General features: G+C 38.9%; 2 protein-coding genes and 1 non-coding gene across 5 annotated transcripts; 1 reads left to right on the top strand and 2 right to left on the bottom strand.

Moving 5' to 3' along the window:
* Positions 1 to 27,058: 27,058 nt before the first annotated feature.
* On the bottom strand, positions 27,059 to 27,808 carry LOC103454085 (auxin-responsive protein SAUR50-like). Its single transcript, XM_008393672.3, has one exon. It carries the CDS (start codon positions 27,696 to 27,698, stop codon positions 27,378 to 27,380), a length of 321 nt encoding a protein of 106 aa, XP_008391894.1. The 5' UTR covers positions 27,699 to 27,808; the 3' UTR covers positions 27,059 to 27,377.
* A 10,433-nt stretch (positions 27,809 to 38,241) lies between these two features.
* On the top strand, positions 38,242 to 38,336 carry LOC114823809 (small nucleolar RNA R24). Its single transcript, XR_003771756.1, has one exon. It is a non-coding gene; the product is annotated as a small nucleolar RNA R24 (small nucleolar RNA).
* Positions 38,337 to 38,559: 223 nt separating this feature from the next.
* Positions 38,560 to 50,676, bottom strand: LOC103407080 (transcription initiation factor TFIID subunit 14b-like). 3 transcript variants are annotated; one of them, XM_029090656.2, is made up of 6 exons: positions 50,333 to 50,676; positions 49,904 to 49,992; positions 49,596 to 49,817; positions 49,322 to 49,509; positions 49,103 to 49,224; positions 38,560 to 39,748 (listed from the first exon to the last, which is right to left on the bottom strand). In XM_029090656.2, exons 1-6 carry the CDS (start codon positions 50,447 to 50,449, stop codon positions 39,689 to 39,691), a joined length of 798 nt encoding a protein of 265 aa, XP_028946489.1. In that variant the 5' UTR covers positions 50,450 to 50,676; the 3' UTR covers positions 38,560 to 39,688. The 3 variants fall into 3 exon arrangements, with proteins under 3 accessions (XP_028946489.1, XP_028946492.1, XP_028946488.1); XM_029090659.2 differs by having other exon boundaries at positions 38,560 to 39,054; positions 50,333 to 50,663; XM_029090655.2 differs by having other exon boundaries at positions 38,560 to 38,873; positions 50,333 to 50,663.
* Positions 50,677 to 51,866: the final 1,190 nt, after the last annotated feature.

Below are 51,866 nucleotides of genomic sequence, written 5' to 3'. Positions count from 1 at the left end.
GCTTTGTGTGTATGAGTGCAAATGTGCTCCAATTTCTTTCACAAGCAGATGAGGAAGTTGTTTGTGATAATACTTTGATTGCTAACTTTCTCACAGTTGGTGCATCGGTCCCATACATGATCCACCATTCAGCTACAATGAAAAACAATGTTGATAAGCCTAATAACTCGAACAAATTCTATTATAAACTTATATATGAAATATGTTTACACTCACTAGGAGACATTGTTGTTCGAGCAGCAATTGATGTTGGTTCTCCAAAAGTTCTTCTTGCATCTTTAAACCATGTTAGTTGAATTCAATAAATCATGTTAGTTTAATCCAACAAAGTAATTATTATAATTTAAGTAATTGTGTACCTCATTTCCAAATTGGCCAACTGCTGGTGATGCAGGGTCTAATTTAGAGTATACATTATGTACAGCACGTATAAGGGTACCATCATCTCCAACACCGGGTCTGTATTGGTATCGAGGATTCAAATAATATGCTGTTCAAAGAAACACATACTCTAATAAGAGAAATAATACTTATGCAACTAAAGAAATGAATTGCAAATTATGACATAATTTATACCTGCTGCATGCAAATCGTGGTATAATGTTTTATACCATCGGTCTTCAATTATCTTTATGACCCACCTTGCACCATGTTTTCTTTCCAATTCATCATTCACTACACGCATCAACTCATATACTACCCTCATAGTAGGATACACTTCTGTGTCAACAATCCGTAAAACCTTGTAAAGAGGTTCAAACACTTGGCACACATGTTCTGATTGAGTCCAAAAAGCATGATCAAGCACTATACTTTCCACCATACGACCTGTATTTGAGCGGCTGAAATTGTGGTTGGCCCAATCGTCACTAGTGAATAGTTGCTTCAACCTTGCTTTCTTCTTATGTAGGCTGTCTAATGCAATATAGTTGGTGGCGAATCGAGTGGTAGCTGGACGAATAATTTCTCCTTTGCAAAATTCACGCATCTTTGCCAACAACCAACCGTGATTGTAAATATAATTTGTGATCGTTCTAGCTCTTTTGACCACAGTAGCAACATTCTCTCTCTTCCCCATTGCCTCAAACATGAGATCAAACAATGTGCTGCACATGATGTCCAAAACACATTATGATGCTTCATTAACTTTTTTCCAGCTTTGGCAAATGCAGAACCGTTGTCGGTCACGACTTGGACAACATTATGCTCTCCTACCTCCATGATTACATCCCTCAATAATTTGTAAATATACTTGTAGTTCTTTATATGGTCTGAAACATCAACAGACTTCAAAAAAATTGTCTTTCCCTTGGAGTATACCATGAAGTTTATGATAGACAATCTGGTCGGGCCGGTCCATCCGTCACACATGATTGTGCAACCATTAGTTTCCCACTTTGACCTCAACTTGTTAACATACTCGCCAATGTCTTTATACTCCATATCCAAATATTTGTTTCTTATCTCATAGAGAGTGGGAGGTTGTACTCCAACACCGGCATGTTGACATCCCACTACCATATTTTTGAAATGATGTGATGATGCTTTCTTAGCAGAGACATTTTCATAGATAAAGAACTTGCTAATTAGACGCCCCATTCCCTCATTTACATTACCTCCAGTGAAATAACTTCAAACATTCTTTTGACGTGCTTTGGATGACTTATATAAACTTGGGGCTATTGGTGGTGTTGGTTGTGATTCTCTAAGACTGCCTCCCCGTCTCATTTGTGCACCACCACTTGTCCCGGAACCTTGTACTCTATTAGGAATTTTATGAAGGTGTTTTTTTTCCCATGCTGACTGTTTGGAGGCACGTAATGCTTGTTTCAAACTGCGTCGTTCTTCAGGTCCCATGTCATCATCACATTCGTCTTCATCGTCATCATCATCATTGTCAACCGTTTGGCCAATGACTTCTCCTCGTAGCCCAGCTCGAATATTTTCCATTCCATGTGTTATCTTTTCCTTCTACTGTTTTTTATTTTTTAATAATGTGCTGATGAATGCCTTCACTTCTGGGGGGACATTATCGCATCGTTGGACATTTTTTGCTGGATCTAATCCACTAAGATGGTATTTAAGTCGTGTCACTCCGCCACTCTTCATTACCCGACCACAATATTTGCAAATTGTGCCATGTTTGTTTCCGTCTATTGGGTCTTCATGTTCCCAAGCTGGATCACGTTTAGTAACTCCACTGGACATCTTAAACGTACCTATATTTATTTTTCAAGAAAATTAGACAATTATTTTTTGATAAAATAAGAGAACCTAAATAATAAAGTTATTCTACAGAAGAATTAAATACGAAGTAAAGAAAATGATTGTAAAAATTTAAGTAATTATACAAATAATATGGAATAATAAAACCTAATATTAATGAATAATAATCCAATTTGATAAAAAAAAATAATCCTAATATAAAACATGGTGATGAATAATAATCCAATTTGATAATAATCCAATTTAATGAATAATCCAATTTGATAATAATCCAATTTAATGAATAATCCAATTTAATGAAGAATAATCCAATTTGATAATAAAACCTAATATTAATGAATAATAATCCAATTTGATAATAAAAACTAATATTAATGAATAATAATCCAATTTGATAAAAAAATAATCCTAATATAAAACATGGTGATGAATAATAATCCAATTTGATAATAATCCAATTTAATGAATAATCCAATTTAATAATAAAACCTAATATTATTGAATAATAATCCAATTTGATAATAAAAAAAACCTAATATTAATGAATAATAATCCAATTTGATAATAAAACCTAATATTAATGAATAATAATCCAATTTGATAAAAAAATTATCCTAATATAAAACATGGTGATGAATAATAATCCAATTTGATAATAATCTAATTTAATAATAATCCAATTTAATGAATAATCCAATTTGATAATAATCCAATTTAATGAAGAATAATCCAATTTGATAATAAAACCTAATATTAATGAATAATAATCCAATTTGATAATAATAAAAAACATAATATTAATGAATAATAATCCAATTTGATAATAAAACATAATATTAATGAATAATAATCCAATTTGATAAAAGAATAATCCTAATATAAAACATGGTGATGAATAATAATTTAATTTGATAATAATCCAATTTAATGAATAATCCAATTTAAAGAATAATCCTAATATAAAACATGGTGATGAATAATAATTTAATTTAATGAATAATCCAATTTAATGAAGAATAATCCAATTTGATAATAAAACCTAATATTAATATTAATGAATAATAATCCAATTTGATAATAAAACCTAATATTAATAAAATAATAAATAACATTAAACATATTAAAATTATCCTAGGGAATAATTATACAACATTACTTAATTACTTAAAAAAATTAACATGTAATTGTTAACATTACTTAATTACTTACAAAAAGTAACATGCAAGTATTAATTACTTAAAAAAATTAACATACGAGTCCACACAAATTTATTTGTTGTTGTATAAATTACAATAATATAAATATAAGTTTGTAAACTTACCTTAAATATGGAACCCTTTGTGTTCAAGCTTTGGAATGGATCTGGAATGACTTTGAAAATGGTAAGGGAAGAAGAAGAAATGAAAATGCTCTGAATGCCTCTGATAGTGATACTCCACCTTTGATAAGGTGAAAGAATTTAATAGACAATGGCACACTGTTCTGCATGTGAAAGAATATCACGGACTCACAGTGGCACATGGTTTCATTATAAAAGCAGTATTATTTGATGTCCATGGTCTGAAACTGCAAAAAGTTATTGACATATTGTGAAATCAGTCAGGCATCTTAGATGAGATGACCCAACCACACACACACACAGACATGACACCACACACGCACACAACACACGCACACTCACCTCACACGCATACAGTCTCTCTCTTAGACTCTCGAACCTTCTCTCTTCTCTTCTCTGACTCTGAGCTCCCTTATCCCCCTTCTCCATTCTCCCACGGGCCACAACAAACACAGATCTCCCATGTCTCTTGATCATTCTCCCACACACACACACACGCACAGAGACCCAAGGTCTCTCGATCCTTCTCCCACTCCCACACACACGCACAGAGACCCACATCTGCAGATCGGCTTCTGTTTCTCCCTCATCGCCGCCGTCGTCTCTCTCCTTTCTCTCTGCACCGAGGGTCCGAGACCCACATACACACACGCACACCCATCATCATCATAGCAACCTCATCTTTCTCCCTCTCTTTCTCGTCTCTGCAACTCGGCGAACTTCGGCGAGGCCGTGGGCATCTGCTTCTCCCTCGTCGCCGTCGTCTCTCTCTTTTCTCTCTGCACCAAGGGTCCGAGACCCACATACACACACACACACCCATCATCATCAGCAACCTCGTCTTTCTCCCTCTCCTTCTCGTCTCTGCAACTCGGCGAACTCCGGCGAGGCCGTGCATGTCGACTCACTTTCCGAACACCTCCGACGGTTTCACGGCAAACATCATATATAAAAACGTTCATCTCGTCTTCTATTTCATTTTCATACCTAGATCGGAGTCTAGGGTTCTGTTTTACAGTCGGCCAGAGCTTCTACAGCTCCGGCGTTCTTCTCCGAGCAGGCCAGTTCCGATATTATCGCGATATTATCCCGAAAACCATTTGGATATTGAAAAAAAAATCGGTTCCCCTAAAAACCGATAATATCGGCGATATATCGCCGATATTATCGGCATTTTGGACCATGAATGGGGTTAAACCTCATGCTTTACCAAAACGTTAATCAGGTGATGAGCAGAGCCTAGCGCCTGGGCGTCTAAGTGGGGGTTTAGACGATTTTTTTAATTTTAATTAAATTTATACATAACATATTTACTCATACGTGAGTAAAAATATAAATTGTTTACGAATACATAAATTGTAAAATATAATAATATATAGATTATAAAATATTACAACATATTGAAAACATGAGAAACAAACAAATGATGAGTATTCATCTGAGTATCTAACAAGTCTTTTACAATTCATTGAAAAGATAAAATCAACGTGAAAGTAATCTATCTTTTGTCTAAGTGAGAGTCACAATCTAGACGGGTGCTAGTCTTAGGTAATTTTTCTTAATTTTTAAATGTTTAGGATTAATTGGGAAGGTGACTAATTGTCTAGCATTTAGGCAGCAGTAAGCAGGGTCTAGGCATTTATTTTTAGAGCAGTGTGCTTTACTAGAGGCCTAAATGGATAATGTTGAACCTGAACAATGATGTATTTTTCAAATTTGAACAATGAGGTATTTTTCAACTTATTGTAGTTACTAATAATTAATGAAGTCACCAGCTAGCCTCTTTTTAAAAGAAACAAAAAAAGTGCAAGTGGCCCTCCACCAAAGTGGTGAAGATGAGTGTTGCGCTTGCATCACGACGTGGGTTTGAACCATGTCGACTCTCTAATCTAACAAATCTATCGTTTGAAAAAAAAAAAAACATTTTATGCCTGAATGAAGAAACATCTTTATTCCAAATCCCTCTTTAAGGCATGATTACTTAAAGGATTGAGTTGCAAGAAAGAGTATTAAGATCATGTCGTCGGTAACTGTTGATGTACAAAATCAGCGAGAACTTTGGTACAACAGAAAGTGTTAAGTTTGTGACCTTCCCTAGATTGCTCCAGTCACTAGTATTGATAAGTATGTAAATGGATAGAGATAGGGAACCAAACACAAGATGTACGTGGTTCACCCAGATTGGCTACGTCCACGGAGTAGAGGAGTTCTCATTAATTGTGAAGGGTTTACACAAGTACATAGGTTCAAGCTCTCCTTTAGTGAGTACAAGTGAATGACTTAATACAAATGACACTAGGAAATATTGTGAGAAAATGATCTCTATTTATAGAAGAGAGTTTCTAGTTTCATTCTGACATTGACACGTGTCGTGTTATGATTGGCTTCTGATGTTAACATGTGTCGCGCTATGATTGGCTTCTGATGTCGATACGTGTCGCTCTGTGATTGGCCTCCTGGTTGGAGGGAAACTCTTATGGGTCCTTGACGGTATAATATTGACCGGTGCTCAGTAGTTTCGGGATTGGTCAAGTATGGTACAAACAATGCTCCTCTAAGTTCCCGAGTAAGGGAAGCTCCTCGGTTGGGGACTTGCAAGATCCAAGCCATTGAGTAATCACGAAACTTCTAAGTACCGAAGTGTGATATTATTTTCACTTGCCTTATCTGTCTCATACGTAGATGTGGCATCTTCTCTGGAAGTACTTTTCCTTCATCCAGGGGTGGTATCTTTAACCGATAAAGATGCATAAGGTAATGTATCAATTTCACTTGAAGTTTACTTGTAGTTTCGAGCTTGGTCAAGTGCGATACAAAACCCTATAGTAGGAGTCCCCCAAGTCGCCGAGTTAGGAGATTTACCGAAAGAGGTAACAGATAAGGTAAGCAATTAGACTTCCAAGCAAGTAACTTGGATCAGAGGTTTGACTTCAGCTTCCGGTTGATTGTTCTCCTTCTCCTTGTGTCGTAAATAGCACCAAGGATAAGGAGAAGCAAATGGAGAAGAGATGATATGAGATACTTTTGCTTTTGAAGAAGTAACTTTCCACAGGCTTATTCTTGAACTGGGCTTGAGGGTTTTCTGGTTTCCTCCAAAGTATAAGGCCGACTTAAGAATTTGAGGATCAAAACAAGTCCATCAAATCTAAAGTACATTTCACCCTGATGATATGGGATACTTTTTCTGTTGACAAAGTAGTGGATGTATCGGCACGTGTTCTGTTACACTTATCTCCACATGCTTCCTTGTATCCTTCTCACTTGCCCTATCTGTTCCTCAGGCAGATGTGGTATCTTATCTGGAAGAATAAGATGTTGAAGATGAGTACTCAAGAGCAATGCCAGGTAAGTAATCAGGCAAGGGATTCTAGGCAGTCAATTCCTAACTGGAAGCTTGATTCTAAGTGTTGACTGATTGCTATCTTTCTCATTGTCTTGCAGGTAAGAACAAGGCCAAAGGAAAAGACAGGGAAAAAGCATGATATGAGATACTCTTGCTTTTAACCCTGATGATATGAGATACTCTTGCTTTGGTGTGGCTTGTTTGTAAATGTATTATCGGGAGGAAAAGAAGCTGAGTATTTCAAGAGACTTCGTTAGGAGTGCCCTTTCAGATATGAGGAAGGGTTGAGCATTTTTGTAGGTCTGCCTGTCCGTGGAGGATGAAGGTCGACATATATATGAGTCTCTCTAACAACAAGTAGTAATGCTATTCCTTTACCCTTCTTGGTCGTATCAATGTAGTGAGAGTTGCAAGCTTTACGTGTTTTAACTTTGTCAGAGCGCTTTAAAAAAGTGGTCTGTGGTATCTGGAAAGCTAATGTTGCGTGTGAAGATTGCAGACAAGTTTTATCCAAGGAAATCTGGCTTTCGAAGTTCGGAGAGCAGTGCCTCTTCGGTTTTCGAACAAGCAATCATGTTGGGGATCTGGCTCTCGAAATTCAGAGAACGATGCCTCTTCAATTTTCAAGAAAGCAATCCTGTTGGGAGTCTGACTCTTGAGATTCGGAGAGCAGTGTCTCTTCGATTTTTGAGAACGTAATCCTGTTGGGAGTCTGGCTCTCGAGATTCGAAGAATGGTTCCTCTTCGATTTTTGAGCAAGCAATCTTGTTGGGAGTGTTTTCTCGAATGTGAGTAAAGGTTGGGCATTTTTACCAGTCTGCCTTGCCACGGAGCACGGAGGTTGACACACATTGGGACTTTTTAGTTATCAAGCAGTGGTACTGTTCCTTTACCCTTGTGGGTAATAGTAGGGTAGATGGACCTTCAAAATTTATGTGTCTAAACTTTGTCAGAGATCTTTGGCAAAGTTATCTGTGGTACCCGAGGAGCTGATGTTGCGTGTGGAAAGTGGTGCCTCTTCGAAATCCGGAGAGTGGTGCCTCTTCGATTTTTAAACCAACGACCCTATTGCCCTTTCTTTTATAAGGGTACCAATTGTGTGCAAGAAGTACATTCAGAAAGTTATTGCTTGTAGGAATTTTCCCTTACTTCAGAGATTTATTGCACCTCATTTCTCCTTTATCATTTCTGAGATTGTCTGGCCCATCCGACCGTCGTTTTGACTAGAACTTTGGTGAAGAGGCAGCAATGCCTTCTCAAGACAACATATGGCGCTCATCATTCTTATCTCCTACTGGTCCTCTTACCGTTGGGGACTCTATGATAAAGAATTATATGACCGCTGCGGTGGTGACCAGGAACCTTCTCACTCCCAAAGATAACAGATTACTTTCCAAACGGTCTGATTAGTTGGCTGTTAAAGATTCTCTGGCTCTCAGTGTTCAGTGTGCAGGTTCTGTGTTTAATATGGCCCAACGCCTATTTGCTTGAACCCGCCAAGTTGAATCATTGGCAGCTGAAGTGATAAGTCTCAAACAAGAGATTAGATGGCTCAAGCATGAGAATAAACAGTTACACATGCTCGCACATGACTATGCTACAAACATGAAAATGAAGCTCGACCAGCTGCAAGAATCTGATGGTCAGATTTTACTTGATCATCAGAGGTTTGTGGGTTTGTTCCAAAGGCATTTATTGCCTTCGTCTTCTGGGGCTGTACCGCATAATGAAGCTCCAAATGATCAACCTTTGGTGCCTCCTCCTTTTGGGGTTCTGCCTAGTACTGAGGCTCCGAATAATCACACTCTGGTGCCTCCTCTTTCTGGGGCTCTACCAACTGTTGAGACTTTTCCTGAGCAACCTTTGTGAAGGCTCCCTCTTGTTTGTTTATTTTGATTCATGTATATGTACATATTTGTAACTTATCGGAGATATCAATAAACGAGTTTTGCTTCATTTCAACGTATTGTGTTAAATACACCAAGGCCTTCTTCACTAAGTTCTTTGAATTTTTCCTTTTGTTAAAGCTTGTATGTTGAAGCTTTGTGAGTGAAGCATGTAGGTTGAGGTAATGCTCCCTTAATTTCCTGAGTGAGGAAAACTTCTCGTTTGGAGAGTTGAAAAATCCAAGTCACTAAGTGGTCGTGAGATTTCTGAGTATCAAGGTGCAGTAGCATATGGTAGGAGTCCCCCAAGTCTCCGGTCGAGGGAGTTGACGAGTAAGGCATTTCCTTTCTAAGTGGTAGCCAAAAACTCCTTCATTATATATATATATTTGTTATGAAAGTTGTTAGGCCTAAAGAAGAGGAGGCCTAGGCAATTATTTTTTTTTTGGGTAAATTACATAGAAACCTCTCAAGTTTGAGGTCTATTACAACCCCATACAACATCTTTAAAACATTTCATTTTCATACCTCACGTACTATTTTATTTCAAAATAACACATCCGTTAGATTTTCCATCCAATGGTCTGTTAAATGCTGACGTGGCTGCCACATTTGTGCTGATGTGGCTGCCACGTGGCAAAAAGAATAATTTTTTATACATTAACAATATTATAATATTAACCCTATTATTTAAAAAAAAAAACCACAAAAACCATAAAAACCCGAACCCAGATCCCTTTCCCCGGAAATCACTGTCAAAGCACAAATTCATACAATTATATATTTGTCATAGCAATTTGATTCGCAGCATTAATTTGAAAAACCCGATGATTTAAGTTTATGCATGTAAATGAATCTAACAAATTCAGCACGAATTAAGCAAAAAATCTAAAGCAATGAAATTAATCGAACCTGCCGCAAAAAAGCTAGCACATTGAACTTGACGGCACAACCGGGCAGGCCGTAGTCATACAGTCCTGCAACGCCACCGTAGATGTTGAAAGACTTGATGTAGAAGAGACGCTGTTCAAGCGTATTCGACACCGCCTGAAGGAACGCCTTCTTGTTACCGGACCCTTCGGCGCTGCACAATGTGGCCCGGAGGTCATTCTCGATCGAAGCTTTCTCCAGCTTGAGCGCATTCAGAGCTGCAATGGCGGCGTCAATTTCTGACTTGTCAGCCTTGTGGGCCTTCAAAGTCCGCACTTGGCTCCTCTAGCTTTCAACCTCCGACTGCTTGTCTTCCCCGCGACGACCCACCTGCCTTCCCCCCTCCCCGGCGCGCGACGACCCACCTGCCTTCTCCACCCAGGAGCATGATGGTGCTCGGCGACTGGGTCAGTTTCATCACGGGAGCCCTCCTCCCTCTCCCTCTCTCTCTTTCTCTTCCTCTCTCTACTTTCTCTCTCTATCAAATGCGCGTCTGTTTGAATTGGGTTTATGAATTGTATGTGAAATTGATCAAATTTATGGGTTTTTTTGGTAAATTGGGGGTTTGAAAATTGTCTCTGTAGGTGGTAAAAGTGCAATACTAACAGCTCTGTGTGTAGGTGAAGCGGAGAAAGGGCTCGGGGAATGTGAGGTGGGGTGGGGGTCTTGCGGGGGAGGTGGGGGTGGGGGTGGGATGGGGGGGTGTGGAGGGGATGGAAGGAGGGGTGGAGGGGACGGACGGATGGGAAGGAAGAGATGGGTGAGGGGTGGGGGTGGGATGTGGGGTTGCGGGGAAGGGGATCTGGGTTCGGGTTTTTGTGGTTTTTTTTTTTTTAAATAATAGGATTAATATTATAATATTGTTAATGTATAAAAAAATTATTATTTTTGCCACGTGGCAGCCACATTAGTATAAATGTGGCAGCCACGTCAGCATTTAACAGACCATTGGATGGAAAATCTAACAGAGGTGTTATTTTGAAATAAAATAGTACGTGAGGTATGAAAGTGAAATGTTTTAAAGATGTTGTATGAGGTTGTAATAGACCTCAAACTTGAGGGGTTTCTATGTAATTTACCCTTTTTTTTTTGAATTTTTTTTTTCTCGATTTTTTTTTTCTTTCGAATTTTCGAAAAAAAAAAAGATATATATTTTAAAGCTTTGTAGGTGAAGCTTTGAGGTTGAAGCTTTGTTGGGCACCATAAATTGATTTTGCTTCACACTATCTTGATCAAGATAGTGTGAAGCTTTTATAAGTGAAGCTTTTGTGTTGGAGTTTTGTGGGTCAAACTTTTGTAGGTGAAGCTTTTGTGGGTCAAGCTTTTATGGGTTAAGCTTTTGTAGGGCACCATGAATTGATTTTGCTTCACACTATCTTGATCAAGATAGTGTGAAACTTTTGTAGGTGAAACTTTTGTGTTGAAGTTTTATAGGTGAAGCTTTTGTGGGTGAAGTTTTGTGGGTCAAGTTTTTGTGGGTGAAGTTTTGTGGGTCAAGTTTTTGTGGGTGAAGCTTTTGTGGGTGAAGCTTTTGTAAGTCAAGCTTTTGTGGGTCAAGCTTTTGTGGGTCAAGCTTTTGTGAGTGAAGCTTTTGTGAGTGAAGCTTTTGTAGGTCAAGCTTTTGTGGGTCAAGCTTTTGTGGGTCAAGTTTTTGTGGGTGAAGCTTTGGAGTTGAAGCTTTGTAGGTGAAGCTTTGGAGTCGAAGCTTTTGTTGTAAGTCAAGCTTTTGTGGGTCAAGCTTTTGTGAGTGAAGCTTTTGTAGGTCAAGCTTTTGTGGGTCAAGCTTTTGTGGGTCAAGCTTTGGAGTTGAAGCTTTGTAGGTGAAGCTTTGGAGTCGAAGCTTTTGTTGGGTACTATGAATTGATTTTGCTTCACACTATCTGGATCAAGATAGTGTGAAGCTTTTGAAAATTTGGAGTTGTCCTCAATTGATGAAGCTTTTGTGTTGAAGCTTTGTAGGTGAAGCTTTAGAGTTGAAGCTTTTTTTTTGGGTACCATTAATTGATTTTGCTTCACTCTATCTTGATCAAGATAGTGTGAAGCTTTTGAGAATTTGTAGTTGTCCTCCATTGGTGAAACTTTTGTGGTGAAGCTTTGTTGAATTTCCCTTTTTTTTTTCCTTTTTTTTTTTTGGAAACTAGAAATTTGAAAATGTGGGATAGACAACATATAAAAATTTTGCTTCCACACTGTTGAGCAAGAGATTGTGATGCAAACCACACCTTGTAATAGTCGAAGGTTTGGATGAACCATATAAATTGAATTTGCTTCGAAGGTTTGAGAATTGTAGTTGCCCTCCATTGATGAAGCTTTTGTTGACACCATAAATTGGTTTTGCTTTACACTGTCTTGATCAAGAATGTATGAAGCTTTTGAGAATTGTGGTTGAACTCATTTGATGAAGCTTTTGTTGGCACCATAAATTGGTTTTGCTTCACATTGTCTTGATTAAGAGTGTGAAGCTTTTGAGAATTGTGGTTGCCCTCGATTGATGAAGCTCTTGTTGGCACCATAAATTGGTTTTGCTTCACACTGTCTTGATCAAGAGTGTGTGAAGCTTTTGAGAATTATAGTTGAACTCCTTTGATGCTCTTCTTGGCACCATAAATTGGTTTTGTTTCGCACTGTCTTGATCAAGAGTGTGTGAAACTTTTGAGAATTGTGGTTGCCTTCCATTGATGAAGCTTGTGTTGTTGGCACCATAAATTGGTTTTGCTTCACACTGTCTTGATCAAGAGTATGTGAAGCTTTTGAGAATTGTGGTTGAACTCCTTTGATAAAGCTCTTGTTGGCACCATAAATTGGTTTTGCTTCACACTATCTTAATCAGGAGTGTGTGAAGCTTTTGAGAATTGTGGTTGTTCTCCATTGATGAAGCTCTTGTTGGCACCATAAATTGGTTTTGCTTCACACTGTCTTGATCAAGAGTGTGTGAAGCTTTTGAGAATTGTGGTTGAACTCTTTTGATGAAGTTCTTGTTGGCACCATAAATTGGTTTTGCTTCACACTGTCTTGATCAAGAGTGTGTGAAGCTTTTGAGAATTGTGGTTGCCCTCCATTGATGAAGCTCTTGTTGGCATCATAACTTAGTTTTGCTTCACACTGTCTTGATCAAGAGTGTGAAGCTTTCTACGAGTTGTAGTGTTTGCATTGTTACAGAGAGGAAATGTTTGAAGCAGATGCAAGAGGGCTGAATAGCTTGATCTTCGTATGCCAGGCACTGAAGTTGTTGTTGGCTTGCAATAAGACTTTGTTGGTGACTATAACTCTTGTTGGGCATAAGTGTTCCTCTAGTTGATTTGTCAAGCTTGAGGGTTTTTGATTATTTGTGAATGCTAGGAGTTCACATGTACAAGTTGTACCACTCATCTTCTGGTAGGTGGAATGAATGGTGAGTTGCTTTCATCACTTGGTTGGTGGTACGAAGGTGAGTTCCTTCTTCCCCTGGTTGGTGGCATGAATGGCAAGTTGCCAAATGATATTAGAATACAGGTTGTACATTTCATCACCTGGTTGGTGGCATGAAGGAAAGGACATGTTGTACATTTCATCACCTGGTTGGTGGCATGAAGATGAGTTCCTTCTTCACCTGGTTGGTGGCATGAGTGGCAAGTTGCCAAATGATATTAGAGTACGGGTTGTACATTTCATCACCTGGTTTGTGATGCGAATAATATAAGCACACTCAAATTAAACCCTCTTTTTGACAATTGTAGCAAAGTATGTAAGTAGGGATCGTTCTAAACCGGGGATAGGAGGGCTTGCTAAAACCTCTAAACTGACTCAAAAACAAAAAGAAACAAAGTTAAAAATGTAAACAAAAGATTTTAAAACAAGAAAATAAAAGGGGGATTTGAGTTTGGTGAAGTTGAAAGTAAAAACGAATAAACTAAAAACTTAAATAGATTTTAAACAAATTTGGGTTGAATGGATAATGGAAGGCTAGCTAAGGGGTTCTTCTCCACACATGTCTTGCTTGCATACAAAATGATTTCCAATCGCTCTTCGATAAGTTATGAATACTCAACGCCCCAAATTAACCGTGAATTGCACTAATTAACTCTCAGTTTTTCAACAAGTTATTAGATTGGATGATTGCATACGACAACCCAAAACATTCCCTACAAGTTCCCTACATGAATTGCATAATAGAGATACAAGCAAGAATCATTAAGTTCTATGAAAAACATAAGCATTGACGAGGCACTCGTTACTATGATTTGCATGAAACTTATGCCAAGAATTTACTTAACGTGATTGTGACTAGCAACCTTCACTACTTGTGAATATAAGTTCATAACGATTAGGTGAAACTCCCTTATATTCTAGCGTCAAATTCATGCATGAAAATTAAGCGTGCACTCTCAACCAACATACACAAATTAGTTTTTATACGAACGGATAAGTAAATTAAATTCACAATTCAAGAAACGCAATTGGAAGTAATCAAATCATATAGCAAGCATAAACATGGTTTTGAATCCCCCCCTAGCCAAGGGGGGTTTAGTTCCTCATTATTACAAAACAAAGAGAAACAAATTTAACCATTGAAAAACAAAGGGAAGAAAGCACCTAAACGTTCCAACGATCCATGTTGGATAGCAAGCGCGTCCAAGGACTTTTCTCCTTCTCCTTGCCGCCACAACAAGGTTGGAATGATGTTGAAGGGTTGGTTATTTGGAGGAATGGATGTGAAGGGGTTTAGATATGTAGGAGAGGCAAGGAAAGGCTTGGAGAATGGTTAATTTCTGGATGATTTGAATGAGGTTGCTGCCATGGTATTTATAGGAAGAGGATGGACATGTTTAATGCAAAAATCTGGTGGAATGAAGTAGGTAAGGCATGGCAAGGTGGAGAATTGTTGGTGAGGGTAGGTTTTGAGTCATCCACTCACATGTCATGGTGAGTTAAGCATTGCATCATCCACTCAAATTTCATGGTGAGTTAAGCATTACATCATCCACTCAAATGTCATAGTGAGATAGGCATTGCATCATCACTAAAAAATCTGGTGGAAGTAAAACAAAGGGAAGGCCACGGCATTGATGAATTTTATGGGGTATGCATGGTTTTGAGTGAAGTTTTGGCCAATCCTTCTAGAAATTTATCCCTTCTTGCAACTTGTATTTGTTTCACCAGATTTTTAGCATGTTCCTAGCCTCTTTTTTCTTCAAATTCGTCCATCCATCTTGCTCATATCATAAGTAATCCATTCCAAGCTCAAAACTGCTCCAAAATGCACCAAAATGCACTTTCTTGCTACCTTAACCCTTTAGACCTACAAACACACGAAAATGGCTTAAAGTACTAAAATAACTAAGAACTAATAACGTAAATGCAAGAAAACTAGTTAACTAAGTCGCATAAATATGCGTCTATCAGTTTGTGGCATGAAGGAGAGTACAGGTTGTACATTTCATCCCCTGGTTGGTGGTATGAAGATGAGTTCGTTCTTCACATTTCATCACCTGGTTGGTAAGAATAAGGGCAAGGTGTCTAGGCACATTGTAGCAAGTGTCGAATGACACAAAATATGTTGAACCCTTTCAAAGCACAGTTGGCTTATGTATGAATGTGTTGGAATGTATGATTGAACGAATATACTGTGAAGCTGTTCGTTTATTTGTATAGTCTTGTTGACATATACTTAGGCTTTGTTTCATGTTGGAAGCATTCATGTTGAAGCTTTGAACCCGAGTGTTTCATTGCTAGGAATGTAAGAGGATTAGGATCAAGTTGTCTAAATCACCTCTTTATTGAATTCATGCCAAATAGTCTTCGTTACAAAGGATGCCGAACGGCTGAAGCTTAACTCTTGTACAATGTGAGTTTACTTGTAATAGTACTTCAAGTGATCACCGTTCCATGGATGGCCAAGGGTCTTGCCATCAGAGCTTCTAAGCTTGTAGGAGCTAGGGCGACTGATGTCAACAACTTCAAACGGTCCATCCCAGTTTGGACTAAGTGTTCATTCACTCGGAACTCTGTCGCAGAGTAATATTTTCTTCAATACCTAGTCCCCCACTTTGAAAGAACGAGGTTTGACCCTTGAGTCATAGTAGTTGGAGATGCGTTGCTTGTAGGCGACATTTCTCAAGTGAGCCTGGTTTCTGTGTCCCTCGACTAGATCTAAGTTGAGGGTATGTTGTTTGTCATTTTCGCTTTGCACGTAGTTCTGGACTCGGAACGTTGCTTGCTCAAGCTCAACTAGGACAACTGCCTCTGTACCAAAGGTAAGTGAAAATGGGTTTCTCTTATTGATGTCCGATATGAAGTGCGGTATGACCAAAGAACTTAGGGTACAAATTCTGGCCAACAACCTTTAGCCTTGCCCAAGCTGGTTTTCAAAGTTCGCTTGATTATTTTGTTGATGGTTTCAACTTGTCCATTAGACTAGGGATGAGCTGGGGAGGCAAAACATAAGTTGATGTTGAACTTAGATCAGAACATCTTGAACTTATTGTTGTCGAACTATCACCCGTTGTCAGTGACTATCACATTGAAAATGCCGAATCTGCAAAGGATGTCCTTCCATACGAAGTCTTCTATTTTTGCCTCATTAATGGTTGCCAAGGGTTCTACTTCGGCCTATTTTGTGAAGTAATCAACTGCAACGATTGCATAGGGAACCTTGCCTTTCCTTGCAGGCATTGGGCCGATCAAATCAAGTCCCTATTGGGCGAAGGGCCAAGGGCTGATCATAGGAGTGAGTGGCTCGGGAGGGGAGTGAGGAATAGTTGCGTAGCGTTGACACTTATCACATGAGCGGGATATTCTGATGGCATCTTGGTGGAGTGTTGGCCAGTAATATCATTGGCGAAAAGCCTTGTATGCTAGGGATCGAGATCCAGCATGATCTCTGCAGACTCCTTCATGTATTTCCCGAAGGACAGTTTCCGCCTCTACGGGCGTAAGGCATCTTAGGTATGGTAGGTTAAAACCCCGCTTGTAGAGTTGGTCATTAATGATCAAGTAACGGGTAGCCTTGTATTGAATCTGCTTAGCTTGGACTTTGTCATTTGGAAGGGTGCCATGAGCAAGGAATCTATAAATCGGGGTAATCCAACTATCTCCTTGTTATAAGTTGCACACTTCCGCAGCCATGGTGCTTGGTGCTGCCAACAATTCGATCCAAATTTTTCTCCCAATCTTGTGTTCCATCGCTGAGGCGAGGCGAGCCAAAGCATCTGCATGACTGTTTGCCGCTTGACGAATTTGGGTGATCTGGTAGTGGAAGTGTTTGAGCAACAATTGTGTTTGTGTCAGATATGCTGCCATGGAGCTATCCTTAGCGTCAAAGTTGTTGGTGACCTGGTTAACCACCAATTGGGAGTCACTGAAGATATCAATTCGTTTAACCTCAAGGTGTTTGGCCAAACGTAAGCCTGCTAGGAGGGCTTCATATTCGACCTCATTGTTCGACGCCTTGAATTTGAAATGAAGAACATACTCCATCGCCACTTTGTCAGAGATCGTAAGGAATAGTCCTGCTCCATAACCCTGTTGGTTGGACGAGCCATCAACATATAGACTCCATGCTGGGGCTGTTGGTTCTATTTTCTGAGCTTCCGAGGGTAATGAAACCACTTCTTTAGGCGTAGAAACAATGTTAACATGATATGTGAAGTCGGCAATGAAGTCTGCCACTGCTTAGCCCTTCTCAGCTGGCTTTTTTGGTAGGAGATGTCAAGCTCACCCAATGTTATCGCCCATTTGACATTCGCCCGGAAGTATCAGGACTTTGGAGTATCTATCGAAGATGATGATTGGTAAGCACGATGATGGAGTGTGCTTGGAAGTAAGGGTGAAGTTTTCGAGCAGACATGACCAATGCTAGAGCCAATTTCTTAATGTTGGAGTATCGTGTCTCCGCATCTTGTAAGGCCTTGCTAGCGTAGCAGACAGGCCGTTCGACATTACCATCCTTTCGAATGAGAACGGAACTTACTGCTGAAGCTGATACCGACAGATAGATAATGAGAGTGTCACTAACCTCAGGTTTGGAGAGCAAATGGGCTTTACTCATGTAGTCTTTGAGGTTCTTGAATGCTTCAGCACATTCATCAGTCCATGTAATGTACTTCTTACTTCCCTTAAGTGCTTTGAAGAAAGAAGCACATCTGTCTGTGGCCTTAGAGATGAATCTAGTTAAGGCTGCCACCTTGCCAGTAAGGCTCTGGATGTCTTTTGAAGTTACCGGTTCCTTCATGTCGAGGATTGCTTTGATCTTCTCGGGATTAGCCTCAATGCCTCGTTGGCTTATCATGAAGCTTAAGAATTTGCCGGGCCTACGCCGAAGGCACATTTATTGGGGTTCAACCTCATTCGATACCTCTTCAGAATGGTGAAAGTTTCAAATAGGTTGGTGATGTGTTGGTCAGCATGTTTGCTCTTGACTAGCATATCATCAACGTAAACTTCCATGCTCTTCCCAATCTGTTCAGCAAACATTGAATTAACCAGTCTCTGATAAGTCGTTCTTGCATTCTTTAGGCCGAAAGACATGACTTTATAGCAATATAGTCCCCTGTCAGTAGTGAAGGCTGTGTGTTCTTGGTCTAAAGGGTTCATGAGGATTTTGTTGTATCCTGAGTAAGCATCTATGAAACTCAGGAGTTCGCACCCTGCCGTAAAGTCTATAAGTCTGTCTATGAGAGGAAGAGGAAAGCTATCCTTCGGGCATCCTTTGTTTAGGTCGGTGTAATCGACACACATTATTCACAAGACCTTTTGGAGCAGGAGACTTTCCTTGGTTGGATTCGTCTTAACAAGGACAACATTTGCTACCCATGTTGGATAATTGACTTCGCGGACAAAGCCTATGCTTTTGAGTTTTTTAACTTCTGCCTTCATTGCCTCGTACCGTTCAGCGTCATAAGATCTTCGCTTCTGTCTCACTGGCTTGGTCTTGGGGTCAATACTTAAGCGATAACAGATTATATTGGGAGAGATGCCTGACATGTCTTCGTATGACCAGGCGAAGACCTTAGTGTTCTCTTGCAAAAAAGAGATCAATGCCAACCGAATGGGTGGTGACAAGGTGGTACTAATCTTCACCATGCGATTTGGATAATCTTTTAAGATAGAGACATTCTCAAACTCTTCAACGGGTTGTACTTGCTGGGTGAAAAAGTCATCTCGAAGATCGTTGGGTTGATTGTTGCCATTATGAAGATCCAAGTTGGCTTCGTCTGGGCTGGTCTTTATGACTTGGTCATGTATAGAAAGGGTTTCCTTGGGCACAGGCAGGTGTTGTTGCTTGACCGAAGTGTTGTAACATGATCGTGCACTAAGTTGATCTCCTCTGATGTAACCATTGTCATAGGGGGTTGGAAATTTCATCAACAACATATGTGTGGATACCATGGCCTTGAGATCATTGATGCCTGTGCGTCCGAAGATGACATTGTATGCCGTTGGGCAATCAACCACCAGGAAGTTAGTGGTAATGGTAGCTGTGTAAGGGCCTGTACCAATGGTGAAAGGTAAGTGTATGCTCCCCAAAGGCTGCACGATATCACCGGAGAAGCTTATCAGAGAGGAAATCGAGCGGTCGAGCAAGTGTTCAGCTACATTAAGTGCCCTAAAAGCTTCAGCAAACATGACATTGACCGAAGCCCCCGTGTCTACCAGGATTTGTCATACTTCAAAGTTGGCTATGTGAGCTTTCACGATCAGTGGGTCGTTGTGGGGTTAGATGATACCTCTTTCTTCCTCAGGGTAAAAAGATATTGGATCCCAGTTAGGCTTTTGATACTTACCTCCCCTGATGTCTTCCACGTGAAACACTTGGTGACCAGACCTTAAAGCTCGTTCACTATTTTTCATGGCCTTGTTGGAAGATTTAGATATGGGTGTGCCACCACTTATGGAATATATCACATTTACCTGGCGTTGGTTACGGTTACCCCTTGGAGGGTGAAAGAGGAATTGATCAATTTTTCCTTCACATGCCAAAGCTTCAATATGATCACGAATGGTGATACACTTCTCGCCACCATGGCCGTTATGCTCGTGGTAGTAGCAAAACGTGCCCGTGTTCTTCGTGGGCTTGTAATTTGGGTGTCTCGGCTTTGGCTTCAGTATCAAGTGTGCTATGCTGGGGTAAATGGCCACACATGTGGCGTTTAAAGGTGTGTATGCCTCATACCTCGGGGTAGGGGCTGTCCTGACACGTGCTTGACCCACTGTGTTGACTGCCTAGGGTCGAGGATTATCATGGCGATACCTTTGGTTATCGCAGTAGTGTCCCTTACTCCTTTTACTTAAATGAGACTGGTGAGGATGGAAATCTTTCCTTTTACCTTGAGATTGATATGTCTATTGACTTGGCAAAGTATTAAGTAAGGCAGGGGGAGGCACCGTTGCCGTTTGGAAGGTCGAGGTCTTCTCATTTGGTTGGATCTGGCTTCCACTCCCTACTTGCTGATAAGGGGTGGTTGTGGGGGGTTTCCCTTGATATGTCCTTGCCTCGGTGGAGGCATGGTTGTAAGCCTGTGCCATCACATCAGAGTAAGTCTTCCAAGTGTTGGCATTGATCATGTACTTGAAGAAACAATCACGTAGCCCTGCCGTGAAGGCCTTGAGGGCGGTCTTGTCATCTGCCTCAGCGCAGCGAGAATACTCATGGCTGAAACGACCAGCATACTCTCGTAGTGACTCGTCCTGCTTCTAGCGAATAGTGTACAAGTCATCTGTAGAATGCAAGCGATCGGTCTGGAAGATGTGTTGAGAGATAAACAGTTTCCTTAGTTCCTCAAATGAGTCTACTGTTTCAGGTGGAAGACGACAATATCAGTTTAGAGCTCCGCCGGAGAGGGTGGAGGGGAAGAGAAGACATCGTTCTTCGTCGGTGTGCATCCGATATGCCATGGTGGACTCAAAGAGGTTAAGGTGTTCAATTGGGTCCTCCCTTCCAGTATAGAGTTGTAAACCAAGCTTTTGTTTTGTCTTCACTTAAAGGGGGTGTTAAGGATCCTCATTGTAAGAGGGCCAGGCCTGGGTTGGTTCCAGTTAGGTATCTCGGCCTGACGTTCGGCCTTTTTGACTGGAGTCATGTACCACTGTGATTTTCTTTCGTAAGTCTTCATCGCCTCTTTGAAGTAGGAAAGTTTGAGCAAGGGCGTGTGATTTTTCTTTGGACTCGCCGTACTCACTTCTAGGGCGAGTCTGTCGGAATACCTCAGAGCCCCATGTACCTTCATGTTCCTCTAGGACATGTCGTTCCTTCCCTAGATTGGCAGCTGGCCTGGGTCGTAGGAGGGGACCGAGTCTTTCAGAAACCTTTGGGTCATTGATCTTCAAGCATATGTGGAGGGGATTCTCTCGACATTGCTTTAGGAAGTCTCGGCAATCACGATAAATGGCTTTCGATCCTTCCAACCCTTCTGCAAGGAAAGTGTCTTCCTCCACTTCTCCTGCTTCAGGTCGAAGCAGCTGGGTTGAGAGAAGTCTTATGTTGATCAATGTTTTGATGATTAGCTCGCTCCTCATCAGGGATACCCATGTCGAATGAAGATGACCCTCCGTGTTGGGGGGCACCCAGATAATGGTTGATGTCCACATGGGCAACAAGCTCGTGTGTTTGAGTACGCATAGTTTCGTGGAGCGTCTCAAAGAGTTTCTCATACTGCTACTGGATGACCTCATTCTTCATTGCTATTTTGTTGTTTTGAGCTTCTAGCTCATCGACTTTAGCTTGAAGAGCAACCCTCTTTCCTTCCTTTTTTCGTTGCTTCGCACTAGGTGCAAGAGGGGTGTCATTCTGTGTGCTGTGGCTTCCTTCGCTCCCCATGTTGGAGAGGGATGCCTGGTCAAAAGAGAGTGTACGAATGGTGGAAACCAGCTTGACAAAGCTGAAGAGAGTGAGAATAAGTGTCGTTCCCACAGACGGCGCCAAATGTTGATGCACAAAATCAGCGAGAACTCTGGTACAACAGAAAGTGTTAAGTTTGTGACCTCCGCTAGATTGCTACGGTCACTGGTATGGATAAGTATGTAAATGGATAGAGATAGGGAAGCAAACACAAGATGTACGTGATTCACCCAGATTGGCTACGTCCACGGAGTAGAGGAGTTCTCATTAATTGTGAAGGGTTTACACAAGTACATAGGTTCAAGCTCTCCTTTAGTGAGTACAAGTGAATGACTTAGTACAAATGACATTAGGAAATATTGTGAGAGAATGATCTCTATTTATAGAAGAGAGTTTCTAGTTTCATTCTGACATTGACACGTGTCATGTTATGATTGGCTTCTGATGTTGACACGTATCGCGCTATGATTGGCTTCTGATGTCGACACGTGTCGCGCTGTGATTGGCCTCCTGGTTGGAGGGAAACTCTTCTGGGTCCTTGACGGTATAACATTGTCCGGTGCTCACTAGTTTCAGGATTGGTCAAGTATGGTACAAACAGTAACAATCAAGGAATAACCGAGGGAGGTCTGTTTATCTCATACTTCTTTCATCCTTATTCCTTCTCATATAAACTGATTTGTGGCTTATTCGATTCTAAGGGAACATGCTATTAGAGAGTAGTGATATTCTTCTTCGCTTGTGAGTAGGAGGTCACAATTTAACTCACATAGACAATAAGTTCAATACCTAAATATTATCATTGGGTCCGCTGTGTGGTTTATCTCAAATTCCCTCTTAGAGTCATTGATGTTGAATCAGCAAAATAAAACTGAGAGAATATTTTGACAAGTTGAATTGACTTTTCAATTGGAGAGGAGAATTTCTTTATTAACTCATGTATGAAAATATGGATAAGGTATATATATTGATTGGTGACAAAAATATGAAATCATTAATTGGTATTCAAACTTTTTCATAATTTTTTTAATCCTTGAATGATCAAATAATTGATAACTAATTGTTTTGATGTTACTGTCATCCTCTCAAACATTATTTATTTGGCAGGGAGTCCAAAACACTCAATAAGAACACATTTTTAAATCAAATTTTATATTTGATTTATATATACTTTTCCAGTTATACTAATCATAATTCCATAAGTGACATATATAATTGGGACAAAAAACCAGCAAACTTGGGAGACATATAATTCGAGCTCCAGGAGACATTCTTGATATTTCCTCCACCTCATTTGTCAACTTGTGGAAGGATACGATATCGGTGTGTGGCAGTTGTGTGGTACTGAAAAATCAAAACCCTAACTTCACAAGAGAAAAATGGAAACCCTAGTTTTCTCTATGGGCGCATGAACCCAAAAACATGTCTGCCCTACAACTCCCCACCTCTCAGCTGACCCGCTTATCCAACACAATCCGTTTCCTGCATCCAAATTAACCAAATTTATTTAGGAAATCCCCACTTCAGAATAAAAGCAGCAGCACTGTGGTTTTCGCAAGATCAGAGAAAGAGACTTGTACCAGAAAAAGTTTTGTGGGTGACTAATATCTTCCATGCAAATTCAGCCATGTGTCGGATTTTAGTTTCTCTTACATTCATCAATCTTAAATGTTTTGTTGGTAAAGATCTAAAATGTTGGGTTCTCCATGATTGTTCGAATTTCATGTATTAATTGGTAGGGCACATGAAACCCTAAGTGAAAGGAAAGTTAGATGCAAGAACAAGATCTCCCCAGGCAATTGATTAATTCATGATGGGAGTTAAGGGGCTTAATTAGTTAAATGTATGAAGCATGTTGTAAACCCATTTGGACAAATGACAAACTTTGTGTTAATTTCGGTATATCATCTTAATAAGATTACAAAAAAACATTTAATTACGTACTATTGTATGCAATTGCATGAAACAAATTCATAATATATATAAGCTAATTTTGTAGCTGACGTTGGAATTTCATTAGGACACGAGGCGCACATATTTAGCCACAAATAATGGGACGAACTGTGTCTTCGATGTGGAAGGGATTGGTGATGAGATTAAGTAGGTTGGGGTTCATGTAGTACTTTCTACTCAGGCTTTTGGTTCTTTATGGAGAAAAACTTCGGCATAGCCTAACTTTGCCACTATACCATGCTAGTGACACTCTCATTCACTCAAAATTGTTCACTTGTTAAGATTTAAGTTAAGTTATTGCCGGCTGCACTTTTTCAAATGATTTTTTGATAATTTTATTGTGGATAATATAACGAGAGAGTTCTTTTCAATCTACATTGTAATAGTAATCAAAATGATTTGATGTGCACAAAAAGGGATTAATTACAAGAACTGAAATGGAAAGAGTAAAACTGATTGATATGGATGGAAAGCTCTCAATCAATCAACATAATAATCAACTAAGAGGACCTAAATCTATGATTCAGTTTGAATCCAATAATTAATTAATGGTTTTTAGAAAAAGATGATGTGAAAGATTATGGCGTCTTTCTTTGATCACAACATTCTCATGTGAGCTTTGTCTCCTTGATTATATATCACAAGTGTTAGGTTAGTTACCAATCCCTTTCTACCAAAATAAGGTTATATGCCTCTAAACGCAATTAGTTTGGAATCTTGGAGGTGAAGGAAATGGAAAGGAATTTGAACCGTCCAAATTGTGCTGTGCATGCAGCATTATACGATAGATAAGAATAAACGATCCATCATTAATGAATTAAGATCATAATTAGGGTACGTACGACTAATTAACGATGTGATCGATTAACTAAGGTGTGATTAATAACCAAGAGCTTCAAAGTGGACATTGAGACCCACTTGCATGTGCCTCTAAACGTACAAAAATGGAGTCCAATTAATTAGCATAAAGCATGCACGTCACTAGATTTTAAGCTGGTTAGGTTTTTGAATAATATTGGTTGAATTGATATCTTCTTTTTTCATGGCTTTTGAAGAAGGATCGACTTTGTGGAGCATGGTAGTGGTCTGTGGTTGGCACTTGGGTTAGGGTCCATAAAAAGAAAAGTAGAGATTAATTAACGGATTTGTTTAAATTAGTGACTTCCACAAATTATATGAAGTAGGTACTTCAAGTTTGTACGATATAATCTGTCGTGTGGGTGTCTCCAACTATCGAATACGTGCAAAGTTTTTATTAATTAAAATGTTCCTAAAGATTGTTTAGCGTGGAGCTAATATGAAACTAATTAAATATGTAGAATTAGAGGATAAAACGATTCATGAAATAGAATACCAAATGTGATTGCCCAAGTGTTAACACAATAAAAGAAACACTAATGCTAATTCGAACTAGTAAGTACTTTTGAATCAATGAGAATGAAACAAATCCCTAGAAAGTTCCACAACGAGAAATAGAATAACGCTAGGTCGACCAATTTTTTAAACTAAATTTATAAATCAAGTGATGTATCATCAATATAATAAATGAATTATCAATATCCACGTCATATGATTATGAAATTAAGTTTAAATATATATTCTCGCTGGCATTAATATAGGCTTATTTCATCTTCATGCGCGCATACAAATGATCCGCAACATTTACACAACCCTAATAGTAGAGCAACCATAAACCCTAGCACAACAACTTCTTCAACCCTAAACCCTAAACCTAACATTAGAATTGGGTTTTGTTAATTATGTCCTTTTTCCTTACGATTAACCTTTTGCTTGACATAATGTTTATGAGTTTTTTCTTCATTGAATTTAGTTTACTGAGATAAACTTTCATCCGTTTTAATTTATCATATGTATTGGTTCATTTAAGGAAGGGTTACTCTATAGTACTCTTTTTTAAAAAGAGTACTATAATACCATTTCTTTTAAAGAATTATTTTCTGTAGTGTTATTAATCACCTCCATGCATAACATCCTACCTCGATTGAAGTCTATAACGTGACATTATTACAGTAATAACAATGTTATACGTGTTATTAACTATAACTTTATCATTATATATAGTTTTATGTGGTAAACATATATATATATAATTTCATGTTGTAAACTTTGACCATTATTATAGCTTAACCTTACATTTCTTATAATTCAGAAGTTGGAATATTAACATTATATTGTAACATTATTAAATGTGAAGGTAGGAAAGCCTAAAACTGAATAACTATGATAGATAATTTCATGATGTCTATTGATAATAACTTAGTCTATAGTGTAACAAGACATTCACGGTGTAATGGTCAACATTGATGGTGTAATAAACAATATCATTTTATAATCTCACACATTTCATAACATCTACTGATAATAAATTAGTCTATAGTGTAACAAGGCGTTCACAGTGTAATGGTCAACGTTGATGATATAATAAACAATATTATTTTATAATCTCACACATTTCATCATGTCTACTGGCAATAACTTAGTCTATAGTGTAACAAGACGTTCACGATGTAATGGTCACATTGATGGTGTAATAAACAATATCATTTTATATCTCACACTACAAAAAAAATTCCTCTCCAGAGGAAAAAAATTGTCGGGCAAAATAGGGTTTTGTCACCTTTAAGTTTTCCCCATGGTTGTAGTTGTAAAAAATCAAAATCAGAACTAAAATAACTATTAAATCGTGATTTTTCGTTTCTAATTGTTGAAGGATTTTGCTTCATAACCTCATCCCCAAAAGTCTGTTTTTGGTGATTTTTGGCTTATGCGATCTCGAAGTAAATAAAAACAAGTGTGATTGTTAGGTTGTTGAAATTAATTTCGCAGACTGCGAGAATCATCAAAGGAATTGGATATGCAAAAATGTACCTCACCTTGCATGACGAAATTGTGTATTTTGCCCTATGGATAGTAAACACTAAACCTTTACCCTACATCATAAAATATACATTTGCACGACGAAACTTGAATGGTTCTTCGGACAAAGGATGCCATATTACGTGCCAAGTTTTTCCGACGGCGCAAAAACTATACCTGACGAAGGAAACTTTGCCCGTCGAACTAGTTTCGTTGAGCTAAAGCCTTTAAAGAAATCAAAACGTTGACCAATTTTGCCCGATGAACGTTTATATTCCATTGGTTAATGTTTATTTGCCTGACAAAATTCATTCATCGAGCAAAATTTAGTCAAGCAAATGATAATTTACGATAGTGTCTATTATTATATATGTGACTTGAACAGTATACTTTCAACTCATAAAGTAACTTTTTTGAAAGAATATCCCAATGTTTCTTTCTGTTTTTCCGATTTCAGGTTATATCATTAACCAAGACAACTAAAACGGTTTCTCAAATTGGACCTGTACAGTTTATGAATTGCAAATTTGACCAAAATCTTATTACCAATTAAACTCGGCAAAATATATATCAGTCAACTTTCAACGTGGATTATTGCATGAACTCCATCTTTATATACTAGTGCAAGATAAGGTGTGTGAACCAAAAGAAAGCCAAAATGAAACAGAATAAATTAAGAGAGATAGAGATTAAAAAAGGGAGAGCTTTGGAGCTCCTTCGAAATCTTTCATTAAATGTCTAATTGAAGAAAAACTCCTTACGGATGGTCATATATGATCACTAACGTTAATAAATCACGGTCAATTAGAACCACCAATTTTCGACGACATATACATCAATTTATATTACCAATTAATCAAAGGTTTGCAGAATGCTTGAAAAAAAAGAAGAAGCAGCTACATGCAATACTTCATTTCTGTTGCACATTCTGCAGAAACCAACCCCCCCCCCCCCCCCCACAAAAAAAAACCCTTCCTTTTCTTTATCATCCAGACGACGATTAAGAAATCAATAAATTTGGTGGATTAGAGATCGAAAAACAACTTCTTCGCAAGGAATAGTTAAACCCATGTCGTGGTTAAATCCAAACTCCTCCTCAGATCTTTGAAGAAGAGTTTGAAACTCTGGATGCCCCAGCCATGAAATTGGGATGATGTATCTGCTTCTGTTTTCACCAACATACACTGCAAAATGCCCTTTTGGCACATCATCTGGAAGACCACCTTCATTGTTGTACCCATTTTTCTTCCCAAAACTTGAGCATCTCTTCAGAATTTGCATCAAAGCTGCTGTTTGAGGTAGCTTGTTTGATTTTTTGCTGATAGCCATTGTTGTGTTTGTGTAAAAGGTTTGAATAGTATTGTTTAATGGGTTGAGGGTAGAGAGAGAGGGAGAGATGAGAGAGGAGGGGAACTGTGAGAGAAGTTTTGATGAGGAGATTGGAGGGGTGGAGGGGTATTTATATGGGGAGAGAGTGAATTAGGGAATCGGTTTTGTGAGTAAGCAAGGCCATGTGATATGTGGGGGCAAAGAACAACTCACAAGTCAATTAGGGAAAACAGTGTTCAAGAGGCATGCATGGCTGCTAGCACCCATTGGGGCTTGGCCTACCCTTGCTTCCCTCATAACGTACACCATGGACCCCCTCTCTCTATGTACAAGTACTTCGTTATTCCTATTTATTTTTAAAATCCGTTTGATAACCATTTTATCTTTTGTGTTCTTTTTGTCTCTCTAGATATTTAAGATAGTAGAAAGATAAAAAGAAGGAAGAAGATTGAAGGGTAGAGGAAGAAGAAACTGCAATGGAAGTTTACATAAATTGCAAACTAAAACAATATATGATTTTTCTTTTTTAAGTTTTTGTTTCATACATTCTCTTTCATCTTTTCATTCTCTAACCCTTCTCCTTCTCCTTTGACCATATGTTTTCTCTCCATATTTTAACTGAAATATGTAAAAACAAAAAACTAAAACTAAAATGATTATCAAACGACTATTAGTTTTACTCATACTATATGTCCTCCTGTATATGTATGAGCTTTGGAGAATTCTGAGAATGTGTTTGTTCGAATTTTCCTATCATGAACAGCGTACTGGCCAAAGAAAAATCTATAATGTTTTTATTGATGGAAGGATCTGTCACGCTCAACTCTGTTGTATCCCTCTCAATGTGTTAACCCGCATATTCTTGCAGTTAGGTTTTGTTTCATATTTACTAATGAAGACAAGAATATTATATTATTTATATATAAAGTCAAAATTATTGGACGTTTCAAACTTTTATTATATAGAATATACAGCAGCTAAAATCGAAGTTACATAATGCATGCTTACGTAGCTATTTTGGTTTTTAACATACGAATAATAAGGGAGGAGAATTAAATCTAAGACCTTGAGTGTATGGGCGTAATTTTAGGCGTTTTGCCGTAGTGACGAAAAGTAATGATGCCTATGCACCATAGTACGGTTTTGATCCCCACCAATTTTTTTTTGTTTAACAACTACCAATTTAACCCACTAAACTATCGTTTGTTAGAAAACAAATTGATCCTGATTAAACTAATATAGGTTGACAGTATGATAACCCAATTAATGAATTATGAAAGAACATTAATAAATAAAGATCAGTTTCCTCAAATCCATGCCTATATATCCCATATTTTCTAATGACTCAAAAGAGTGTGATGTATGAAAGTGGACTTTACATATGTCATTGTCATGCAGCCTAATATTATACGTAGACCATTTTGCATATCCTACTAACAAGGCAAAGAAATTGCGATCTCATTTTGTTTGGTAAACCTTTTGGTAGAGTACAATTCTTGGTAAAAAAAAAATAAAGTCACTGTATTTATTTAATCAGACCCTTTATTGAAATGGATCTTTATTTTTCGATAAAAATGGGGACTAGTTGTGAGACTTACTTCACATCGAACTTCAACTATCCGAATCTATTTTTCAAGTTGCACTTTATAGATCATCCTTACAAAATATTAGCCAAATTATAAATGTTTGAGACATCTAATTGAGTTCAAAGAAATTGACGAATACTATGTTCTATGAAACATTGAAATTTTATCATGATAATCAATGAGTACATGGTTTTGACAAATGAGTACATAATTTTAGATGGAATTAATTTTTTGCAAGAATTATCTATAAATGAAGACTTAAAAAATAAACAGATGGAATCATTGAAGCCCCGCAAAAAAAAATGGGCATCCTTTAGACAAACACTCTGTTTATTTAATAGATAGTGCATAATGCGTTAGTCTTCCTCTAAACCACACCGTCCAAAAATTCGAGCCGTCTTTCTTAACAAAGATTTGCCAACTTATTACTTATCCTGACAACTTTCATTCTGTGCTTTACGACTACAAAAATAATTAAAAATAAATATCCCAAAATAAATACAGAAATAAGATTTGTAAGGTTGTAAAAAGAAACTAAATAGTTAATTCGACTAATAACTATCAACTATTAATCAAATAAGGACACTGCTTACTATTCGTTTGGAGTATTTTTAAAATGACTGAAGTGTTTTGGGAAAAAAAATGTTTTATGTTTCAAAATCACTTGAAGTATGGTGCTTCTTGCAGTATGTGTTTCTTACATGAAATATTTAAGTATATTTTTCCGAAATTTACTTAAATTTTTATTATAGGTTCATTCTAAAAACGGTTTCAGTTGTTTTAAAATCACACCCAAACAAGGAGTAAGCATTAACCTAAATTGGTTACGTAGTGATTATAACTATTAAGAATAAAAGGCAAAATCTTCGTTTTTAGTACAATTAGAGCAGATAATGGTTGGTTGCAGTACAACCGTATACAATAGAACCCAGCTAGCTAAAACAAATATAAAATCTTTCAAGGACAAAAGGTTAGAAGATTTTTTGGTTGGCAAGTGCAATCGAATTATTTTTTTTTTTCCCAAAAGGTGGTCCAAAATCTAAATAATGGTGGATTTACTTTGTTCTTCTTATAGGTACCAAGTAAAGTAGAGACACTTGTAATTACTCAATTGGATACAAGGCCATAAGATATGGTATAAAAGGTTGTGTTAGGTTTAACGTTTAGACAGGTTGAGTATGTGCAATTATGTATTCTGCAACCATTTGAATCAGTATATTCGGACGTAAAGAGTCTAAATTTACAACTCATCTCATATTCACAATTTTCGCCACTAAATCAACAACCCTACTTCAATTTATCCTTTGTGAACAGTCTACGAATGAATGTTTATATACTACGGTTTAAGGACAAACTGCCCCCACAAGTGAGGGGAATGGTTATAAAGCCTTTTGTTTAAGATTCAAGGTGTGCCATAAGACATCATAGTTCCTATCTAGTTATGTAAAAACTTGAGTGTCATCGATATATAATCTTATATTCCTACAACACTCACCACGTGACTGAGTGCTATAAGGATTCGAAAATATGTAAGGATCTCCTCGACCTCCTCGATAGGGGACCAAATGAACACATATTTGTCTCACCGTTTTTTCTATGCTTGTCATGTACACAAAGTAACAGAAATAGCAAGATACCAAACATCCATTTGCCCAACACGTTAAGGGCAACCTTCCCTCGACATCCTCCTTAGGTCAGTCCACTTGCCCTACGCCGTCAAAACGGGGAGCAAACTTCTCACAGTCACGCATTTTTGGTGTTGCTTGCTGCCTTGTGGAACTGAAACTCATTGACAACCACAAATTTAAAACACAAAAATTTAAAAAAAAAAAAAATATATATATATATATATATATATATATATAATTATTAAACTTTGCAGATGAGTTCATACATACATGAATTTTGTGACAGATAATTTGTAAGGAGCACATGTTCAATTTGAGTTCCATATGCTGCATTGAGTTCCGGAAATGTCTCACCATTTAAGTCTGCCCATGTTACCTTCTTGATAAAACCAAAAACCAGACCATACATATGCAGAAGGAGCTGCTAAGTTGAAGACATATTCCTCATAAAATGAGAACCACTTGTTACAGCAGTACTAGTCTCTCGCTCTCTCTCTGACTCACTTTTGAGAGAATTTAATTAACCCATGTTCTAAGGCTCAAAAATTCCACTCGTGGAGCTTCTAGCTAGGGCAACAGCAGCCGGTATATATGGCCATCTGACTTGTTTTTATTTTCTTCACTTTTTTTTCTTTGTATTATTTCACATTCCCAATGATTACCCTAAATTTGTTTACATACATATGTACAAAGACACAATGTTTTATATCCATGCAAGATTGTCTATATACGTATATGTACGGGGTAGTAATTTTAGAAACGACATGACAATCTATATAAAAAAAGACGTGAAATAATCGGGCTTATGTTGAACATAATCGTGCCAAATGGGTTGACACGGTTAATAAACAAATTCGTCTATTAAGTCAATCGGCCTAACTAAAAAATAACACACTTTGTTTACACGATTGTGTAACTCGTTAACACATATGTGATCCACATAGCTTGTAATATAAAACATGTTTACAGCCCTTTTTTGTTTTTTGGTGTGTGTTGAATTCATGTCAACAAGTCCTGATATGATGTGATTACGAATTGCAACGCTTCCACGTACAACATTCAAACTCTAAATGAGCCCGTTATTCTCACAAGTGTTCATATGTCTATATATGCGGCTACCCATGTTGTGGATATGAATATGGATAGAGAGTTCAGAATTGAATACTGGAAGCACCACGGACCATATCATCGTAACTGAAGGCAGGACCATGATTGCCATTCAATAGAGAGAGAGAGGGAGAGAGAACCTCGTGTTACAGTAGAAGTTCAAAACCTATTAATTTATCGACATGTGAATGCCATGTTACTCTTGTCTTTAAGAAACCTCAGAGAGACAGAAATAGATATGGCGGCTTTGATGACACCATCTTTAAAGAACCTGATGTGAGAGGAAAAGAACACAGAGAAATTGAACAATATATGTACATTGCCTTGCAAATCACTGTATCGAAAGTCAGAATTCTCTGCATTTGAATTCAGAGTTCCACTCGAACACTCGATTAATCCAATTACGTTATTGTCGCTGCATCAGCAGAAGTTAATGAAGAGATTAAAGCTGTTTGAAATGACTAAAATGTTTGTTGTAACAGTAACTAAAATGTGTGAAATGACTGGAATTGGTTCGAATCATGTATTCAACTTTTAGTTGAGAGCTTATCTTGAACCTCTTGCATTCAACGAAAGTAAACTCGGCTTGTAAGACCGAAAAACATCAAAATTACTAGGACAAAATGTGCAAAGAAACCGAGTGGCTGGCTTATGATAGTTCAGGTCATGCTCACAAATCGATCAATCAAAACATACGTGTAACTGTAACATATGCATAAGTGCATCCATACATGTTTTACATTCAAGTGTTCGTGCACGCAAACTTCCAACTCTTTTTCGATGATATGCTTTGCTAGAGTCGTTTGTTCTTCCTATACTAACCTTCAGTCAGCTCTAAAGGAGAGATTTAAAAAACATGGAGTTTAACCATAACTGGATACACATGTTTCACATCAAAAAACATTCTTTGATCAATAGAATTTTACAGGGTTATTTTCATGTATTGCATAATTTGGTATATAAGTACATACAATCCTTGTTCTCCAAGAAAACAAAAAAGGACACAAAGAGATATCCTTCCTAATAAAGGACTCTAATATTTACACAATATTTACTTTCCTATTTTCTAAAGACTCACAACACTACTCCCCCTCAAGTTGGAGCATAGATGTCACACATGCCCAACTTGATAAGTGAGTCACCAAAAGACCTACTACACACAACATGAGTGAGAATATCCACAAGTTGCTCTTCTGAGTTCACAAACGGTATTGACACAATCTTCTTATCAAGCTTTTCCTTAATGAAATGACAATCAACCTCCACTTGCTTCGTTATGTCATGATGTACCGGTTCTCTACAATCTTTCGTGCTGACTTATTGTCATAGTACAAATTTGTAGCCTCATTCGGTTTGAAACCAAGACCCCAAAGCAATTTACATAACCAAAGAACTTCACACACTCCATGCACCATACCTTTAAATTTGGCCTCCGCAGAAGACCTAAACACCAACTTTTGTTTCTTACTCCTCCAAGTAACTAAATTTCCTCCAACGAACGTAAAGTATCCAGAAGTAGAACGCCTATCAGTCACATCACCTGCCCAATCAGCATCAATAAACCCTTCAATTTTTAAATGACCGAAATTTTTATACAAAATTCCTTTCCCCGGGGCCGATTTTAAATAAGCTAAAATCCACATAACAGCAGCCATATGATCCACACTTGGTGAGTGCATAAATTGACTCACCACACTCACTGCATAAGCTATATCCAACGAGTATGAGCTAAATAAATTAGTCTTCCTACAAATATCTGATATTTGCCTTTATGTACTGGTTCCTAATCTGAATAAATTCCCAAGTGATGTTTCTCCACAATAAGAGTATCCACAGGTTTACACCCAAGCATACCTATTTCCTTTAACAAATCTAGAACATATTTTCGTTGAGACAAGAAAATACCTTTGGATGAACAAGCAACTTCAACTCCAAGAAAATACCTTAAATCACCCAAACTCTTCATCTCAAACTTGACAGTGAGGTTTTTTTCCAGTTTGACAATCTCATTTGAATCATCACTTTTCATTATCATATCATCCACATAAATAATTAAGGCTGTTAATTTACCATTTCTCTGTTTCACAAATAGAGTATGATCAGAATGAGTTTGATAATACCCATTCTTCCTCATGGCCTGAGTGAATCTCCTAAACCATGAACGAGGTGACTGCTTAAGCCCATACAGTGACTTCCGCAATCGGCACACTCTTGTTTTTCCTCCAGCATTATATCCCAGAGGAAAATCCGTATACACTTCCTTTTCCAAATGTCCATGAAGAAAAGCATTTTTAACATCAAACTGTTTCAATGGCCAATCCAAATTTGTAGCTAATGAGATAAGAACTCGTACCATATTCATCTTAGCTACTAGAGAAAAAGTTTCCTGATAATCAACACCATATGTCTGAGTATATCCTTTTGCTACCAACCTTGCTTTATACATGTTGAATGATCCGTCAGCCTTGTATTTAACTGAGAAAACCCATCGGCACCCAAATGGTCTTTTCCCTCTCAGCAGCTCCACTACTTCCCATGTATTATTTTTCCGTAGTGCTCTCATCTCTTCATCCATTGCTTCAGCCCATTCTTGAGTCTTCAAAGCATCCTCTGCTCAAGTTGGTACATGGATTGACTCCACATAATTCACCCAAGCTTGATGTTCAGGTGAAAGATTTTTACATGACACATAATTCACTATTGGATACTTCACTTTTCCTTCCAGAGAAAACATGTCAGGAGGTACACCACGATTTTGCCTTGGTGGCAACTTATATGTACTTATAACATCATTAGTTACATGAGCATCAATAGTACTTACCTTAGGGATATTCAGAAAAGACGTATTGGACAATGCCACTATTGAGCTAGAGAGAGAGAGAGAGGGAAGCATCTTCGGCACAAGTCTTAGGGTTGTTAGCTTCGGCAGCAACCTGCGGTGAAGTTACCTCAGGTTCGGCAGTAGCTAATCGAACGGCACAAGGACTCTCATCACATTCCTCTTCCGTAGTCAATGGTTGAGCACTTACAACAGTCTCAAAGGAAGAAACTGAGGTTCTGCAACATCGGGCACAGCATTGTCACTGTCACAGTGCACTCCCCCTGAAGTAATTACATCTTGTACATCCAACCACCCAACATCACCATTAAGATCACAAATACTAGCATTCTCCCTCTTGTGATCGGAAGGTGATGATACTAGAGTATAAAAATATTCCGATTCAGAAAAAATCACATCCATGGTTGCATACATGTGTTGACTTTCTGGGTGGTAACATTTATAACCTTTTTGTTGGGATGCAAATCCAACAAAGACACACCGAAAAGCACATGGATCCAATTTACTATGATAAAGCTTGTGAATATGAACATACGTTACACATCCAAGCACACGAGGAGGTAGGATATTGGTGGATACTACGAGAACACGTTCTATCAATAACTGAAGAGGTGTATGGAAGTCCACAACCTGAGATGGCATACGATTAATCACATACACGACATAGGAAACAGTTTCAGGCCAAAAACGTTTAGGAACGGACGCACCAATAAACAAAACACGAGCAGTTTCCAAGATATGACGATTCTTTCTCTTAGTAACCCCATTTTGTTGCGAAGTATACGGACATGTAGTTTGATGAATAATTCCACAATCTTGTAGAAACCGGGATAATTCATAATTTATGTACTCTCCACCATCGTCAGAACACAAAACTTTAATATAAGAGGAATACTAAGTTTTAATCATCTGTTGAAATAGACGAAACACATCACAAACCTCACTTTTATTTTTCAACACATACGACCACGTCATATGAGTGCAATCATCCACGAAAGCAACAAACCACCTAATTCCTGAAGTAGTACTAACAGGGGAAGGCCCCCACACATCAAAGTGTACTAGCGCAAATGGAGAAAATTTTCTATTCATACTTGGAGGGAATGAAGCACGATGACTTTTGGCTAAAATACATACTTCATATTTCAATTCTGAGTCTTCAATACCACTGAACAAATCAGGTAATATATGTTTCAAATAACCAAATGATGCATGCCTCAAACAACGATGCAATAACAATACCTTATGTAGATTGCTATTACGTGACACATGAACCAAATTAGCTCTTCCAGGAACCACATCATCCACATAATATAACCCCTCTCTTCCCTTACATAATTGTTTATTGGCAGTTGCTGCTCCAACAATAGCAGCAGTAATACCATTGGCAGTTGTCACACACTTTCTATAAGGCCATCTCTAACCGAAGGGTCCAGAGGGCCAGAGGGCCGAAAATAGCCCTAAAACCGTCTCCAACCGAGGGCTAGGCCAGAGGGCTCTGGAATCTGGGAGGGCCCCATGGGATCAGAGAGGGCTGGAGGGCTGGCTGCTTTCGGCTAGCCAGCCAGCCCCGGGCTGGCTATTTTTTTTTTTATGTTTTCCTATTGCTGTCGGTTATAACCGACAGCATTAAAGAAGAATTTTTTAATACTGTCGGTTGCTGTCGGTTATAACCGACAGCATTAAAGAAGAATTTTTTAATACTGTCGGTTATAACCGACAGTAATAGTTATTCAAAGCAAAAATTTTATTTTTAATTACTATTAGTGTCGGTTATAACCGACACTAATAGTTTGAATTTTTTTTAATATAACGGCTACTAGCCGTTGTATTAACTTTTTTTTTTTTATGAATTTAAACTTCTTTTTTTCCCTTTTTTTTCCTTTTCATATGAATCAAATTTTTTTTCATATTTTTTTTCAATTCTATTTTACAAAATTTGTTTCAATTTTTTTTTAAATTCTATTTTTTTTCCTATAACTTCTATTTTACAAAATTTGTTTCATATTTTTTTTTAAATTCCATTTTTTTCCTATAACTTTTATTTCACAAAATTTGTTTCAATTTTTTTTTAAATTCTATTTTTTTCCTATAACTTCTATTTTACAAATTTTGATTCATATTTTTTTTTCATATAACTTCTATTTTACAAAATTTGTTTCATATTTTTTTAAATTCCATTTTTTTTCCTATAACTTCTATTTCACAAAATTTGTTTCATATTTTTTTTCAATTCTATTTTTTTCCTATAACATTAAATTAAATTAAGTAACATGAAACAACATTAAACAATATGAAACAACATTAAATAACATTAACCAACATACAAATTATACAACATAAAAAAAAACATTTAACAACATGAAACTTAAACAACATTTTTAAAAACATTTAACAACATAAAACTTAAAAGCCTACTCCATGCTTCTTTTGGCCCAAAGATGTGCAACAAGATCCTGTTGTAGGTACTTATTTGTAGCACGAGAACATATCATGGCCGCAGCCATGGCTGCTGCCATGTTTTGTTTGTTGCGCCTTACTTGAACTTCTCATCAGACTCCTCATCTTCTCGTCTCATTTGCGCCTATTTTGCTTCCAATTTGGAATTGGATGAGGACCCCTAATTGGAATTGGATGAAGATCCAAAGTTGGAATTCATTGCAAACTTGAATTGAAAGAGATTGAATTGAAATAGATTGAATTTAAAGTTGTGTGAATTATAGCCCAATATCCACCCAATTTATAGCAAAAAAAAATTCAAATCCAACGGCTCGCTGACGTCAGCATGATGTCAGCTACCAACGGCTAGCTGACATCACTTAGCCGTTAGATTTGAATTTAAATTGTAGTTTTTAAATAATAAATTATGTTTGGCCCTATGGCCCTTTGGCCCTCGGTTGGAGATGGTTTTTTGTGACAGGGCTAAAACGAGTCCTCTGGCCCTTTGGCCCTCGGTTGGAGACGGAGGCCAATATGGCCCTGTACTGTTCATTAAAATATTAATATCTTGAGGAATCTTGGAGGGCCAGAGGGCTAAAACGAGCCATCTGGCCAACCCTCGGTTAGAGATGGCCTAAGGATCTTTCATGGACTAAAACAAGATTTTATCATACGTCATATGATCCATTGCATCAGAATCTAAAATCCAACTTGTATTCGCCATAACTCACGAGATAGTAATACACGACAATCACATCACCGCATCAATTATGGAACCACACGCTCTAAGGAACACAAGCAGCAACAACGTGTCACGCTGCTATTTAGGTTGTTGGATCGACACAAAAACAGTGGACTGCAGACTTTTTTCACGGACTGCAGCAGCTAAGTATGCACGGCACAAACCAGTAGCAAAAAAAGTCCTCACGCAATAGACAGCAATCCAAGCAGTGATGAAAAGCTAACACGTAAGAAAATATCCCAATTTGTTTGGGAATTCTCAAAGCAATACAATTGTTTTGCTTGGTATTTGAGCACTCACTTTTTACCTAATAATATAATTTGCACTAGGCAGCAGCTGCAGTCCACAATTGCTTAAATACGAGCAATTATTCACGGCAATTACCCAGAGAGAATCCACTGCACAGCAACAGCAATACACGGTACAGGCTGCATAGTAGCCACTACTCAACATACGACACAGATAAAATTCACCCACAGCTATACGTTGACCGTTACCAAGCCCTTGATACCAAATAGAATTTTACAGGATTATTTTCATGTATTGCATAATTTGGTATATAAGTATATACAATCTTTATTCTCCAATGAAACAAAAAAGGACACAAAGAAATATCATTCCTAATAAAGGACTTTAATATTTACACAATATTTACATTCATATTTTCAAAAGACTCACGGCAATATGATCTTCCGTGATTGACACTGACCAGGAAACTTCAAGGATGATCGAGCATGGTCATGCATATTCGTATCCTGACAGTGGCTTTGACAGTTGGGGCGGCCCATCCATCATACTCAGTCTTCCTCTCACACTGAGAATGTGGGCTTGGACCTATCAAGTTGAAGGCAATGTAAACATCTTATTCTCCCAAAAATCCCTATGTAGAAGTCCGCAGTCAGACCACTCAAACCGGCGCAAAAGGAAGAGCGAAACAAGCCACAACAACTCTGTACATTGAATTGGACTAGCTACGTGTCAATCCAGGCCGATAATAAAGCTCATCACATGCTTTCTGTATTCGTGAATAACACACAAGACAGTCAACAGTAACCCGGCATTAGACTTGACCAACAGTTAGAAGAGAGAGGAACACAAGTTGCAAGAAGGGGTGTGATATCCACACATCCCTTTTTACTTCTCTCACACTTTTTTGGCTTTCGACCGTCGGATTGGATGAATTAAAGAAGATCAACAGACAAAAATTAATAAGGGTTGCGTGAGAAGTAAAAATGGGTGTATGGATAGCACATCTCTTGCAAGAACTGATAAGGGCAACAGTACATGCAATGGGTCAAAGCTACACGTGAAACCCGAGATGAGTTCATACATATATACATGAACTTAGTGACAGACAATTTGTAGGGAGCACATGTTCAACTTGAGTTCATATGCTGCAATGAGTTCTGGAAATGTCTTCTTACCATTTAAGTCTGCCCATGTTACCTTCTTGATAAAACCAAAAACCAGACCATACGTATGCAGAAGGAGCTTCTAAGTTAAAGACATATATTACTCATAAAATGAGCACCACTTGTTACAGCAGTACTAGTCTCTTTCTCTGACTCACTTTCGAGAGATTTTAGCTAACCTATGTTCTAAAGCTCAAAAATTCCACCCGTGGAGCTTGTAGCTAGGTCAGCAGCAGCCTACATGCCCATCTGTCTTGCTTTTTCTTCACTTTTTTTCCTTTGTATTATTTCACATTCCTAATGATTACCATAAATTTTGTTTACATACCGATATACAAAGACACAATGTTCATATCCATGCAAGATTGTCTATATACAAATATGTATGGGGTGGTAGTTTTGAAAACGACACGACAGTATAGAATAAAATGCAAAATAATCGGGTTCATATTGATCATAATAGTGTCAAATGGGTTGACATGGTTAATAAACAAATTCGTCTATCAAGTCAATCTACCTAACTAAAAAAATAACACACTTTAACATGTTTACGTAATAGTGCAACTTGTTAACACTATGTGATCCACATAACTCGTAATATCAAAGATAAGCTTATTAAAATTGAAGAGAAACAACAAATTTAACCCTTTTATTTAATATACATTATGTTTTAGCACTCACTATTGGGAGATGTTATTAGCACCCCAAAAATGTCATTGTGCACTCCAAACTTTTTTTGTTTCTTTTTTCGTTGTTTCGCACCAGGTGTAAAAGGGATGTCATTCTGTGTGTTGTGACTTACTTCGCTCCCCATATTGGAAAGGGATGTCTGGTCAAAAGAAAGCGTACGAATGGTGAAAACCAGCTTAACAAAGCTGAAGAGAGTGGGAATAAATGTCGTTCCTACAGACGGGGCCAAATTTTGATGCACAAAATCAATGAGGACTTTGGTACAACAGAAAGTGTTAAGTTTGTGACCTTCGCTAGATTGCTCCGGTCACTAGTGTGGATAAGTATGTAAATGATAGAGACAGGGAAGCAAACACAAGATGTACGTGGTTCACCCAGATTGGCTACGTCCACAGAGTAGAAAAGTTCTCATTAATTGTGAAGGGTTTACAAAAGTACATAGGTTCAAGCTCTCCTTTAGTGAGTACTAATGAATGATTTAGTACAAATGATATTAGGAAATATTGTGAGAGAATGATCTCTATTTATAGAAGAGAGTTTCTAGTTTCATTCTGACATTGAATTGGACATAGCTACATGTGAAGCCAGGCCGATAAATTAAAAGTTACAAAGTAAAGCCCATCGCATGCTTTCTGTATTGGTGAATATCACACGACACTCAACAATAACACGGTATTAGACTTGACCAAAATTCAGAAGAAAGAGGAACACAAGTCGCAAGAAATGACAAGGGCAACAGTACATGCAATGGGTCATAGCTGCAAGTGAAACCCGCAATGAGAAAACTAAATCAAATGCATTCAAGATAGTGTGGGACATGTAAGACATCCAGCAATAACGACTCAGACTTGAACACAATGGACAGACCTAGCGAGGATACACATACACTATAAGGGAAGAGACAACAACAACAACAACAACAACAACAAAGCCTTTTCCCACTAAGTGGGGTCGGCTATATGAATCCTAGAACGTCATTGCGCTCATTTGTGTCATGTCCTCCGTTAGATCCAAGTACTCAAGTCTTTTCTTAGGGTCTCTTCCAAAGTTTTCCTAAGTCTTCCTCTACTCCTTCGGCCCCGAACCTCTGTCCCGTAGTCACATTTTCGAACCGGAACGTCAGTAGGCCTTCTTTGCACATGTCCAAACCACCGGAACCGATTTTCTCTTATATTTCCTTCAATTTTGGCTACTCCTACTTTACCTCGGATATCCTAATTCCCAATCTTATCCTTTCTCGTGTGCCCATACATCCCACGAAGCATCCTCATCTCCGCTACACCCATTTTGTGTACGTTGATGCTTCACCGCCCAACATTCTGTGCCATACAACATCGCTGGCCTTATTGTCGTCCTATAAAATTTTCCCTTGAGCTTCAGTGGCCTATGACGGTCACACAACACGCCGGATGCACTCTTACACTTCATCCATCCAGCTTGTATTCTATGGTTGAGATCTCCATATAATTCTCCGTTCTCTTGCAAGATAGATCCTAGGTAGCGAAAACGATCACTTTTTGTGATCTTCGCTAGATTGCTCCGGTCATTGGTGTGGATAAGTATATAAATGGATAGAGATAGGGAAGCAAACACAAGATGTACGTGGTTCACCCAGATTGGCTACGTCCACGGAATAGAGGAGTTCTCATTAATTGTGAAGGGTTTACACAAGTACATAGGTTCAAGCTCTCCTTTAGTGGGTACAAGTGAATGATTTAGTACAAATGACATTAGGAAATATTGTGGGAGAATGATCTCGTAGCCACGAAACTTCTAAGTACCGGAGTGTGGTATCGTCTTGACTTGCCTTATCTGTCTCATAGGTAGATGTGGCATCTTCTCTTGAGGTACTCTTCCTCCATCCAGGGGTGGTATCTGTAACTGGTGGAGATGCACAAGGTAATGTATCAATTTCACTTGAAGCTTACTTGTAGTTTCATGCTTGGTCAAGCGAGATACAAACCATGTAGTAGGAGTCCCCCAAGTCGCCGAGCTGGGGGATCTGCTGAAAGAGGTGACAGACAAGGTAAGCAATCAGAGCTCCGACTGATTGTTCACATTCTCCCTATCTTGCAGGCAGCATGAAGGATAAAGAGAAGAAAAATGAGGAGAGATGATATGGGATACTTTTGCTTTTGAAGAAGTAACTTTCCACAGGCTTATTCTTGAACTGGGCTGGAGGGTTTTCTGGTTTCCTCCAGAGTATAAGGCCGACTGAAGAATTTGAAGGTCAAAACAAGTCCATCAAATCTAGAGTACGTTCGACTCTGCTGATATGGGATACTTTTGCTTTTGATAGAGTAGTGGATGTATCGGCACGTGTGCTGTTACGCTTGTCTCCACATGCTTCCTTGTATCCTTCTCACTTGCCCTATCTGTTCCTCAGGCAGATGCGGTATCTTCCCTGGAAGCATAAGATGTTGAAGATGAGTACTTGAGAGCAATGCCAGGTAAGTAATCAGGTAAGGGGTTCCAGGCAGTCAGTTCCTGGCTGGAAGCTTGATTCCAAGTGCTGACTGATTGCTCTCTTTCTCCTTGTCTTGCAGGTAAGAACAAGGCCAAAGGAAAAGACAGGGAAAAAGCATGATATGGGATACTCTTGCTTTTAACCCTGATGATATGAGATAATCTTGCTCTAGTATAGCTTGTTTACAGAGGTATTATCGGGGGGAAAGAAAGCTGAATATTTCGAAAGGCTTTGTTGGGAGTGCCCTCTCAGATAAGAGAAAGGGTTGAGCATTTTTGCAGGTCTGCCTGTCCGTTAGGGATGGAAGTCGACATATATAGGAGTCTCCCTAACATCAAGTAATAATGCTATTCCTTTACCCTGCTTGGTTATAGCACGGTAGTGGGAGCTGCCAGCTTCACATGTTTTAACTCTGTCAGAGCACTTTGAAAAAGTGGTTTGTGGTATCTGGAAAGCTGATGTTGCGTGTGAAGATTACAGACCTGTCATGGGTCTGGCTCTCGAGATTCGGAGAACGATGCCTCTTCGATTTTTTAGAAAGCAATCCTGCTGGGGGTCTGGCTCTCGAGATTCGGAGAGCGGTGTCTCTTCGATTTTTGAGAAAGTAATCATGTTGGGAGTCTGGCTCTCGAGATTCGGAGGGCCGTGCCTCTTCGATTTTGGAGGAAGCAATCTTGTTGGGAGTGTTTTCTCGAATGTGAGTAAAGGTTGGGCATGTTTGCTAGTCTACCTTGCCACGAAGCACAGAGGTTGACACACAGGGACTTTCCAATTATCCAGCAGTGGTACTATTCCTTTACCCTCTCTTCGATTTTGAGAAAGTAATCATGTTGGGAGTCTGGCTCTCGAGATTCGGAGGGCAGTGCCTCTTCGATTTTGGAGCAAGCAATCTTGTTGGGAGTGTTTTCTCAAATGTGAGTAAAGTTTGGGCATGTTTGCTAGTCTACCTTGCCACGAAGCACAAAGGTTAACACACAGGGACTTTCCAATTATCCAGCAGTGGTACTGTTCCTTTACCCTCTCTTCGATTTTTGAGAAAGTAATCATGTTGGGAGTCTAGCTCTCGAGATTCGGAGGGCGGTGCCTCTTCGATTTTGGAGCAAGCAATCTTGTTAGGAGTGTTTTCTCGAATGTGAGTAAAGGTTGGGCATGTTTGCTAGTCTACCTTGCCACGAAGCACAGAGGTTGACACACCGGGACTTTCCAATTATCCAACAGTGGTACTGTTCCTTTACCCTTGTGGGTAATAATATGGTAGCTAGACCTTCAAAATTTATGTGTCTAAACTTTGTTAATGTTGTTTCTTTGCAATTCTTTTACCCTTCTTGGTCAGAGCGATGTAGTGGGAGCTGCAAGCTTCACGTGTCTCAACTTTGTCAGAGAACTTTGGCAAAGTTATCAGTGGTACCCATGAGCTACTGTTGCGTGTGGGAAGTGGGTGATTGAACAGTACGATTCATGTGCTTTCTACTTCGCCAGAAATCTTCGACAGAATGCACATAATTTCCGCAAAGCTGAGTGTGCGTGTGACAGGTGCTGACAAGGCTGGAAAAGTAGGTGCCTCTTCGATTTCTGAAATCGGCCCTCGTGGTCTCTGAGCAGCCCAGCTTTTGAGAAAGCAAGCCTCTTCGATTTCTGAGATCGGCCTTTATGGTCTTTGAGCAGCCCAGCTTTTGAGAAAGCAAACACCTCTTCGATTTCTGAGATCGACCATCGTGGTCTCTGAGCAGCCCAGCTTTTGAGAAAGCAAACGCCTCTTCGATTTCTGAGCAGGCGCCTCTTCGATTTCTGAAGCTTCGTCGAGTGCAGATTTTTATAGGGGCTGACATTAAGTTCCAAAGCACACTTGAATATCCACCAGTAGAAGCTCCATTCTTGCACTTCTAAGATCTTGATTTGTCCGACCTCTTCTCTCTTCAACACCTTTGAAAATGTCTGGCCCCTCCGACCGTCGTTTTGACTTGAACCTTGTTGAAAAGGCAGCCCCGCCTTCTCCAGACAACATATGGCGCCCATCCTTCGTCTCCCCTACTGGTCCTTTTACCGTTGGGGATTCCGTGATGAAGAATGATATGACCGCTGCGGTAGTGGCCAGGAACCTTCTCACTCCCAAAGATAACAGACTACTTTCCAAACGGTCTGATGAGTTGTCTGTTAAGGATTCTCTGGCTCTCAGTGTTCAGTGTGCAGGTTCTGTGTCTAATATGGCCCAACGCCTATTTGCTCGAACCCGCCAAGTTGAATCATTGGCGGCTGAAGTGATGAGTCTCAAACAGGAGATTAGAGGGCTCAAACATGAGAATAAACAGTTGCACCGGCTCGCACATGACTATGCTACAAACATGAAGAGGAAGCTTGACCAGATGAAGGAATCTGATGGTCAGGTTTTACTTGATCATCAGAGATTTGTGAGTTTGTTCCAAAGGCATTTATTGCCTTCGTCTTCTGGGGCTGTACCGCGTAATGAAGCTTCAAATGATCAATCTCTGATGCCTCCTCCTTCTAGGGTTTTGTCCAGTACTGAGGCTCCGAATGATCCCCCTCCGGTGCCTTCTCTTTCTGGGGCTCTACCGACTGCTGAGACTTCTCCTAAGCAACCTTTGTGAAGGCTCCCTCTTGTTTGTTTATTTTGACTAAGTATATGTACATATTTGTAACTTATCGGGGATATCAATAAATAAGCTTTCCTTCATTTCAACGTATTGTGTTAAATACACCAAAGCCTTCTTCGCTAAGTTCTTTGAATTTTCTTTTGTTGAAGCTTGTATGTTGAAGCTTTGTGAGTGGAGCATATAGGTTGAGGTAGTGTTCCCTTAATTTCCCGAGTGAGGAAAACTTCTCGGTTGGAGACTTGGAAAATCCAAGTCACTGAGTGGGATCGGCTATATGAATCTTAGAACGCCATTGTGTTCTGTCCTGTGTCATATCCTCCGTTAGATCCAAGTACTCTAAGTCTTTTCTTAGGGTCTCTTCCAAAGTTTTCCTAGGTCTTCCTCTGCCCCTTCGGCCCTGAACCTCTGTCCCATAGTCGCATCTTCTAATCGGAGCGTCAGTAGGCCTTCTTTGCACATGTCCAAACCACCGTAACCGATTTTCTCTCATCTTTCCTTCAATTTCGGCTACTCCTACTTTACCCCGGATATCCTCATTCCTAATCTTATCCTTTCTCGTGTGCCCACACATCCAACGAAGCATCCTCATCTCCGCTACACCCATTTTGTGTACGTGTTGATGCTTCACCGCCCAACATTCTGTGCCATACAGCATCGCCGGCCTTATTGCCGTCCTATAAAATTTTCCCTTGAGCTTCAGTGGCATACGGCGGTCACACAACACGCCGGATGCACTCTTCCACTTCATCCATCCAGCTTGTATTCTATGGTTGAGATCTCCATCTAATTCTCCGTTCTTTTGCAAGATAGATCGTAGGTAACGAAAACGGTCGCTCTTTGGTATTTCTTGATCTCTGATCCTCACCCCTAACTCGTTTTGACCTCCATTTGCACTGAACTTGCACTCCATATATTCTGTCTTTGATCGGCTTAAGCGAAGACCTTTAGATTCCAACACTTCTCTCCAAAGGTTAAGCTTTGCATTTACCCCTTCCTGAGTTTCATCTATCAACACTATATCGTCTGCGAAAAGCATACACTAAGGAATATCACCTTGAATATGTCCTATTAACTCATCCATTACCAACGCAAAAAGGTAAGGACTTAAGGATGAGCCTTGATGTAATCCTACAGTTATGGGAAAGCTTTCGGTTTGTCCTTCATGAGTTCTTACTGCAGTCTTTGCTCCTTCATACATATCCTGTATAGCTTGAATATATGCTACTCGTACTCCTTTCTTCTCTAAAATCCTCCAAAGAATGTCTCTTGAGACCCTATCATACGCTTTTTCCAAATCTATAAAGACCATGTGTAAATCCTTTTTCCCATCTCTATATCTTTCCATCAATCTTCGTAAGAGATAGATTGCCTCCATGGTTGAGCGCCCTGGCATGAACCCGAATTGGTTGTCCGAAACCCGTGTCTCTTGCCTCAATCTATGCTCAATGACTCTCTCCCAGAGCTTAATTGTATGACTCATTAGCTTAATTCCCCTATAGTTCATGCAATTTTATACATCGCCCTTATTCTTGTAGATAGGCACCAAAGTGCTCATTCGCCACTCATTCGGCATCTTCTTCGTTTTCAAAATCCTATTGAAAAGGTCAGTGAGCCATGTTATACATGTCTCTCCCAAAACTTTCCACACTTCGATTGGTATATCGTCTGGGCCTACTGCTTTTCTATGCTTCATCTTCTTCAAAGCTACACCCACTTCTTCCTTCCGGATTCTACGATAAAAAGAGTAGTTTCTACACTCTTCTGAGTTACTCAACTCCCCTAAAGAAGCACTCATTTCATGTCCTTCATTGAAAAGATTATGAAAATAACATTTCCATCTGTCTTTAACCGCGTTCTCTGTAGTAAGAACCTTTCCATCCTCATCCTTGATGCACCTCACTTGGTTTAGGTCATTTGTCTTCTTTTCCCTTGCTCTAGCTAGTTTATAGATATCCAACTCTCCTTCTTTGGTATCTAGTCGCTTATACATATCGTCATAAGCCGCTAACTTAGCTTCTCTCACAGCTTTCTTCGCCTCTTGCTTCGCTTTTCTATACCTTTCACAATTTTCATCGGTCCTATCCTTATATAAGGCTTTACAACATTCCTTCTTAGCCTTCACCTTTGCTTGTACCTCCTCATTCCACCACCAAGATTCCTTTTGGTGTGGGGCAAAGCCCTTGGACTCTCCTAATACCTCTTTTGCTACTTTTCGGATACAACTAGCCATGGAATCCCACATTTGGTTAGCTTCCCCCTCTCTATCCCACACACACTGGGTGATTACTTTCTCTTTGAAAATGGCTTGTTTTTCTTCTTTTAGATTCCACCATCTAGTCCTTGGGCACTTCCAAGTCTTGTTCTTTTTTCTCACTCTTTTGATATGTACATCCATCACCAACAAGCGATGTTGATTAGTCACGCTCTCTCCTGGTATAACTTTGCAATCCTTACAAGTTATACGATCCCCTTTCCTCATTAGAAGAAAATCTATTTGTGTTTTTGACGACCCACTCTTGTAGGTGATCACATGTTCTTCTCTCTTCTTAAAGAAGGTGTTGGCTAAGAAGAGATCATATACCATTGCAAAATCCAAGATAGCTTCCCCATCCTCGTTTCTCTCCCCAAAACCATGGCCACCATGAAAACCTCCATAGTTGCCTGTCTCCCTACCCACGTGTCCATTTAAATCTCCTCCTATAAATAACTTCTCCGTCTGAGCAATTCCTTGCACCAAGTCTCCAAGGTCTTCCCAAAATTTCTCCTTCGAACTCGTATCCAACCCTACTTGAGGTGCGTACGCACTAATCACATTGATAAGTTCTTGTCCTATTACAATCTTGATTACCATGATTCTATCTCCTACCCTCTTGACATCTACAACATCTTGTGTCAAGGTCTTGTCCACGATGATGCCAACACCGTTTCTCGTTCTATTTGTGCCCGAATACCATAGTTTAAACCCTGAGTTTTCTAGATCCTTTGCCTTACGACCAACCCACTTAGTTTCTTGTAGGCACATAATATTTACCCTTCTCCTCACCATAACTTCTACTACTTCCATAGATTTTCCCGTCAAGGTTCCTATATTCCACGTTCCTAAACGCATTTTGCTCTCTTGAACTCTACCCTTCTGTCCTAGCTTCTTCACCATTCCCCGTCTAATAGGATCAAAGTACTTCTTTTGTGTGTCCCGTGTAAAGTTGATAGGAGCATATGCTCCCAAACAACTTTGAGTGGAGTCGTTCGAAAAGAAGTTTCTATAGCCCCCTTGCTCATTTAACACTGTATCCGGGTGCCGATGGAGATACAGCGACCCTTGCTCACTTATCACTGTGCTCAGGCCACACAGCGCGCCACTTACGGGTGACGCCCTAGCTTTAGCGCGATTTCGTTCTGGATTCATTTTCATAAGGATTCGACGTGATCATGGAGTGCCGGCTGTCGACTACCTGACGCCCTCCCCCTCCTCCTTTATCCGGGCTTGGGACCGGCAATGTAAGATAAACTTACACGGCGGAGTTACTATAAGGGAAGAGAAACAGATCATAATCACCAGCCCAATAGAAACTAGTAATAGAACGTAATCTCTAGTAAGTAATCTTATAAAGCAGTACCCTAAACATGACCACAATTTGCATGATCATATAGGCTCTTACATTAAAAAAGGTTAAAAAGAAAAAGGAAAGGCCATATTAGGTCGGGGGGGGGAGAGGAAAAAATTTGAGAATATGTTAGTTCCAAAGCATTAGCAGTTTACAACGAGACCAAAACAAAAAACTATTAGCATTGTACAATGCACCAACACAGAATAAAACTTACAGCATTCACCACACTGATTAGTTAAAAAAAAAAAAAGAGAACGCAGCTACTAATTCTAACCTCTTGACGAGCCGCTGCATGTTTTAAGAGCTCATCTGCCTCTGAAAAATTTAAGAACCACTGACCATGGGGATGTTCCTTCATGTCCCCTCGTTCCCTGTCATTCTTCTGATCAATCGGCACTGAAAAAAAATCCATGTAAGACATTTAAAATCAACGGATTATAAGAAGTGAAGGTTCAAAATGATATCAAAAAGATACCAAAGCTATAAAATTTACCAGGATTAGGCAAGTTGAAACCAGCAGGTAAACGGGGCACTATAACAGCTGGATGGTTCTGCACACAAGCAAAACAGGCCTCTAAAGGATCAGGGAAAACTATTTCATCGTAAGACTCCACAACAACAGGTTTCTTGGTTGACTGGGGCCCAGATTCATCTTCAGTATATAACTTCAAATGGTGATACCTGCATGATATGAGCTCAGGTAATTATTGTACTATCTTGTGAAGGTTTTCAAGTAGACGAAATCAATATCAGAATACGCAACTTACAAGTCTAACTGTCTCTCACAGACATCATTGTGGAAGAACAGACTGATGGAAATTTCAAATTCACCCCAACCACATTCCGTTAACTCAAATGGGGGCGAATCAATCACTCTCATAGGGTTATTGAAACTAGGATGCAATTGAAATATAACTCGCTTTACCACCACCCCAAGGTCCTCGTTTGTTGCCCCACGAACATAAACCGTCCACTTATGGGACTGAGACCTAATTAACGGAAAACATAGGCGGAAATTATTCAAAACACACAAAAAAAGGCATAAACGAGGACCCAATCAAATATAAATACTTACTCACTGGCCTTCCTACCGAGGTAGAACGCAACTGTCCCGTATACAATTGGCACACATATATCAACATCCTTCAGTCTCCTGCTTGTGCTCTTTGATAACCGAAACGAAAAAAAAATCATCAGAGATGTTATGCAATTACATCGAAAAATGAAAATTAAGCGGCATTCAAATATATGGAACCAACAAATGTATAAATCTTTCGCCCCTTCCAGTTGCTCCCTCAAAGTCAATGAACTAAAAATCTACAAATTGCAGAAATAAACAGCAAAAGGCCAATTTGCGCACGGAAAAAGAAGAAAAGTTCAAAACTTTCAGCTTCTTAGTTGTCGTTCACAAGAAACCCACTAAATTATTGAGCTAATTTACAAATTTAAAACCAAAAAAAATTGAACCCAAATGTTAAGAACGAACAGCAGAAGAATGCACTACCTTCTTGTCTTCTTCTTCTGCAGGCTTTGAAGTTCGGACTGGCTGCGACAGTTGGGCGGAGCCGCCACCCTCCTCCGGCTGAGGCGGTTCAGTTTCACCTGCTTTTCTCACTGACATTGTGAGAAAATGTCAAGCTTTTCGTTTTCCAATTTAAACAAAGGAATCCAAACAAGTAGTTCGTCGAATAAAGCAGAAAAGGGTTTTTCAATTGGGCATATTTGCCAATTGGTATTGCAATTCCCTTGCACTTAGGTTTCCGAAGGGGAAAATTGGAGGAGTAAAGAGGGGTTAGGGTTTTAGTTCGTTTGCCTCTGTTTATTTTAAGCGGGATTTCGAATTTGTTTGTTTTTTCACTTTTTTAATTATTAATTTAGAGTCGGTTGATAATTTTTTTTTTTTTTTTTTTTTTACTCATTTGGTAATTATTTTAGTTTTTAATCAAATTCTAAAAATAAAATAAAAAATAGCTTTCAAACTAAGTTAACAATGATGAAAACGAAATGATTATCAAACAGGTAGGATTCGCATATAATAGAAACGTCAAGATGACGGTGTCTTAAATCAACCATATAATGTCAAGTGAAAAATTAAAACACATGACAGCATGTTATAGATTTGGGACATTGCTGCCCCGTCATCTCTCCCTTTCATGCAAGTCTTTCTCTAATAATTAGACTTGTTTAGAAGCCACCACAAATGCTGAGAAAACAGGAGCCGATTAAACTTCACGTAGCCTACAGATTAAATCACCATGCTTGATATAAAACATTTCTAGTTAAAAGTTCACCGGAGTTCGGACAAATGGAGATCATTCACCAACAATATTCAAATGAAACCTATACAGCAAGTGATTAATAATTTAACAATGAATGTTTATATACTACGGTTTAAGGACAAACTGCCCCCACAAGTGAGGGGAATGGTTATAAAGCCTTTTGTTTAAGATTCAAGGTGTGCCATAAGACATCATAGTTCCTGTCTAGTTATGTAAAAACTTGAGTGTCATCGATATATAATCTTATATTCCTACAACACTCACCACGTGACTGAGTGCTATAAGGATTCGAAAATATGTAAGGATCTCCTCGACCTCCTCGATAGGGGACCAAATGAACACATATTTGTCTCACCGTTTTTTCTATGCTTGTCATGTACACAAAGTAACAGAAATAGCAAGATACCAAACATCCATATGCCCAACAGGTTAAGGGCAACCTTCCCTCGACATCCTCCTTAGGTCAGCCCAGTTGCCCTACGCCGTAAAAACGGGGAGCAAACTTGTCACAGTCACACATTTTTGGTGTTGCTTGCTGCCTTGTGGAACTGAAACTCATTGACAACCATAAAATTAAAACACAAAAATAAAAATATATATATAATTTTTAAACTTTGCAGATGAGTTCATACATACAAGAATTTTGTGACAGATAATTTGTAAGGAGCACATGTTCAACTTGAGTTCCATAGGCTGCATTGAGTTCCGGAAATGCCTCACCATTTAAGTCTCCCCATGTTACCTTCTTGATAAAACCAA

This window comes from Malus domestica, chromosome 02 (assembly GCF_042453785.1).
Source record: "Malus domestica chromosome 02, GDT2T_hap1".
NCBI classification, from domain to species: domain Eukaryota; kingdom Viridiplantae; phylum Streptophyta; class Magnoliopsida; order Rosales; family Rosaceae; genus Malus; species Malus domestica.
This window is presented reverse-complemented; position numbering and strand designations above follow the sequence as displayed.

What these genes read in the sequence shown, in the direction of transcription:
- LOC103454085 (XM_008393672.3), bottom strand. Translation starts at nt 27,698, where the DNA reads ATGGCTATCAGCAAAAAATCAAACAAGCTACCTCAAACAGCAGCTTTG.
- LOC103407080 (XM_029090655.2), bottom strand. Translation starts at nt 50,449, where the DNA reads ATGTCAGTGAGAAAAGCAGGTGAAACTGAACCGCCTCAGCCGGAGGAG. An exon ending in CAGAAGAAGAAGACAAGAAG is followed by an intron (nt 49,993 to 50,332) that starts GTAGTGCATTCT and finishes CGGTTATCAAAG; the next exon opens with AGCACAAGCAGGAGACTGAA. An exon ending in TTTCAACTTGCCTAATCCTG is followed by an intron (nt 49,225 to 49,321) that starts GTAAATTTTATA and finishes ATTTTTTTTCAG; the next exon opens with TGCCGATTGATCAGAAGAAT.